Source organism: Rattus norvegicus, chromosome 5 (genome assembly GCF_036323735.1).
Source record: "Rattus norvegicus strain BN/NHsdMcwi chromosome 5, GRCr8, whole genome shotgun sequence".
Lineage (NCBI taxonomy): Eukaryota > Metazoa > Chordata > Mammalia > Rodentia > Muridae > Rattus > Rattus norvegicus.
The window spans coordinates 45,036,197-45,108,285 of NC_086023.1; the positions used below are offsets into that span (position 1 = coordinate 45,036,197).

Sequence of the window (72,089 nt, forward strand, 5' to 3'; positions counted from 1 at the left end):
GAAAATATCATCTTGAGTGAGGTAACTCAGACCCAAAAGGAGATGTATTACTTGTAAAACCTAAAGCAAATTACAAAGCAGCCTGTAAGATACCCCTCTAACGAAACTCCCCTACCCCCCTAACGGAACTCCCCTGCCGAGGAATTCCATCAGTTAATACTCAACTACCCCCATTGTGGTTTTATGGCCAAGGAATTCCATCAGTTAAACCTCACTCATCCCCATTGTGGTTTTATGACCTAGTTACACCTGTCCTTACAGCCCCATGACTAACAGGAGGTATTCTTATGGCCAGCGGGACCGCTGGAGGCTTTGCACCGCCCAGAGAGGTCACCAGAAATAATGTAACCACGATGTTGACCAAAGAAGTCAAGGGGCGGAAGAGCCCAACCAATCCTTGTATGCCTTGATGTGCCCTCGCTATTCCTGTGGCTCTTGTGGTTTTTGTGCTTAAAAGTAGCGTGAATCTGTAGGGCAAGGTTCTTCTCCCTTGGTTCCCGTCTGAAGGCTGAGGAACCCTTGCACGACGGAAATCGAAATTAATAAACCTCTTGCTGATTGCATCGAATCTGATTTCTGTTGTCTTTGGGGACAAGCAGATCTTTGGTGGTGGTCCTTCGGGTCCAACATACTCACTAATAAGTGGATATTAGCCAGAAAAGTACAGAATGCCCAGGATACAATCCATAGAACTCAAAAAGGTTAACAGGCTGAAGGGCCCAAGTAAGAACACCTCAATCCCTCTTGCGGGGTGCAGGGGGAGGAAGCAATCACGGAGGGGGGTGCAGAGGGAGGGAGGAACCTGGGTGGGGGAGCAGAGGGAAACATGGTCAGGTATTGGGTGGGGGTAAATAGAACTGAAGCCCTGAGGGCCAACAGAAACAACTGAAACAGGCAACTTTCCAGAGGTAGGAGGTGGGGGAACCCTATAGAATGTACTAGAGACCTGGCAGATGAGAGACTCCCAGGACCCAAAGAAAGGGACCTTAGATGAAATACCCCACAGTGGGGAAAGGCAAGTTGTAGATTCCAACTCCAGTAGAAAGATAGGGTATCAAGTGGAGGGATTGTGTGTAGAAAGATAGGGTATCAAGTGGAGGGATTGTGTGTAGAAAGATAGGGTATCAAGTGGAGGGATTGTGTTGCCATCCCACAGTCAAGAGCTCTGACCCAGAGTTGTTCCTGCCTGAAAGAACTGCAGGAATGGAGATGGGATGAAGACTGAGAGAAAGGAGGTTCAGTGACTGGCCCAAATTAGGATCTAGTTCAAGAGGAGGTCTGGGGCCCTGACACTTACTGGTGCTGTGGTGTGCTTAGACAGATGCCTAGCATGGCTGCCCTCTAAGAGGTCCAATAAGCAGCTGGTAGGGTCAGAAGCAGATACTTACACCCAATCAATGGACAGGAGCCAGGGATCCTTGTGGTTGAATTAGGGAAAAGCTGGAAGAAGCTGAGAAGGAGGGCAACCCCTGAAGACAACATTCAGTCTCAAGTATCCTAGACCCCTGAGATCTCTCAGACACTGAACCACCAACCAAGCAGCATATAAGGCCCTGACACATATACATCAGAGGACTGCCTGGTCTTGCCTCAGTGAGAGAAGATGCACCTAACCCTTGAAAGACTTGAGGCTCCAGGAAGTGGGGAGGTCTGGTGAGGCAGGAGTGAGGAGGCATGGACAGCCTCTTGGAGACAGGAGAGAAGTTATGGGTTGAGTAACAGCCAGAGGGTGACCGAGGAGGGGGATAATGACTGGACTGTAAAAAAAAAAACAAAAACAAAAACAAAAAACAAAAAACAAAACAAAAAACAACAAAAAAAAACAGATTTAAAAAAATAATAAAAAAGGCATCTAGCTAAGCACTGGTTTGTAAGTGAATCAGCAAAGCATTCCTCCATAGTTTCTGCTTTAAAGTTCCTGTTTGAGTTCCTACCTCAGCCTTCAATGATGACCTGGAATCTGGATTTTTAAACCAAATAAATGTAACAGGCCAGAGTCTATTGTCACAGCAATAGAGATATAACTTTAACAACGCTTGGTTACAGAACTGGAATGCTGTTGTAAGTGCCTCACCCATGTGTATTTTTATGCATTTCCTTTCCTTTCTTTTCTTTCTTTTTGTTGAGGGTGGGTTGATGATTGTGGAGTGTTTTGGAACTTTGACCTTGAAAAAATCATAAAGTGTTCAAAGGTAAATGGCAATTCTGTGGGAGCTTAAAAGATAAGAATTCTGGGGGAAGTGGACACAATAAAAGCTTGAAGACTTTACTGACACAGGATTGTGGCCATTTTTTTTGTTATTTTGTATTAATAATCTGTGCTTACAGCTAAGGCTGAAGCATAAAGCATGATTAATAAGAGTGCTGGACACTGCTTCCAAATTTGCACTTACTCTGAGGAATCACAAAAGGCACATGACATTCCAATTAAAGTACAGGCTTATGAATTCCAGGTGATTGATGATGTTTTTTCTAAAGTCTGACTTCCAGTGGGGCCAGTATATCTCTGAACTCATCTTATGTTTATTTCTCCAGTCCTTGAATGTACAGTTGGAATAAATATGCTTAGCAGTTTGCAAATTCCCACACTGGTTCACTGGCAAGTCTAACAAGGGCTATTATTCTTGGAACAGCCAAATAGAAGCCTCTAGAGTTGTCTTTGCCATGGAGAGTAGCAAACTAACACCACTAAAGCATATATAAAGGGCTCGGTCTTACTTGATTCTTCCACAAGGTGTCCACCATATTAACATTATGATGATTGGATCAAAAGAGCAGGAGGTTGTAGCTACTTTGAACTTTGTCCATGAAAGCCTCATTGAATGAAATCTTCTATGCTTGCCTGAGGCAGTAGTATTTCCTCAAAATCAGTAAATAGAGTTAATTCATGAGGGAGAGGACAGGTTGCATTTAAATTGTGCCCAAATTTTGTAATCAGCACATAAAAGTTGGTCATGTAGTACTGGTATTGATGACACATAAAGGACCATAGACAGCCTCTGGGGCCTGATGCCCTATCTTAGTCTCTGTGAAGAGGTTTGAAAAGGACATCAGTGAAGGTGTGGCTTAGATTCAGTGGAGATGCCATGATATTAGAAATGTTAAGACTGTGGACATCAGCAGGTGTTGAGTAGTAAAACTTTATTTTCATTATTATATCGTGTGATAAAACTGGATTTAAAATTATATAGAGGTGGGCCAAAAAGGCTTTTGGTTAGGAAGACAAAGAGAACAAAATATAATGGGATCTATATAAAAAAATCACATTAAATACATTATGTTGTATACTAGATTTTGTGTGTGAGTACTTGTATATGTTGTATGTGTTGAGGGTTGTCTGTTTAGGGGCACTTGCATATGTGTGACATGTGTGCAGAAAACAGACAGCAACATTGTATGTCATCCCTCGAGAGGCTTTGCAGAAGTGTCTCTCATTGGGTTGGAACTTGATGAACAGATTAAGCTAACCAGCCAGTGAGCCTGTGGGAGAACCTTGTCTCTCTTTTCACAGTGCTGACATTACCAGTATGTATCACTTTGTCTGACTTTTTTCATGTTCTGAGAATCAAACTCCAGTCCTCATGCTTGCCCAGCAAACACTATACCACCTAAGCTCCTTCACTATCCTCCATGTGCTAACTTAAATATTAACTGAAAATGTAGTAATTAATAATCTTCTTTAACTATAATAAATATATAATTAATACATTACTTTACATCTGTGTGATTTATATTTAATTATTTTCAAAGAATTTTAGATGTATTACTTTTTAAATCCCCCAAACACCACTTAAATACCAACTAAGCAGAAAAATATAACATTACTGTAGATTTAAACAGAGAAATATTTAGGTTCAATAGCTCAAAATTATGCACAAACTAAACATAATTTGTGTTCTGGATAACATGCAAATGCTTCATATTTCTGTAGCATGATAAGTTTAGAAAGAGAGGTCAGAGATATATGGAGTCAGCCATAATAGGTACATTTATCTTTATCTTATTATGAAGTTCTATAAACTTTAGGAAATATTGACTATATAAGCATGAAAGGGGAATACACTCAAATAAGAGAGCTCTTTAATTGTATGTATGGTTATGATTTACCCTAAACAACAATTGGTGTAGTATGTAGGTGAGGATTGAATGTAAGTGCAAGAATTGGTTTCACATATGCCTCATCACCCTATTATGTTATTTTTGTAATAAAATATTGTTGCTTTCATGGAATAAGATAATAGGTTTCCCTTTCCTCTCTTCAAACCCCATCAGTTGAACAGGTAACAAAGCTGACACTTTCAAGGTCTTGAACTTACATTCCAGGGGAATGATCATCCTGAGCGTTTTGGGGGATCTGGTTGGGAACAGCACAGCTGCTTGAGAACTCTTGGCTGAAGACCAGTTCTCTTTTGAGACAATTTCTCCTTTTCATCAAAATTGCTATGATTCCTTTTTATATCTTGATAAAAAATTGAAAAGAAAAGGTAACATTAATTGGTAATAAAAGAATAAGAAAAATGACTGCAATAAAGAGGACAAAACAGAAGCTTTGCAGTTTTATGAGGTCCTATTTGTTGATTCTTGATCTTAGAGAATAAGCCATTGGCACTCTCTTCAGGAAATTTTCCCTTCTGCCCATGTGTTGGAGGTTCCTCCCCACTTTCTCTTCTATTAGTTTCAGTGTATCTGGTTGTATGTGGAGGTCCTTGATCCACTTGAACTTGAGCTTCGTACAAGTAAATAAGAATGGATCAATTGCTTTCTTCTATATGCTGACCGCCAGTTGAACCAGCACTATTAGTTAAGTGTATTTTAGACCAAAAGCTTGGCATACCCCAGATCAAATTCACACACCATATGAAGCTCAAGAAGAAGGAAGACCAAAGTGTGGATGTATCAGTCTTTCTAAGAAGGAGGAACAAAATATTCACAGGAGGAAACTCAGAGACAAAATAAAGAGCAGAGGCTGAAAGAAAGGCCATCCAGAGACTGCCATACCTGGGTCCATCCCATATACAGTAACCAAACCCAGATAATATTGCAGAGGCCAAGAGGAGCATTCTGACAGGAGCCTGATATAGCTGTCACCTGAGAGGCTTTCCTAGAGCCTGACAAATACAGAAGTGGATGCTTTCAGCCACTCATTGGACTGATAACTAAGTCTCTAATGGAGAAGTTAGAGAAAGGAATGAAGGAACTGAACAGGTTTGCAAACCAATAGGAACAACAACAATATCAACCAACCAGACACCCTAGAGCTCCCAGCGACTAAACTACCAATTAAAGAGTACGCATGAAGGGACCATGGCTATGGCTGCACATGTAGCAGAGGATTGCATAATCTGGCATCAAGAGGAGGAGAAGCCCTTGGACCTGTGGAGGCTTGAAGCCCCAATGTAGGGGAATACCAGAGAGGGGAAGCAGGAAGGAGTGGGTGCATGGGGAAGCACCCTCTTAGAAGAAGTAGGTGGGGGGGGTGCAATAGGGTGTTGCCAGAGGGAAATCAGGAAAGGTGGATAACATTTGAAATGTAAATAAAAATATCCAGTAAAAGAAAAAAATCATAAAACACAGAGCAAACAAGAGGCCTGGTTTGGAAAGAGGAAAATCAGTCTCAACATGTGGTTAGCTTCTTAAAATGTGAAGGCAAAGTGGCTAAAGGTGTGATTTCATACAGTAAAGATGCTTGCCACCAAGGCAGACAACCTGAGCTTGATCCTTAGGGACCAAATTGTAGAAAGAGAGACTCAAACTCCCAAATGTTGTATGTTGTCCTCCGAACTTCACACCAGCATGTCACACACACACATACACAGACACGTGCACGTACACACACATGCACATGCGAACACATATACAAACTATTCCAAACGTTATAAAAAGGAAAAATGGTGCAAATTTTTTGAAGAAGCATTATTTTTCTGTAGCTGTTGTAAATAAAATAGTCTGATTTGGGAGTGGAAATGGTAATATAAGCCTTTAATCCCAGCACTTGAATGGCAGAGGCAGGTGGATCGCTGTGATTTCCATTCCAGACTTCATAGTGAGTTTTAGGACATCCAGTATTACATAGATTCTATGTCTCAACCACCAGACAAACAAACAAATAGTCTGGTTTGGGCGGTCTGACCAGTCAAGTAGATTAATGTCATAGAATAGGGAACATAGATATTGATTTCTAAGCTCTCATGGACACATGAAAAAATGTGTTATTTCAGTTCACTGGGGAAAACATAGATTGAAAAGTAAATCATTTTAGTTAAATTGCATAATGAGCTTAAAAAAAGAAAGTGCAGCTAACATCTGGTTTTAAGTTTCAAATCTCCTTAAAGACATAAAAGCTAAACACAAGTGGCTAATAGGTATCAAAAATACTAAATGTATAATCAGCTTCATGAGTATATGTCCAACGGAATCATTCAGGATTCTGACTGAGTGAAGACCCCATGTTCTGATGTCTCAGGTTCAAACTCACGATGATTTTTGAACCAAGCAAGCCTCAGTTTTCATACTACTTTTTTTAATTTTTTTAGTATCATTATACATTTAATATATTCACATATACAAACACATAAATTTATAATTATATTTTATATCTCTATACCTGTATGGAGGCACAAAAGTCTGTGTATGTATGTCCATGTAAATGTACAGCTATGGAGGTACATTTTTACCTTTTTTTTAAAATTTATTTACTACTTAATAGTAATTCTTTGGTTTCCGGGCAAACATCCCCCTCCCCCCTCCCCTTCCTTATGGGTGTTCCCCTCCCAACCCTCCTCCCATTGCCGCCCTCCCCCCAACAGTCTAGTTCACTGGGGGTTCAGTCTTAGCAGGACCCAGGGCTTCCCCTTCCACTGGTGCTCTTACTAGGATATGCATTGCTACCTATGAGGTCAGAGTCCAGGGTCAGTCCATGTATAGTCTTTAGGTAGTGGCTTAGCCCCTGGAAGCTCTGGTTGCTTGGCATTGTTGTACATATGGGGTCTCGAGCCCCTTCAAGCTCTTCCAGTTCTTTCTCAGTTTTCATACTACTTAAATATGCAAATGATGTATCAGTGCCCGCCTTGCACATAGACTTTAAATTACAAATTAAAACTTCCCTTAAAAAATCAAAATGCTGATGTTATAGCATGAGTCAACTGGTTTTAAACTCTTTGGCATCAGTTATCAAAATTTAAGACTAGTTACTTCCATATAGAACTTTTTTGAAGAATAGGTCTGTCGGTATTTAATAAACAAATATGTAAAACAAAGGACATGTATAATAACTTTGCTCATAATGGCAAAAGTACAATCATAGATCATAAAAATTGATTATGGATTGATGAGTACATTTATATATCTGTATTGTTATCCTTAAACATGAAATGTTACATAAGTTATTTCTACCTTGAAATGCATTCACATAAGATGCAATGAAACTGATATGAAAAGATATCTACAATTGATTGTCTAGTGAGAAGTTGGCTAGCATTAAGTAGATGATATGTTTAAGGCCTTGTAGAAAACTTTTTACACATATGTATAAAATGTCTGGCAAGCAGAAAGGTGGGGTCTTGGAATTGCCTCATAAACTACACAAACACTGATCTCAGTAAGAAAGTTACAGTTTATTGAGCACACATGGTCGTCCAGGGCCATGATCCAGATTGGGGAAATGAACCATGACCCAGAATTAGGATCCTGCAGGGCTTTTATTCCATAATTGACAAATGTCTGTAAAAAGTTATTTCACCAATCAGAATTTAAGAACAAGGAATTTCTTGAGGAACATGTCTTTGTTATACCTTTATCCTGTTCCCATTGGTGCAGGGAGTCAACTGTGCCCTGTCTAATACTCATGTCCTAACTTGCCTCTTATATTAGGGTCTATCCCAGGGGCAGCTTATACAGGAAAAGCTTATACAAGGTGTAGAGAGTGCTGTTGGGTGGCTTGTTCAGGTCCAACCTTGGGTAAATATACAAAAGAGTTCTGTTGACTTTTACAGCGATTTGTTTCCAAGGGCACAGAACATAACAGAATATGTAAACAATCTTTGTATTAGAAAGCTTCCTAGGAGCAACAGAAACATGAGAAAGTTTCCCTATAATGAAAGAGTAGCCAAGTAACTGTTACCTAGGCCTTAACATCTTACTAGGCCTGAAGAAACAAAGTTTCACAGATATGAGAAACAAAGTTGTAAAAATAACTGTTTTGAGAAATACATCTGAGGTCAGGTTGCCTGATGATATGACAAAGTTTTAGTGGTCAGAATGACCAGACTTTTCTGACCATAAGTTAGGACAAAACAAAGATAACTGTTCTGGGAAAGACCCCCTACCCCTCCATGTGGTAAATCCCGAGAACAACCACAAGACTCATCCTGACCCTGCCCGACCACCCAGCAATCTTTATAAGTCTAAAGGAGAAAGTGGGAAAAAAGACATACTGACCCCCAAAATAAACCGAAAATAGTTTTAGCTATTTAGAAGGGTAGGACAGAGGGAACATAAGTTTAAAGCCAGCCTTGATAACTTACGAAGTTCTGCTTGTTTGTCTGTTTGTTTATTGTGTGGTATATGTGTAAATGTGGTGTGTTAGAGTGTGCTACATGTGTATAGGTGTCCATGGAAGTAATTATAAGCTTCCTGACTTAGGTAATAGGAACCAAACTTGGGTCCTCTGGAAGAGAAGCATGTGATTTTAATAGCAGATTCACCCTTTTTTTTTTTTTGGTTCTTTTTTTGGGAGCTGGGGACCGAACCCAGGGCCTTGCGCTTCCTAGGTAAGCGCTCTACCACTGAGCTAAATCCCCAGCCCCCAGATTCACCCTTTTGACCTGAGACTGTATTCCAAAAATGTGAAAAAGAAAGACTCTCAAAATAGCTCAGCTGTTAAGACCACTTGGATCTCTTCCAGAGGACCTAAGTTTGACTTCCAGCACCTTCCATGGCGGCTCATGGCCATCAGAACTTCCGTCTCAAGAAAACACTCTTTCAGTTTCCATAAGAATTCATTCATGTACTGTACAAGCATACATACAGGCAAACACTTTAATATATATACTGAAAATAAATACATCTTTTAACAAACAATTAAAACTCTTGCAAAGAAGTGTTTAGCTTGCTATAAATGTCTCTGTAGGATTCACAGGGCACTGACCCCAGTGCTGCACAAAATAAAACCAAATCTACCACATACACTTAGAAAAGTGGATTGAATTTTGTTTTTGAAAACTATAAAGGGAGTAGAATGTACAAAGATTTTGAGAAACATAAAAAATTATGTCAGGTTTTATGTCACTATAGGATAGAAATGTTAGTCTGGAGCCAGAGCGAAGGAAAACACTGTGAAAGATAAGTTATTTGAGTTCAAACTTAATTAAAAAGAGAGGAAATTATACCATAGTTAATGAACTGTAAAAGATTTTAGTCTTTCACCTAAAATAAGAACACACAGACTATAGTGGAATCCAGATGATGGATTACAATCATTGAGGCAATTCTCCACGTTGATTAAGATAAATACATAATCTCCAATAAATTGCTTCCTGATATCCCTTTAAGTTGTTTTACTTGAAAGAGATTCTAAATAGAGAAAAATAAGCATCATCTGAAGTAGGTGCAGAACCACCTGCAGCTAGACTCTCTAAGGCTGATGATTAGAGACACTTTAGTCAAGTGTCTGATGTAATGCATCACATTGCTGTCATCATCTCTGATTGGAAATGGCTTCTTGGAGGTAATCCAGGAAGATGTTACACTTGTATGGAGAGGTACCCCAGTGCAAACTTTATCTGTGTGTTTGACACTAAATGAACATATTAATACACCACTGCTTAAGATATATTGCTAGATCTGCTAGTAGACCACATGGTTCTCTTCCAAAGGACCTGTTTGACTTCCAGTACTCACATGTTGGCTCACACCCTCAAAATTCATCATAAAAGCTTATTCTTGTAGTAAATGGTAGTTAGTACAGAGACCCACAGCAGGACAAAGGAAAGAATGTGAGAAACTTCGCAGTGTTCATCTCTAGTTGAGGTGTCTCTATTACACCCCTCCCTGAAAGTCTCAGAAATGTATGCAGAAGAGGAGTGAGAAGATTGTAAGAGGCAATGATGGTACATGACATAGAAAAATATTCAAGAGCACAACCGGGTCCATATGAATTCACAAACACTGTAACAGCATGCATAAGACCTCTACAAGCTCATGAAAGGCAAAATGCCCAGAATGAATGGAGGGAACCTACACACAAATCTCACTTTTAGCCAAGAAACTGTTTGCAAATAATAGTTGCAACAACAGGGAAAATCAGTGTTCTTCAGTGAAGTGACACTGCATAAATCAACCAGAATCCAGTTCATGCTTCATGCTCAAGAGTAGTTGGCCAACACAAATCAGAATCTATGTTGTGTGTGTGTGTGTGTGTGTGTGTGTGTGTGTGTGTGTGTGTGTGTGTGTGTAATAGAGAGAAAAAAACCTTAAGTTGAGAAGAGACATGATCTGGGTGGGAAAATATATACAATTTTCACAGAATGAATAAAAATCACTAAGAGTAACGGTAACTGATTTAATTGTGTTATACATAATTCATTCTATTTTTACATATGATAATTTAATCTATTTACAAATTCTCAGACTATTTTATTTAAAGATTTATTTTTATTTTACATACATTAGTGTTTGCCACCATGTAGGTAAGTATGTGTATCATGTTCAGCTTCGAGTTTCTGGAGGCCAGAAGAGGACACTGGATCTTATGGATCTGCAGTTACAGATAGTTGTAAACCTCCATGTGTGTAGTAGAAATGGAACTCATGTCTTCTGCAAGAGTATCAAGTAGTCTTAACCACTGAGTCATTTCTTGAGTACCATCAATTTTTAGTAAAAATATCTTCAAACACTTCTGTGTACCTTCACAACTGAGACATTGTTCAGCGAGTCTCCTAACAGAAGCTAAAACTGTTGTTTACTGAACTTTAATTCACCTCAGCCAGTTGTCGGTATCTAAGAAAAATATTAGTAATTTCTGTTTTTTTTATTATTGTTTAATTTATATTTCGAATTTCTTTCAAATTTCTTTCTCAGTTTCCTGTCCATAAGCCTCTATCTCATTCACCTCCCCTTCTTCTATGAGGGTGTTCCCCTTCCCCTAAACCCATTCCTGCCTCCCCAACCCAACAGTCCGCAAACTGGGGATCCAGCCTTGGCAGGACCAAGGGATTCTCCTCCCATTGGTGACCCCATGAGGCCATCTTCTGCTACATAATCAGCTGGAGCTATGGGTCTGTCCATGTATAGTCTTTGGGTATTGGTTTAGTCCCTGGGAACTCTGGTTGGTTGGTATTGTTCTTATGGGGTTGCAAGGCCCTTCTGCTCCTACAATCCTTTCTCTTATTCCTCCCAAGGTGACCACATTCTCATTTCAATGGATTGCTGCTAGTATTAACCTCTGTATTTGTCATGCTCTGGATGAGACTCTCAGGAGTCACTTCCTGGCTTCATCAATATTATCTAGTTTTGGTGGATATATATGTATATATATATTATATATGGTGGATATATATGTATATATGGATATATATGTGTATATATATATGGTGGATATATATATGCTGGAACACAGGTAGTACAGGCTCTGAATGGCCATTTCTTCAGTCCCTGCTTCATACTTTGTCTCCATATTCCCTCCTATGAATATTTTTGTTCCCCCTTTTATGAAGGACTGAAGCATCCGAATGTTGGTCATTCTTGAGCTTCATGTGGTCTGTGGATTTTATCTTGGGTAAGTCGAGCTTTAGGGCTAATATACACATATCAGTGAGTGCATACCATCTGTGCCTTTTTGTGATTGGGTTATCTCAATCAGGATATTTTCTAGTTCCATCCATTTGCTTATGAATTTCATAGTGTCATTGTTTCTGATAGCTGAACAGTACTCCAATGTGTAGATGTGCCATATTTTCTGTATCCATTCCTCGCTTGAAGGGCATCTGTGCTCTTTCCAACTTCTGGCTATTATAAACAAGGCTGCTATGAACATAGTAGAGCAGGTGTCCTTGTTATATATTGGACCATCTTTTGGGTATATGTCCAGGAGTGGTATAGCTGGGTCCTCAGGTAGTACAGTATCCAGCTTTCTAAGGAACCTCCAGACTGATTGCCAGAGTGGTTGTACTAGCTTGCAAATTCACCAACAATGGAGAAGTGTTGCTCTTTCTCCACATCCTTGACAGCATCTGCTGTCACCTGAGACTTTTATCTTAGCCATTCTGACTGGTGTGACATGTAATCTCAAGGTTGTTTTGATTTGCATTTCCCTGATGACTAAGGATGTTGAACATTTCATTAGGTACTTCTCAGCCATTCGATATTCCTGACCTTAAAATTCTTTGTTTAGCTCTGTAGTCCATTTTTAAATAGGGTTATTTGTCTCTCCGGAGTCTAACTTCTTGAGTTCTTTGTATATATTGAATATTAGCCCTCTCTCAGATGTAGGATTTCTAAAGATCTTTTCCCAATCTGTTGGTTGACATTTTGTCCTAATGACAGTGTCCTTTGCCTTACAGAAGCTTTGCAGTTGTATGAGGTTCCATTTGTCAATTCTCGATCTTAGAGCATAAGCCATTGGTGTTCTGTTCAGGGAATTTTCCACAGTGCCCATGTGTTCGAGATTCTTTCCCACTTTTTCTTCTATTAGTGTGATTGTATCTGGTTTGATGTGGAGGTCCTTGATCCACTTGCACTTAAGCTTTGTACAGGGTAAAAAGAATGTGATGATTTACATTTTTCTACATGTTGACCTCCAGTTGAACCAGTAACATTTGTTGAAAATGCTATCTCTTTTCCACTGGATGATTTTAGCTCCTTTGTCAAAGAGCACATGACCCCAGGTGTGTGGATTCATTTCTGGGTCTTCAATTTTATTCCATTGATCTACCTGCTTGTCTCTGTACCAATACTGTACAGTTTTATCACTATTGCTCTGTAATAGTACTTGAGGTCAAGGATGGTGATTCCCCCAGGAATTCTTTTATTGTTGAGGATAGTTTTTGCTTTCCTGGGTTTTTTTGTTATTCAAAATGAATTTGGAAATTGCTCTTTCTAACTCTAAGAAGAATTGGATTGGAATTTTGATGGGGATTGTGTTGAATCTGTAGATTACTTTTGACAAAATGGCAATTATTATTTTATTAATTCTGCCCATCCATGAGCATATGAGGTCTTTCAGTCTTCTGATTTCTTCAATTGCATTCTTTGGGGACAATACAGATCCTTCACTTGTTTGGTTAGAGTCACATGGAGGTATTTTATGTTAATTGTGAATATTGTGAAGGGTGTCATTTCCCTAATTCCTTTCTCAGCCTGTATATCCTTGGAGTAGAGGAAGGCTACTGATTTCTTTGAGTTAATTTTATATCCAGCCACTTTGCTAAAGTTATCAGGCTTAGTAGTTCTCTGGTGGAACTTTTGGGGTGGCTTATGTATACTATCATATCATATTCAAATAGTGATATTTTGACTTCTTCTTGTCCAATTTTTCTCCCTTTGACCTCCTTTTCTTGTCTGATTGCTCTGGCTAGGACTTCGAGTACTATATTGAATAAGTAAGGAGCAAGTGGGCAGCCTTGATTAATCCCTGATTTTGTTGGAATTGCTTCAAGTTTCTCTTCATTTAGTTTGATGTTGGCTACTCATTCACTGTATATTGCTTTTACTATGTTTAGGTATGGACCTTGAATTCCTGACCTTTCCAAGACTTTTAACATGGTGGGGTGTTGAATTTGTGAAATGCTTTTTCAGCATCTAATGTGATTTTTTTTCAGCATCATGTGTTTTTTTTTTTTTTGAGTTTGTTTACATGGTGGATTGTATTGATGGATTTCTGTATATTGAACCATCCCTGCATCCTGTGTTAAGGCATACTTACTTGATCATGATGGATGGTAGTTTTGATGTGTTCTTGCATTCAGTTTGCAAGAACTTTATTGAGTAATTTTGTGTCGATATTCATAAGGGAAATTGGTCTGACGTTCACATTTTTTGTTGGGACCTTGTGCGGTTTAGGTACAAGCATAATTGTGGTTTCCTAGAAGGAATTCAGTAGTTCTCCTTCTGTTTCTATTTTGTGGAATAGTTTGGACAGTATTGCTATGCAGGCTTGATAGAATTCTGCACTAAACCCATCTTGCCCTGGGTTTTTTTTTTGTTTTGTTTTGTTTGTTTTGTTTTGTTTTGTTTTGTTGGCCTGGGAAACTTTTAATAACTGCTTCTATGTCTTTATGAGTCATGGGACTGTTTAGATGCTTTATCTGATCCTGATTTAACTTTGGTACCTGGTATCTGTCTCAAAAATTGTCCATTTTATCCCTGTTTTTCAATTTTGTTGAATATGGTCTTTTGTAGTAGAATCTTATACTTTTTTGAATTTCCTGTTTCTTTTGTTATGCCTCTAATTTTTTTTCTGATTTTGTTAATTTGGATACTTTCTCTGTTCTCACTGGCTATTCTGGCTAAGGTCTGTCTTGTTGATTTTCCCAAGGAACCAGCTCCTGGTTTTGATGATTCTTTACATAGTTCTTTTTTTTCTACATGGTTTATTTCAACCGTGAGTTTGATTATTTCCTGCCTTCTACTCCTCTAGGGTATATTTACTTCTTTTTGTTCTAGAGCATTTAGGTGTGCTATCAAACTGCTGACATATGCTCTCTCCTGTTTCTTTTTACAGGCACCCAGAGCTATGTGTTTTCCTCTTAGCACAGCTTTCATTGTGTCCCATAAGTTTGGGTATGTTGTACCTTCATTTTCATTAAATTCTAAGAAGTCTTTAATTTCTTTCTTTATTTCTTCCTTGACCAAGTTATCATTGAATAGAGCATTGTTCAACTTCCATGTATGTGTGCTTTCTGTTTTTTTGTTTTTGTTGTCGTTGGTGGTGGTGGTTTTTCTTTTCTTTTCTTTTTTTTTTTTTGTTAATGAAGATCAGCCTTATTTTGTGGTGATCTGATATGATGCACAGAATTATTTCTATCTTCTTGTATCTGTTGAGGTTTTTTTGTGACTGACTGAAATCTCTTATTATTATTGTGTGAGGTACCATGTGTGCTTTGAGCTTAGTAAGGTTTCTTTTCTGAATGTAGGGGCCCTTGCTTTTGGAGCATAGATACTTGGGATTGAGAGTTTATCGTGGTGGATTTTTCTTTTGATGAATATGAAGTGTCCTTCCTTATCTATTTTAAATGACTTTTGGTTAAAATTTAATTTCATTCATTATTAGAATGTCTACTCTAGCTTGTTTCTTTGGACCATTTGCTTGGAAAATTATTTTCCAGCCTTTTATTCTGAGGTAGTGTCTGTCTTTGACACTGAAATGTGTTTCCTGTGCACAGCAAAATGTTGGGTCCTCTTTATGTGTCCAGTCTGTTAGTGTATGTCTTTATATTGGGGAATTGAGTCCATTGATGTTAAGAGATATTAAGGAATAGTGATTTTTGATTTCTGTTACTTCTGTTGTTAGAGGTAGAATTATGTTTGTATGTCTCTCTTCTTTTGGTCTTATTGCAAGGTGATTACTTTCTTAATTTTTCCTATGGTGTAATTTTCCTCTGTGTTGGAGTTTTCCATCTATTATCCTTTGTAGGGCTGGATTTGTAAAAAGATATTGTGTAAATTTTGTTTTGTCATGGAATATCTTGGTTTCTCCATCTATGTTAATTGAAATTTTTGCTGATATAGTAGTCTCAGCTGGTATTTGTGTTCTCTTAGGGTCTGTTTGACATCTGCCCAGTATCTTTTGGCTCTCATAGTCTCTGGTGATAAGTCTGGTGTAATTCTGATAGGTCTGTCTTTATATGTTACTTGACCTTTTGCTTTTACTGTTTTTTAATATTCTTTCTTTCTTGTCTGTGTTTGTTATTTTGTCTATTATGTGACAGAAGGAACTTCTTTTCTCATTCAATCTATTTGTAGCTCTGTAGGCTTCTTATATGTTTATGGGCATCGCTTTCTTTAGGTTAGGAAAGTTTTCATCTATAATTTTGTTGAAGATATTTACTGGTCTTTTAATTTGGGAGTCTTCACTCTCTTCTATACCTATTATCCTTAGGTTTGGTCTTCTCATTGTGTCCTGGATTTCCTGGATGTTTTGGGTTAGGAGTTTTTTGTGTTTTACATGTTATTTGACTGTTGGGTCAATGTTTTTTCATGGTATCTTCTGTCCCTGAGATTCTCTCTTCTATATCTTGTATTCTGTTGGTGATGCTTGGATCTATGACCCCTGATCTCTTTCCCAGGTTTTGTATCTCCAGTGTTGTCTCCCTTTGTGCTTTCTTTATTGTTTCTATTTTTATTTTTAGATCCTGGATGGTTTTCTTCAATTGCGTCACCTGTTTGGTTGTGTTTTCCTATAATTCTTGTGTTTCTCCTTTGAGGGTTTCTACTTTTTTACCTGTATTGTCGTGCATTTCTTTAAGGGAGTTATTTATGTCCTTTTTCAAGGATATAAGATGTGATTTTCAGTCCAAATCTTGCATTTCCAGTTGTTGGAATATCCAGTATTTATTTTGGTGGGAGGACAGGTCTCTGATGATGCCAACTAGTCTTGGTTTCTGTTCCTTAGGTTCCATCAGGTTGTCTCTGGTCTTAGCTTGTCTTGCTGTCTTTGACAGTTGCTTGATTCTCCTGTAGCCCTGTGTGTCAACTCATGTAGACTTGTTTCCATTCAGGCAGATCTGAGAACAAACTGCTGCTCATGGCTTTGTGTGTCCTGAAGCCTCCAGGTGGGTCACTTGTAGCAGAAGAGTTGGTCTTGCCTCTGCTTCAGGTGTGTCAGCACTCCAGGTGACTGGCTTTTGACTTTCATTGTAGGTAGAAACCGCTAGGGTCCTGCCCCTGTCTGCTCCTAGGGTTCCTGTATTCCGAGGGCATTAGGCAGATTACTCTTGGGCCAGGGATGTGAGCAGAAATGGATGTCTCCACTGAGCTCTCAGGATTGTCTGTACTTCTGAGAGTCCAGCTCTTTCCCACATAGTATTTGGGTACAGAGAGCTGTGGATGTGGTTTAGCTCCAGGTGCAAACAGAAATCAGAAGTTTCTTGTCCCAGATAATTTCTGCCTTTGTGTGTCCTGAGGCCATCAGGTGGGTGGGAGCAAAGAAGTTGGTCTCCCCTCTGCTCTCAGTTGTGTAGGCACTCCTAAGGAGAGTGAAGGAAGGGATGGTAGAAAGGAAGAAGACATATAAAAGAGTGACTAGATCCTCTTAGCTGTCCCATGAAAAAGCAAGAGTCAACAAATGGGAGAAATAAAACATAAATTTATACTATATAAAAGATAATGATTTGCTTCAGGATTTTCTTGGGAAATTCACCAGAATAAATCTGCTTTAAAATGTATGTTTAGTGTAAACCCACTTCAACTGTTAAGAGATTGATTGATGGAATAGCCAGAATGAGAAATAACAAACCCCTTGGTATCATGGTCCAGGAATTGCCTCCTAAATACCAACCTTATCCAACAGGACAGTTCATTGAGCATAATCCCAGGACTGGTTAAAGAGAGCCATGATCCAAATTCAGGAACTGGACTGTAACCCTGAGCTAAGGACCTACAGGACTTTTAAAGCCTAAGATCTATAAATATCTGTGGCAAGTTATTCCACTAATCAGGATTTAGGGATAGGGATTTTCCTGGAAACATGTCTTTGTTGTACATTTATCATGCTCCCATTGGTTGGGGTATTCAACTGTGGCAGGGGACTTGCCTTGTCTAATATTCTTATCTTAACTTCTCTACAAGGCTGGGACTTGTCTAACATTCATGTCTTAACTTGCCAACCAGGATGTCAGTTACCGGTTACCTGTCTCTTTCTGCCAAGTAGGTTATCAGTTTCCAGGGAGGTCTTGGGAATATAAAATTTACTGGAAGACTATTCAAACTGGAAGTCTTGTTTCAAAGAGTTTCTTATATTGTTGCTGGTGTCTATCTTATTTTAAGGTCCATCCTAGGGGCAGTTTATACATAAAAATTTATACACACATGCAGGAAGTGCTACTGGGTGGTTGGTTTGGGACCAAACTTTTTGTGGATAACTATACAAAGCAGTACTACTGACTTTTATTGTGATTGGTTTCCAAGGGCACAAAACATAACACAATATGTAATCAACTTGTCCTTAGAAAGTTTCTTAGTAACAACAGAAAGTTTCTTACCAGGCTAGCCAGGTACAAGTTACTTAAGCCTTAACATTTACCTATGCCTTAACATTTTAACTAGGCCTTAACAGGTACATTTCATAGGTAAAATAACCTAGTTATTTTTGGTAGTGTTGTGTCAACGTGACATAAACTAGGGTCATTAGAAGGGAGACTCCATTGAAAAAATTGTCTCTATAATATTAGGCTGTAAGCAAGCATGTGAGACATGTTCTTTTTAAATTAGTGATTGATGTAGGAAGACTTTGCCCATTGTGGTTGGTGCTATATTGTGCTAGAGGTCCTAGATTCTGTAAGAAAGCAGCTGAACAAGTCATGAGGACCAGGCCAGGAAACAGCATTGTTCTGTATATTCCTCTTTATCAGCTCCAGCCTGTAGGATCTTGTCCTGCTTCATTTTATGTTCTGATTCCTTTTGATGATGAATTGAGATAGAAAATCATAAGCTGAATAAAGGTCTCCTCCTCAACTTGCATTTTTGTCATGGTATTTCATCACAGCAATAGAAACCCTGATTAAGACAAATCTTATTTGGCATTTTCTCATTTTCACATATTAGATAAGATACAGAAAATTGGAATTTAACTAACAGTGATTGAAGTTTGACAATGATCTAGGTTTAACTGTAATGTTGGAATAGAAATTGCTCCTAAGAGTTAGAAGAGTTGCATTTGGGAACATAGAATATACAACTGTAAGATAATAACTGTAAGACTTTCAGGGGATGCCTACTGAGAGGGACACATTTGTCTTCTCTGCAACATGAGGAAGATAAACAGGACATTCTGAATATGCTTCTAAAAAATAGTCTTTGACTTTCAGGGTAGAATTGCCATACAGTCTTTGTTACAGGAGGTAGCTTACCCCAGAGAATCTATGATGCTAGGCAGATAACCAAGGGAGGGATTTCAATCCACAGAGCAACACATAGTGACTTGGTCTTCAAAAATCACAAGGGAAAAGAAAACTAAGACACTTTTTATTTCAAATTCATAACAAGAATAGGAGAGTAGGCAAAATGCTTAGTGACAGAGTTCTGGCTAAAAGAGGTTAAGCTGCCTGTTTGTGATATATAAGAAATGCCACTCATAGGAGAAAAGGGGAAGTTGAAGAATTCATGATATGTAAAGTCTTTGAAAGATGATACTACATAATGGTATAATTTAACTACAAAACTCCAAAAGATTCAAAAAGGTGTACATATATAAGTTGCAGAAAACAGTCTCCCAAGTCTCCTGTATTACCAGTGCATGGCCAAGTCTTTTCTAAGTTTTACCTATGATACTTCAGTTAATGTTCAAAAGTAAATGTATATAACTCCGAGTCATGTAACTACAAATCAACATGATCAAAGGTAGCTGTGCTAAACAGATGTTTCTTTGGACTAACACACAACCATAAGAAGTGAGTGCTACTGACTATGTTTTGTTTGCTGAAGGATTAAGTAAAGGATCATTAAACCATTAAACCTGAAGGTCCTTAATCCTTTCTTTTTTCTTTTTTTTGCCACAGTCATCTGGTTATCTCCATGAACTTTGGCTTCTCTATTCTAGAAGGTGGGACCTACTCCTTCTACAGCCAGTATTTTCTCATCTCCCAATTTCCTCCATTTGCAATGTTATACTCACCTAGGATATAAGATTGCTATTGGGTGAGCTCTTAAAGATGGAGAGGTCACACTAAGAGACAACTTTGATTATAAGGGACACAGGTCAATGTTCAAGGTGCTTTTATTTTTCCTTCATTCTGTCTATGAGAGAAGAGCAAATGATTATTCCTAATAATAAAGGTAACAAGTAATTTTACTAAAAGGCTGAATAGACAAAATGTTGAATGCCGTCTGTACATAAGAGAGGTTGATTGAGCCACCGCACAACCATTACACTTGAAGCTCAAAATTCATCTGTGGTGAAGTTCAAACAGGTTCAGATAGTTCATGCATACCTTTTCTTTATTAGGGTAGGTAAGTGGTGAATATATATATATATATATATATATATATATATATATATATCATAGAGGTTAAATAAAACAGCATTTAAGCTGCAAAGACATATTTTTGGATAAAGTTTACTATTAGAAATGTGAAACAAGTCCTTGACAGCATCCGTTTTGAATTTAAGAAAATAAGCACTCTATTGCAAAAGAAAAAAATTATGAGGTAGAACGTCATTGAATTGTCAAATCAAAGATGCTTGCTAAATAGAAGTTAGAAATTAAAAACTGCAGCAACAATGTTGCAAAATAATGTTACTCAAAAGATTTAGTAAGTTAAGCTAAGTGAGGAATTAAGCTACAGCCTAATGAACGTATATTGATAGCTATTAGAAGTTGTGCAATAGAAATGGAGTTAAATATCACAGATAGGCTTTGAAACTAAATCCAAAATTAGTTAATAAGATAGAACACAATGTATGGAATGCATAATTATAGGGCTGATGTGAAGACACAGCCAAAAAGCTCAGCAAAAGGAGCCTGAAGACCTGAGTTTGTCACAGATCTTACATTGTAGATGATGACAACTGTCTCCCTCAAGCAATCCTCTAATCTCCACTTGTGCACAGATGTGTGTACAAGAATAAACACACAGTATTTAAATTAGGAATAAAGCAAAAGAGAGAAATAACATTCTGGGTCTCTGATTCAAATTTATGACTTCTTAATGTTCAACAGAGAAGTGATCAAAGATGAAAGGTATTAAATTATATAACAAGATGTTGTCACAATGTTGTTTAAACTTGTGACACTGATCATTGTAATTCACTTTTAATTTGTATGGTTCTTTAAGGCTTTTCAAGTTTTTATTAATTTATTTATGTATTTATGTATTTATTTATTTAATGTGTATAGGTCTTTTGCCTCTATATATGCCTGTGTACAACATGAATGTCTGGTGCCCTTGGAGACTAGATAAGGTTGTCAGATCATACAGGACTAGAGGTACAGATAGTTGCAAGCTGCCATGTAGTTCCTGGGAATTGAGTCTGCATCCTCTTGAAGATCCTCTACTGCTCTTAATCACCAACTCATCTTTCACCAATTCTTAACATGTGAAAATAAGATTCACAAGCAAAAGTTGCTGATAAAACTATAGTTCATTAAAAGAACCAGCCATGAAAAAGAAAGAATACCAAGAAGATTCAAGAACAATTCGAAACAAGAAGAACAAATTAATAAACTATTAGAGTAAATTAGACTTATTTCTTAATCTCTCTCAGTGAACAGAAACTGCCTAATATGTTGCTTTTTTTAAAGAGAAATACCTAAGAGCATATGACCTTGAAAACCATTTGGGGAAAAAAGGAAATAAAAGAAATAAGGAAGTCTGGCAGAAATATAACATGTAAATTTGTCCTAAAGATTTGTACATTGAAATCAGTTATTTGGGAACTTACTTAGAAAATATAGCAAATTCTATCAGAAAATCAGAAAAATTCATACTGATATTTTATGCTGAAAAATATGTCCACATAAAGATGCTAGAGACATAAACCTTTATATAAAAAGAACACAAAATATCTAAGTAAAAATTATGTTCTAAAATTTCATTGTGAAAACTAAACAAGAAGGGGGACAGTAGAACATCGATGATAGCTCAGAGGTCAGAGGTTAGGAGCACTTGTTTGCTCCTCTGAAGGACCCAGGCTTACTTCCTCCTACCCAAGTTAGGTGGTTCACAACAGCCCCTAAAGTCTAGTTTCTAGGAATCTGATACATCTGGTCTTCTCGAACACTGCATTCACGTGGCATGTACACACACTCAAAAATTTTAAAACCTTTTTAAAAACTGGAACACTAAAATTATATATTTCCCAGATTTTATAAAATTGCATGTGAACAAGTAAAAATAAAGGCTATATACTACCTTAATTTATAATATGCTTCATTAAGAAGATTAGTGTATTCTAAACAGATATCATAGTGATTTCCTTTTATAAAAATGAATCATTTTAAAATTGTAGCCATCCAAATGCTGCAAAAGTCAAATAAATTAATAGAAGTTGAACCTGAAAATGATATGTTGTTATAACACAAGTAGAAAATTAGTCATTTGGAAGTAAACAATGTGTGGCTCATTAACATGGATCATGAGATTACTGAATATTTACAAAGGAATATAAATGACAATGCTTTAGTAAGTATTTGATAGAATCTTTGTGTTCCTAAACCTTCTGACCTCATATCAGGACTCAGGATGCATTTTTAATCAGTGGAGAGTAACAAACACTAAGGCAATTCACCTGAAACGCTTATGTGAAAAAAAACTATCAAGAATAGACTTCATCATAAAGAATAAATGGACATAAAGAACATCCAAATGTGTATTTAAAGAGTAAGACTATGTAACACTCCATAGCCCAAGTGTGAGCAGAGAAGTCACTTCCTTAACCGCTTGTCAGCTGCAGGTATAATAATTTTGAAGATATTTTGAAGACAGAAGAAAAATCACTTCTGAAAAGACAGATCTTTCTTTAAAGAATTTCATTTGGGGCTGGAGAGATGGCTCAGCGGTTAAGAGCACCGACTGCTCTTCCAGAGGTCCTGAGTTCAATTCCCAGCAACCACATGGTGGCTCACAACCACCTGTAAAGAGATCGATGCCCTCTTCTGGCGTGTCTGAAGACAGCTACAGTGTACTGATATATAATAAATGAATAAATCTTTAAAAAAATAAAATAAAGAATTTCATTTAAAGCATGCAGGTCATTCACGCAGAGGCACATAAGAAAAGAGCTTGGGTGAGTCAGAAGGCAGACAGAGCAGCTTAGGAAAAACAAGCCTTTATTGTGCTTTGTTTAGTTAGGGTAAGCAGGTTTAGGGTTTGCCACTTTTAATAACTTCAGCAAGTAGGCAACTCTGGGGTACCAGAACCATCCCCAGATGTCTTGACTCCAGACTATGACCCTTGTTGATGATGGGGCACTATGAGAGCTCTGGAATGTTTTTGTACATATGAAAAGCATCCTCCTGGATAGTTATTTTCTATGTTTGGCAAATGGCAGGCCTTAGAAGGAATTGTCCCTCCAGTCAGCAAAGGCCCTAGAGTGTAAAGCATTTTATCTACAGAAGAGGAAGACTAGTGGTTAATGCAGAGGCAATCCTAGTAGGTGGCTATAATTAGGGTTCCTCCAGTGTCAGGAACACTTGCTGGTCTTCACAAGTCCCTTCAGAAAGCATGGCAGATGCTCTCACACACTGTTGTATTCCTAGGTAAGAAAAAGAACATGCTAACCTAGCTGCTGCAAGTGCTGTCAGATGACATAGTTGAAGAGGATCCTCTTCTGAGTTCTTTTCCCTTCATATGGGAGCCTCCAGTTAATGCTTGATCTCCACACAGCAATGCACTGTAGCCTTTGTGTTACCAACCCTTTGGACAGGAAAATTTGTTGCTGCAAGATACTTCACAGCATTCTTTGCCTCAGCTCCAACATGCTGTTAAAACTCAGTCCTGGCAACACACCACCCCCCAAAACGAAACCGCTTAAAACCACCTTCGGTCCTGGCAATATGCCTGCATTCCCCCCCAGACATTTCAGGATGTTAACAACATCCGTGGGTCCCTGGGTAAATGTAGAAATGTTTAGCTGAGGAGCACTGTCACACATGCACTTGTATAAATTTATTTTCATGGATGCAAGCATACTTCAAATAAATGAATCTAGTCCTAGTTTCTTGCCTAAGGATCATGGATATAACCTTTTATCAAAAAACCTCATTTGTTTGTACTTTAGACTATGGACTATTAAAACAGTTGATTTGAAAAAAACAAGATTTATCAACGAACTTTGCAACATTGACCTACATACTGCCTACACAGATTAATTTTCATCAATTTGATACAAACTAGAATCATTTGGGAAAAGAGAATATTAGTTGAGGACCTGCCTTCATTAATCTGTATTTTGAACATGTCTGTAGGACCCTTGTTTGTTAATGATTAGTGACTGATGTAAGAGGGCACACAGCCTACTGTGTGCACTGATATGTGACTGATTCAGTCCTGGAATCTGTAAAATTCTGGGTACCTACTGCAATTGAGGCTATATTTTCACCAGTGGCTATCTGCACTCTTTTTAGGAAACTCCAGAATAGTATAGGAAAGCAGGCAGAATAAGTCATACAAAAACAAAACAAAAAACAGTAGAACACCATTGTGACCTCTCTGCACCTGTGTCTGCCTGGAGTTTCTTGCCTTAGGTTCTTGTCTTGACTTCCAATTATGTTAGACTGTAATCTGTAAGCCAAAATAAACCCTTTCTTTTCCAAGTTTCATTTCATCATGATGTTTATCACTATAACTGTAACATAACTAGAGAAAAGTTGAAAATTGACTGTGAAATTTCTGTGATGAATTCTACCATACTGTTTTTGAGTTTTGTGGAAGAATTTTGGAGCTTTCAGCTATAAAAGGACAGTGAATGTTCAGTCTATATTGAGCTGCTATGAGAGCTTCAGACATAAGAATATTGAGAGAACTGCAGACAATGGAGGCCTGGCTTCTGACATTTCAGAAGGAAGAAAAGACTCTATCAGGATTATTCATGTGCTATTTTAGAATAAGTACCTGGAGATGGTTATCAGGTGCTGAAGAAACTAAGTGTGATTAATAAGAGCACACTGTTGTGATGAGATTTTCTGGGAAGTATTTTCAGCCGATCAGCATAAGGATGCTGTGGTTCAGAAGGAGCCACAATTACATCTTGAGCTGGCTGCTGGACCTGGTAATCTATAATGTGTAAGTGAGTCTCCCATGTGATTTAACAGCTTGAAAGTTAAGGGACTGAAGAGCTATTAGTGAGAAGCTGAGGCTTGTCACAATGTGGCATGATTGGATTGTGGAAGTCATTGGTAATGTGTAACCTCAGTTTTCCATGAAGAACCCTGAACACTGGAAATGTTAGGACTGTTTTGTTAGCAGCAAACCCAGCTGAGTGTGGTACCTAACCTGAGCCTACAAACAAGCTGTGATATTCTTTAAATGGACAAGCTAGAGGAGTGGAGCTGCTCCAACCTTTTAGAAACCAGGATTCTGTCAGTGAGTCTTAGTTATCAGATGTTGAATTACAAGATTTGAAACTACATTGCTGGAATTTGAATTAAGTATGGCTTTTTTTTATTAAAAGAAAATATTTTTCATACCTTCCCAACCCCTCCCTAAACCTTCCACATTATTTATATACCTTGGTTATTCCTTGCTAGAATAAAAAAGGTATATAACCTGATTTGAACATCACAGGATTTCATAGCTAAGAGACTTGGATTATTTGGAAAAAACATTAAATTTTAAACAATTGGAAAACTTAAAGATTGTAGCCTTTAAAATGTTGTACTATGATATATATTATGATAATAACATGATCTATTGGAAATAAGCCAAAAGGGATAGGTTATGCTTTAATACTGATGTGTGTATGTGTATGTCCAATTGACAAAGGATCCATTATGCTGACTATATTTTGCCAACTTGATAAAAAACTGTAGTGTCCTGGGAAAAGAAAACCTCAACTGAAGAACTGCCTATATTAGGGTCTCCTCTGGGGATGTATGTGTAGAGATTTTCTCAGTTAATGCTTGATATGTAGGACAGCAAACCCACTGGAGGTAGTGCCATCCTTGAGCAGGTGTTTCTGGCCAGGATGATGGACACTTCTAGAACTTCTTTTGATCATGGTGTTTCCCACAACAACAGAGAGGAAACAAGAAGACACGTGTACAATCATGTGGACATGTATGTGTGCACACGCACACATGCACACACATACACAGAGACTGACCATTGGTCACAAACTGAGGCAAAACATCTATGAAAAAAATGAGTCATTGACCAAACTCATCTCTCATATGGAACAAAATAATGCTTATGGAGGACATAGAAAATATCCCACAAAGCAGAAGAGCAAATATGCTTAGAATAAAAGAAAAAAAATAGTGTAAACAAAAATTTCTATAACAGATACAGGAAAGGGGCCCACGTATCATAGATCATTAATTATTTATCACTGGGATGGAAAAGATGATAGCACAATTTCACCAACAACAGAGCAATTAGTCTGATCAGCGTGAAATTAAAAAAGGGAGTGCCCACCACACTCACTGTCAAGATCGGCATCAGAAAACAAACTTGCCTCAGCTTCTCATGTTTGGATGATGTATACTTTTTGTGAAAATATAGAATTTAACAGTGAAAATTTACATTGCTGTGTTTGGGTTTTTCAAAATTCTAACAACTATCTCTTGAAGTTATACTCCCCAGCATATACGCTTAGCTTAGAATATATTCCTTACTAGAGCCAAGGATCTTTTTTCTTTTTAAACTATACTTTATTATTTTCCCAATGTCAATCCTTTACTGATTAAATGTGGTTGTAAAATGAGATAGTTTATAAATTCAATTCTTCTGTATTGAAATCTCATTTCATACTCTTCTAAGTCATAAAATAGCTCAATGCTTTTTTTTTCTGATTTGGAAAACATCAAAACCACCGTCAAAGTATCTCTTGATCTTTGTAAAGAAATATAAGAATCCATTCTGAGAGAATGATTGCTTTTGCTACTCAAGAACAATGCCATTAAATTCTCCTATGCCCCTGTTTATTTCTTACTAAATAAATGTTTCCTAAATAAATATATCTTAAGAAGAGTCATATTACTACATACATGATTTTTTAGTATATTGTTTTTTTATTTACATTTAGGCTCCACCTTTTGTTCCAAAATCCATGAATGCCATAGCTTGGAGGATGGTGCTGGTTCTACTGCATTTCTAAGAAGGAAAAAATTCTTCACTTAATTTTTATTTAATTTCTCCAAATCTCTCATTTTGCTTTCTATTACCATGAAGTTTTATTTTTGATAACTTTTAGCTATCTTTGCATTGATTACTCTTTTATTCAAAGGTTTAAATCTTGGACCTGTAACTATGTTATTAAGATGAACTATTTAACAAATGTGTTTAATATTAATGTGAACCGAGTATCTCAGAGCCCTTTCTTTCTAGCAACATTATGTAACTAAAACTCTACCTAATTTTCATTCTAAAATAATCTTCACATTAAAATAACTCTGTTTTTCATTATATAATGTGTGTGTGTGTGTGTGTGTGTGTGTGTGTGTGTGTGTGCTTGCTTATAGGTTTATACAATATGGAGGTCAAAAAAAGTGTGTTGAATCTGCTGGAATTGAGTTACAGGTGGTTGTGTTACTTGTGGGTGCTGTAGAGCCAACTCAGATCCTCTAGAATAACATCTAGTACTCCTACACGTAAGAAATCTCTACACCCCTGAGTTGTTACAATCTTAAATAACCAGTTCTATTATTCAAGATAAATATTGCAGAAATTTCTGTGTTCTTAAGAGTCTCTAAGCAGAATAAACCTTTCACTTCTAGTCACTATTTTCAGTTACATTTTTTTTTTATTTCTACACTTACATGGGTTCTCAATTCTCTACTATTGCTCATTTGACTTCAGTATATCATTTGTCACATACGTCTTTGACTGAGAAATCTTGGAACAAACTCAAGAATTCTTAAGCAATGAGAAAAAAAATTCTTCAAGTAGTTTGCAGATAAATTGGATACTAGAAGCATGTCAGAATACTAGATATTCATGAACTGCAGTTAATTTGTAAAGGAGAAAGTTTGAAATAAAAATTTGAATAGTGTTGTTTTTAGGTCAACAATAACATTTTGTTGTTTTTATGGTGCTTGTTGTCTTACTCAAACTAGGTATATTCCAGCCTACAAGTGTGGTGCCTATGAAAGGGTTTTGAATGATTCCATTAAGTAGCACGACCCTACTAAAAGAATTAGAAAACAGAAAAGGCTGGAATCATGTATGTCAGTAGAGATCAATTATTAACAAATTCCTAGGGAGCCATATATTTCAATGTTCTTAGCTTGATAATGTTTCACCAAAACAAATTCTGTAATAAATTATTAAGGTCACTTCTGAGTGCTAGAGAGCAACATTCCTTCTGTCTGTGGCCTGGTTTATAAAGATTTTAATACTGTTCTTCTTCAAATTGGTGTGATACATAACAGTGACATTTTTCTTCATAACGAAATCTGAATGAATACAATAAAATCACATGCATGTAGAAACATATGAAAAGATGATCATTGGTGATTTGTAAATGCACAGATACTAGAACTAGAACAGAGCGGTTCTGAACAATTACTGATTGTAGAGGCAATGGAAATGATTAATGCACTGAACTTCAGGTGTGTGTGTGTGCATAGGTTTAGTTCTATAACCTATTTTTATTCTCAAGACATGAGGGATTTTATTAGTCATTTATTTGCTGTGTGTTCTACAAAATAGCTACTCTATCTAAAGTCACAAAAGTGAGCTTAACCAAATTCACTTATGCTATGATAGCAGGTCTATCCACTTTGGGTGGAATCGAACACAATGACCAACACTCACATGTCAAATGGTCTGATGGCTCTCTGCTTAGGTTTATTAATTTCTCGTAAATATCTTCTTATGCTTCAATAAACCAAACTAGCTTTCTTGTGTGAACTTTTAAGAAGAATGTTCTAAAAGTACAAACTCTGAAATTACAAGGCTCTTAAAGCTTAGGCTCATCTATTGATGTATTCCCCACTACTCTCAGTTACTTCAAGTTCCCAAGGACAGCAAGGATTCTGTGAGTGGGGAATATTCAACACCACTATTAAAACACGATGAAAAGTACTGTGGTCGCTGACGTTTACCAATAAGGTTGTGCAACAGCAAAATGTTTCCAAAAATAGCTTTTCTAACAAGAGAGACATGTGACATGTTTAAATTATTGAGAACATTAACCAAAAATAAGGAGCATTTGTTGTTTTATACACATTTCATTACAGACATTATGTCTTATTTACCTTTTTTCTCAGGCAGACTAGTCTATCACTTATAGTAAATGATATAGTTTTACTATTAAAATATTGAATTATCAGTAAAGTTTTAAGCATAAACATATTTTTAAATATTTCACATGCTTCTAAACACAATAAAAGTGTTATTATGTGAAAATTCTAGGACTCCTAGTGCACTTGAGTTAGGAAATTTGGAAAAAAGCCATGGGGATGTTTTAATCTAATGATCAAAGAGCCTTATGTGCATTAAATGTACTACTCATATTACAAGCAGAGAACTCCAACTTGATATAGATGTCTATAGTACATTTCCCTTCACATTAGTACAGAATATATGAAGCTGTTTATGAACTACTTCCAGTGTGAAATTCCTTATTTTGAGTGTATATATGTTTAAGCATGGTGTTAAAACCTTTTAAGTGAGATACAAGTTCTATAGCTATATCTCATACGGTCTTTTCAATTTGGGATTCAAACTTTATTTATTATTTAAGATTTTTTTGTATGCATATGGAGGGCTATGTTAGTATATGCTGAATGTGTGTAGCTACAGACAGAGAGCAGAAAAACCAACCTTATCAGAGACTGTGTGCTGCTTCACAGGGGTGCTGGGAACTAAACTCAGGCCCTTTGCAATTATGCTGTGAGCTCTTAATTGCTGAGTCATCTCTCAAGACCTTGGGTTTGAATTTTAAATTCAGAAATTTCAAACATAGGCATACATTATAAAGGGGGAAATTATAAGTTTCCTTTTAACACATTTAAAGAAGAATTAAGAATGACAAAAGATAACATCGAAAGAATCAAAAATGGACATTTTCTATCTTTTGAGAAAATAGCAGTTGTATAATTTCATGGTCTTTTAAAATGCAGTTGTCAGAAAAACTGCAGGCTGCAAGCATTAGTGAGGATTTACTTGATCAGTAGCTTAAGGAGTTTGTCATGTTGTCTATAAATGATACTGAATTACTAGGAAATTATATAGATAAAGATGTTCATCTTTGATTTCAAAAGAAAGAGAAAACAATTAGGCATAATTAACTGAAAAGCCAAATTGTATAATTTAAACCATCTATACAATACTTCTTTTTATGTACTACAAGGATATAAAATGTAATCTCCTTGAAATTAAGAAGTCATCTCCAAAACCACGGATTGTCTGGTAGGTCGGTTAGGACCGTGTCTCTTCTACTCAGACACCAGCAGTTAGCACAGATGTTTGTTACTTTCTGAGGCATCCACAGAGCAGGTTGGAGGTTTCCAAAAGAGATATACTGGACATTTCTCCCAAACAACTGCTCCTAGGAAGTGAGCTATGAGTGAGATCTGATTGGTTAGTAAGCTTCTGAAGCTTCACTTTACATCCTTGAAGTTCCACGAATCTCTTAAGAACTGACTTCACTTGATGCTGCTGATGTGTTTCCTTGCTTTCCTCCTAACTGCAAGATCAAGTTTTCTTGCCTTGGTATTTATACAGCATCTTTTCCTCTTGCCTTTAGCAGATGGTCTGACGGATTCTGTCACAGGGTACTTCTTTTGCAAGCATTTGCTATTCAAGCTACATCTCTTTGTGCTTATCCCATTTGCATGACAGAACAAGGTGTCCTATAGTATGAAAAAAAGAAATCCTCAGCTTACCTATTGTTTTTAATTCTTTTCTGCCCAAATGCAAAAACCAAGTATTTCACACCAGGGTACACTTATATTTTATGATTCTTTTGCAACATTTGTTGTGAGTTTAGACATTCTTTAGCTAATGAAGCATATAAATTTAATATAAATACTAGTGTAGATGTCAATATTAAAGATAAATCTCAGGAAATCAATGCCATTGCTAAATGGGACTATCCATTAATATAAATTTATTTTAAATTAAATGTCTGTCATTATACAAAGAGGAATCATAATCTGTTATTACTGCTATTCACGTGAAAACGTTTGATTTAAAAAATAAGGAGTAGAAATAATAATTATTTCTCAGTTTAATCCAATCCAGGAATAAATTCTACAACCATATAGTATAAATTATTACTCCATTTCTTAAAAATCATCAACTTTCTTTTCCTGTCTCTGCTCCTATTCTCTCTATATATTACTACCTTTTTATTTTGATAGGTGTATTTCCCATGATAATTTTTAATAGCAAAAAAAGTCAGTAAATAAAGCTGGAAAATAATACCAACTGCCCCAAATAAATACTACATTTTAGTAAAGACAAAAGTAGTGATAGGTATTTTCTCTCACACAGATATAGGCCAGATTAGACCAGATAAAATAGATGACAGTGGGTTTATTAGGTGGCAACTTTTGGGTGAGTTCAATGCTCTCACAGGTGGAGGTCAGTGAAGTCAATCAGGCAAACTAAGGGAATTGTATAAAGCTTTGTGAAGGAATGATGACGCACCAGCTAGGACTTAGTAAATAACTTAGTAACTTAGTAAATAACTGAGCCTCTGAGCAGGTACTCTTGGGTGGGCTGCCAGAAACACGGAGATAAGGAGTGATGACATGCTAGCCCAGAGTTTTTTCTCTGCAGGTGGGGATGGGTGCAGGCAGGGGGCAGGGGACAATGGGGTTTCCCAGTTTGTGTCCTGGATGAGCAGGGGTTTTTGCCTAACAAGAAAAGCAAAAACATGTTAAAGAAATTGACACATTGCCAAGATGTACGTCACTGTCAACCTACCTTTTATTCCATTCAGTTTTAAGGCAGTTACAAGTACTCTCCATCCTCAACAGAAATAACAATCTATGTTCTTCTGGCACTGAGAACATATTTTAGACTAAATGCAGTCACTAGGCAGGCAGCTAGTGACTTAGAGCAGGCAGGAAAAGTAAAAGGAGCTGCTAGGCTGCATGTCTGCCTTGGTGCTGGCTTGTCCTGAGTGCCCGTGAGAAAATGCAGAAAGCAGTCAATAATGGGGTTCCTTAGTCCATGTTTCACAGGTGGGAAACAGCGGACTCTGGGACGAATGCTGTGGCTCCCAGTCTCCTGTGTACATGAGATCTCAGATCCATGCTTCCCCTAAGAGCATCCAAGCACCAAGGGCATACAAGGAGGAAGGGGAAGTCAGAGCCCAGCACAGGCACGAAACCCTGCTTGGTTCCAAGTAAGTGCTGAAGTACAGAGGTCCTGGGAGAGAGAAGGCCTTCTCAGGGAGATTTAGGCACAGTCCTTTGTGATGAAGGCCTCCTGCCTTGACAATCTTTAATGAAGACATGGTCCTTGCTCGTCCGAACTGCTTTATTTGATGGAGGATGAAATGGAGGAAGAGAATGCACACACCTTACTCAGGTTGAACCAAGGATTAAATACCTTTTGAGAGGAAGAGTGCCAGGAAGGGAAGCTTATTGGCTAAACACTCAGGGCCTACCTAGATACCTCATTAACATAGAGGACTCCGGATTTTCTGCTACATGACTGATTGCTGTGACTCTCTCAGTAGGGTGTCCTGGTTGCATGGTCCACAGTTGGTAGAGATAGACAGGGGGTGGCCCCACTCCTACCTACCATTCTCAATCTGAGATTTATGGGGTTTTATCTCACTTAACAGTTCTGCCTGGTAGCATAGTCTATTGGCCCTACAAGGAGTCTGAATCCTGCTAGACACAGGAGCCTCCATCCTTTCAGTATATTCCCTACGTTTTGCCCTCTCCTAGGGTTTATACTTCTGCAAAGTGGTCATGCTCTCTTTAGAACCAGGTTTTCCCCAGAGTTCAGTATGTTCTGTACAAATGTAAAAGGCACAAGAACGTATAAAGATCTGAGAACCCATTGAATTGGAATGTTTTCTAGATGAACGTAACAGTGCTTCAGGCATGATTCTCCCCCAGTGAGATCCCTAAGAGTTGGAGCCGGCTCTAGGTACAACAAACCACCACATATACTGTTTTCTGCTCCCTGTATTTCAGGGATCTTGGTTCACACCCTTTGTAACGTCATTGGTTGGGTGCCCCCAAAGCTAATTACCTACTTGCCTTATGAATCTTCTTCTATATTTTAGTTCCATTTCCTGCTCAAACTTAATCCCCATTTCATGTGACAAAGGAAGAGGTGCTGTTTATTTCTCAACCCAGAGAATTACTCTGATGAATAAATGTACAAACCTAGTCCTAAGTAGCTGCAGCACTGGAGGGCTGAGGCTGGAGGATTGGGAGCGTTGGAGGGCAGCCTGGGCTGCACAGAGTCAGGCCTCTCCAGGATTGAGATTAAATCCTACGAAATGTAAATGAAAGAAAACTTGAGAATGGCAGTCTGTGAAGAGTCTGAAGAAAATCTCTGTTCCTCCAAAGTTGTGATGTTATGATCAAGCATTTTACTTAATCCTACCAGGTCCATGCACGTGGAGGTCTGCAAAGATCTCTGGAAACATCCTCCCGGTCTTCTCTCTCAAATGGCTCTGAATTCCCTCAGCCTTCACCCGACCACTTTGAGGGAAAGTGGAGGACCCAGAAGACTTCCGAAGTGAGAACTTCACTTCCTCTGGCCAACTGCTGCACAGTTGACTACCTTGCTCACCTTTTAAATCATTTTAAGTTATGGATTATTTTCTGTCAAGTTGAAAGTGGATATTGTAAGACATGCCAAAGAAACTCTGCAAAAATTTGAGGTGTTTTTCCTTTCAAAATCTTGATGGATAAAGATCAATGAAACCTATTCTTCAAAGAACCATTCAGCTTTTCCCCACCAGCCATATCCATCTAGCTTCAGGAAGTCCCTGAAACTGACCAGATTCAGTAGACCTTTACCTCCTTAAGAGCATGTAAACAGTAAAGGCTACTGAAAAATCTCAGATAAGCCAAACTGTAAAGAGGACTCTCAGATAATTCTAGCCATGTTGAGGTTTCAGATATGATGGATTTATATGTCATTCATAATCAATGGGTAGCATTTTCTTTTTTCTATGCTTTTATCTGCCCATTCTATCTTTCTTCTCACTATACTCCCTAACCTCAACATTGTTAACACATTGTGAAATGAATAATTAATTCCAATCTTTTTACATTGCCAACGTTTTTAAAACTCCAACTAAATTTCTACGTTCCATCTCAAAGCTAAAACAAACAACAGCAACAGAATGAGCAACATCAAACTCCTTAATTTTACACACCATTTCTTTGTTTCTAATGCAGTTCTGCTTTGGCCCCAAGGGGCTCTACACATTTCTGTTTTAGGTCCTCTGCATTAGTGTGGAAAGCACATCAGTAAAGAAACGGAATACAACACATCTCAGGCATCATTCTTACCTCTTTCCCCCTATTAAAATGGAAATATTTCAATGAATTCAAACAGACCTATGGCTTTGCTGTCAGACAAGCCTTCTTTACTACAGTCCAAAACAAGAAAAATTGACTTCATGCCTGGATGTTTTCCCCATTAAAATAGCTATTTACGTTTGCTTGTTTTTACAAAAACTGCTTGTGCAAGTACTTTAGGCAATTCCCAAATGTTTCTTTAATTAAATTAGATTTTAAAAGCACCCAGAATAGCAACACTCCAGGAGATAATCTGAATTTAGGACACATTTTGAAAAAACTCCTGCCCTAAACCTTCCTTTTAAAAATACAAAATGGCCTTAACAAGTGGGTTATAATAATTTTAATCCCACTGTTCAGCTTCTACTGCTTAGCTTCTTGCCATGGGTTGTCATTTTTTTTCCCGGAATTGAGGACTGAACCCAAGGCCTGCACTTGCCAGAAAAATGCTCTACCACTGAGCTAAATCCCCAATCCTGTAGGTTGTCATTCTTATCCTCAACCTTCCATGGCTTCCAAAGAGCTCAAGGTTTACCTGGGATAACTTTATAGCAAAGATTTTGTATTATATGAGATATACAAGTAATATAAATAAGTAGGCCATATAGGGTGACCTAGGACAAAACAGACAGCATACGTCTGGCCCCTAAGGTATGTGTTATAAATACAAGAACTACAATCTTTGGGCAGAAAGTTCAACTGTGTGTTTTAAAAGATATATTTACCTTATATTTATTTATGTTTAATTGTAGGTGTCTGTGTGAGTACCTGCAGAGGTCAGAAGAGGACCAGCTGGAATTACAGGTGATCTTGAGCCACCTAATGTATGTGGGGGAATTTAAGCTTGAGTCCTTTGGAAGAGCAGTAAACACTCTTATCTGATGTGCCATTTTTCTACTTTAGATGTGTGTATTTATTTTTTATGAGAAGCAGAAATTCCAGGTTTCTAGGTAAATCTCTGTGTTTTCCCAACATTTGCTGTCTTTTCTAAATGTGAATATTACAATTATATTGACATATAATGTTATCACTATCAAAATCCAAACAAGACAGGAGACTTTTGGTTTAGTGATATAACATTTGCCTATCCTGCTTTGAGTTTGACCCACAATACTTTTAATACACGGTTAGGTAAATAAGGGAGTAATACTTGCATCTAACTTTATTTTGGGAAATAGACGATAGAAAGTCAAAGGGAAAAAAGGAAGAAATGTTTTTTTTAAAAATATAAAATTTGGTTTTATTTTTCATTGACATATACTTATTTATTTTGAAGATAATGTTTTAATTACAGCATTTCTCCCTTTACTATTCTTTTTTCCAAACTTCCTCCACCCCCCACCGATCTCCATTTATACCTTTCTTTTTCATCAGTTGTTATTATTAGCTTCTATCAAGTAGACAAAACTAGCCAGTACTGTCATAATTTTATATTACTACTTTTTCTTTTATTGGTTATTTTCTTTATTTAGATTTCAAATGTTATCCCTTTTCCCAGTTCCCAGCTGGCAAACCCCTGTCCCATTCCTTCTTCCTCCTTCTGTTTCTATGAGGGTGCTCTGCCACCCATCTACCCAATCCTTCCCTCCTCCCTGCCCTGGCATTTCCCTATACTGTAGCATCTAATCTTCAAACGATCAAGAGCCTCTCCTCTCACTGATGCCCAACAAGGCCATCCTCTACTACATATGAGGTTGGAGCCATGAGTCACTCCATATGTATACTTTAGTTGGTGGTCTAGTCCCTCGGAGCTCTGGGAGGTCTGATTGGTTGATATTGTTGTTCTTCCTATTGGAATGCAAATCCTGTCAGGTCCTTCAGTCCATTCTCTAACTCCTCCATTGAGGACCCTGTTCTCAGTTCACCGATTGGCTGCTAGCATCTGCCTCTGTATTTGTCACACTCTGGCAGAACCTCTCAAGTGACAGCTGTGACTGACAGGTTCCTCTCAGTATGAACTTCTTGTTTTGCTGACTATATATGGGATGGATCCCCAAGTATGACAGTCTCTGGATTGACCTTCCTCCAGCCCTGCTCCACATTTTTGTCTCCATATTTCCTCCTATGAGTATTTTCTTCCCCCCTCTTAGAAGGACTGAATCATCCATACTTTGGTCTTCCTTCTTCTTGAATTTTATGTGGTCTGTGAATTGTATCTTGGGTATTCCCAGCTTTTGAGCTAATATCCACTTATCAGTAAACACATTCCATGTAAGTTCTTTTGTGATTGTGTTAACTCACTCAGGACATTTTCTGGTTCCATCCAGAAATTTTAATGTGTGTGTGTGAGAGAGAGAGAGAGAGAGAGAGAGAGAGAGAGAGAGAGAGAGAGAGAGGAAGCTTGAGAAATGAATAGTTAGATGAGACAGAGTTTTGTGTAGCATCCTGTTGTGAAGATTATTAAGACAGGAAATAAAATAACTCAAAATTGTTTTGGAAAGTTCCTGAAACTGACCAGATTCACTAGACCCTTACCTCCTTAAGAGTATGTAAATAATAAACAGTAGGGAAAGTCATTCTCAGGTAAGCAGAAAAGCCAAAGTACAAAGAAGGCTTTCAGATAATTCCAGCTACCTAGAGGAAGCATATGTCAGCCAAAGTGCCCCAAGGAAACAAAACTAGCTGAACTGCCTGGAAAAGGCTTAGACCAACTGACCAACTTGATAAGGACAGGCCCCAATCTGGTGAGCTGCTTGTATGCTTTGCAGTGTGCTTCATGTTCTAAGCTTTGTGAGTTGTCACCAATGTCTGATGGGCTTAGGTAATGCAGATGTCCTTGAGACTTTTTTGCCCCTGCAATATTCCTGTAAGTAAGTCCACTAAAATTCATTGATTCACCAAACAAGACTTTGGTGGTATCTATGTTTTGTCTGTCCTGGACTCACTATCTGGGAAAAGAAGGTCTGTGTGACCTCTTCTTGATCAGTGGGCAAATTTTAACTGTTACTAAAGTGTTGTTAAAATGTCAAAAACCACTGTCAGGGTTATATTATGTTCTGAAAGTTTATATTGCAAGCAATTCCCATATTTATTTTCATGAAAATAAGCAAAGATTTTGGTGTTGGGCTATTTTATCTGTTTAATTAGAATTTCTTATATCCTCTCTTGGTGCTCAAACTTCCTTGAGCATTAGAACTACCACCTGAATAGTGATCAGACTATTCCTCAGGTATACCCAGCCACTCTGAGCACTCTACTGAGAAAATGAAACAAGAAGGGGAAGATTGGAGTTGACTGACATTTCTTCTAAAGTCGCAGTCTCATTTAGAGCTGATTATAACCATTTTGTGATAGACCTTTTTCAATCACATGCATTCATGAACCATTTCTACCTACACAAGAGAAGCACTTTTCTGATGGAGGAATCACTACAACTGATGGAGCCTTAGCTTTGATGGTCCAAAATTCAAGGCTTAAGGATTAAGAGTGGTACAAAATATTTGACCAAGCAAGTACCAGGGAAGTTTCAAATACCTCTTTTTGGATTACTAAAGTAGGCTATAGTGCCAGGGAAATGTTAGTGTTCCCCCATAATACGGACAGGAGCCAATCTGAGGCAACTCACAAAAGGGTCTTTATTTGAGCTAGCTTGGGCCTCCCCAGTGCACTATCATCATGCAGGACAGTTTTGGTGAAGCACAAAATGTCTATCAGAGTAAGGCTTTATAGTAAGCAGCAAGCAGGGAATATGTGTATAAGCATCTAAGTGGAAAAGTACTGGGGCTTTTACCATAATAGGCTGCTGCTGGGAGTCATATCACAAACTTAATTTCTGTTCCCCTCTGTATTAGTGGTTGTAAGGCAAGGGGTGGGTTTGTCACCTGGGGGTACAGGATTGCTGGAGGAATAACCTGGAGACACTGATCTTGTTGTTAATTAGCATAGAGACTGGAGTTGGCTCAGATTTTTTTGGAGGGCCACTTGGAAATTAATGCAAGGTATCAGCCTGTTAGTTTACCTGAGTTTAAACATAGCCCAGGTTCTCTAAAATGGAGTCTAAACTTGGAAGATTTGTCATCTGAGGGTGCTCAGCTACTGCAAATGAACAGGTTAGGAGACATTCCTTTCTATTACCTTCCCTGGTCTTGTAATGTCTACACCGATAGAGATATCTCAGGAATGATCTTTTTCTTATCTGCCTTCAGTACTGTTTACTGAGTTAGAAACATGAGGCAGCACAAGGCGCAACAGATCAGAGGCTGCAGAGCTTATCAAGTGCCAATCTCAGCAGATGCTTGATCTAGCAGGAAGTAGGGTGGTCCCCCAGAGGTTTGAAGATACATTGGTTCCTATGCGGATCTGATCTTCAGAATACTGTGAACATTGCCTAACAGCTTTACAACATAAGAACCACACGTTCAAAGTAAATTGTTTATCCTTTGGGGAAAGCTTTATACTTCATAATTCTTCTGAACTCCCAGCACTGGATATTACTGGTCTGAGAATTTATGTGTTTTCTCCTTGAAATCTGAAGAGTTCCCTGTGGTCTTTGAAATCTCAGGGTAATTGTCAATGGGCACCTTGACAGCTTTACTTATTACCTGGAGTTTTAGGATCGGCATGGTTTGTCACGCCACTTTCCAGTGCAAATCTCTGGCAAGCACTGCTTGACAACTGAAGACACAACTGTTATGAATGTATCAGGTGTGACCATTAGCATGGATCTACTGATGTTCCTTTTCCCAGCCTCTCTGTCATATCACTACCATGTAATATTTCAGATCCTATCAAGTTGTCCTCTGTGAAACCAGTCATGAGCAGAGATCATTTCTTAAATGGCCCTTTGTTATGTTCATGTTCTGTCCTAATAAAAGGAGTCATCCTGGCAGCATCCACTGACAACTGAAAGAGCAGTGTGAGAGTCAGTTGGATAGAAAGAATAGTGAGATAATGAGAAAGATTAGGTCATCAGCAATTTCAGAAAGTTGTCAAGACTTCAGATTCACATTCAAGTTCTGGACACTAGCCTGAATGACATTACACCTGCTATTTCCAGCTATTCAAAGTCTACACAGGGAAGGCAATACATGAGGCTGGCTGTTGTAGGGGTGTAGCAATAGTGTGTGGTATTTGTTCTTCTACCCAAGTGCCACTCACTTTTTTGCTGCTCACTGCTGCCAAAACTGGGAGAAACAAAAGCTACTGAGGCCAGCATTTTTAGTGATTGTTACCTATGAGTGCTCCCTAGATTGAGCAAACACTCTGTGTTACATATATGTGCTGGCCTTATCATGATAGAATTTCACACAGTAACTCTTTTGACTGCATCTGAAGGTTGAAAGTAATTAAATCTCACAAGTTCATTGGCTTAGTGTATCTTTAATGCTGAGAGGAATGAAATTCAAAAATTTAATTCCTTCCACTTAAATATATAAGACACCGTTCACATTTAAGTCCATGTTGAGAATCATATGTCCAGAAAGTGTGTGAATAGTTTGATTTTCAAATTGCTTATGAACCCAAGTGCTTTATGTATCAGTAACACTTAGATGCTTTAGTCTTGTTTTATATCATTATTTTAGTTACCAACCTACTTTGTTTCAATTTGGAGAAGAGTAACTGGATTAGAGAGGAAAGATTAAATTCTAGGGACTCCTCTTTTTTCCACCCCTTGTTAGTAAATGCATAGGAATTCTAGAATTATTAAACGATAAGCAAGGGAGATGCTCTTCCTTCTGCCTGTGCTCTGTATCTGTTCTGCTACAAAAAGGTGTTGCCAGCAACCAAGGTGAGACTTCCTATGTCACCATCAATCAAGGCAATAAGGACAGATCTTCAGAAGAGTTCCCTACTCAGTTGATTCTAATTTCTATGACGTTGGCATTAAAACTTACCATAATAATCCACCTCTTTTCCATTTGACACACCAAAATATCACTTTAAATACTATACCCTTATACAGTTGCAATACCCATTAAGTATTGTCTGTTATTAAGTACCCTGTGCTTTTATTAAGAAAAGCATATCTTGTAGGTGGGCCACATGAAACTCAGTAAAACTTTAAAGTCCTGGTGTACTTAAGAAATACTTCTGGTAGTCTTTGCTATATAATCCTCTCATCTGCTCAAGTGACACTGATAGCCTTTGGCCTTATTGCTTAAATTGTTAAAAGTATAACCTGGGACTGGGAACCTAAGGAGCTTTAAAGATGATAAAAATGTGAAAAACGTTTGAGCTTAATGTGTATATGTTAGTAAAAACTTCTATTTGAGTTCCACTTTTCTTTGGGCATTAGCCACAGTTGACCATGCATTTTTGTTTTTGTTTTTGTCTTGTTTCTCTCTTTGTTTTGTTTTTCCAGAAAAGAGTTTTTTCTTTATTAATTGATTAGTAAGCCAAGCAATTTCTCACTGGGATAGTATATTATTTATATAGCACCATCATTCTTACTCCTTTGATGCCAGTTGACTCAAGAGTATTAGGACTACAAAATATCAAGGAAGAGGTTCTGACTTCCAGTTCAACAGAATGTTTGTTGTGCCTCCAGGCAAAATCATTATTTCTTCTGGCATCAAAACTTCAAGGTTTAAAGAACACAGAAAGTTTTAGGAAAAGGAAGGAATTTTTTTCTAGTCAAAAAATTATTAAGAATCATAACCAATAGTGAGTTGTACTTCCCGTTTTGACTCCTTGATTTCTAGACTAGGGAATCCTGCCTATTGGAGAAACCATAATATATTTTGAACACTGACTCATCATATACAACTTTATAAAAAAAACATGTCTAAGCCAAACACTTACTTTAGCCATTACTTTAAAAAGGACATTCCACCATTCTATCAACAGTATGAACCTAAAGCACATGATACAATCAGCGGATCCCATAAGCATGAGCCACTCCTAATCTTCTCATCTGCTTTTTCTGGTCAGAATTAGTGCTGTGTGGAATACCACATTGGTGGTTAAGACATTCTGTAATGGTGGTTTTTGTCAGAAAAAATATATTAAGGAAATTCAACTATAAAATCAAAATAAGTATCTATTCCAATACGGATCCTGACCCCTCCGCAATTGAATGAATTTAATTAAACCAACTAGTCACCAGGTCATGGTTGGTTACTATGAGGAAGACAGCAATACAAGCAGTTCAGTATCAGTCCCTGCTGATGGAATATTGGCTTATAGATGCACACAATTAAGCCTTAGACAAATGGGCATCACCTCCATCTATAGGGGCCACTAGGCAGTGACAGGAATGGCTGGAGAGAGAAGATAATTGATCAGATAATGGGTCATCTTACCAACTTCATTATTAAACTCTTCCTCTTGTAAAGTTGCTTTCTAACGTGAAATTACATTAAATGGAATTATCTTCAAGAAGAGTGCCCCCGATCCCGGCCTGCAGCAGCTCTCTGCTCCCAGACCCCGTGAGAGAGAGACCCAACCGCCTGGTCAGGTGGGCACTCTTGAGGCTACAAAGCAAAAGAGACCACCAACACTGCCCACCCCTGCCCACATCCCTGGCCCAAGAGGAAACTGTATAAGGCCTCTGGGCTCCCGTGGGGGAGGGCCCAGGAGCGGCAGGACCCCTGCCTGAGACACCGCTGGGACCTGAAGGAAACAGACCGGATAAACAATTCTCTGCACCCAAATCCCGTGGGAGGGAGAGCTAAACCTTCAGAGAGGCAGACAAGCCTGGGAAACCAGAAGAGACTGCTCTCTGCACATACATCTCAGATGCCAGAGGAAAACACCAAAGGCCATCTGGAACCCTGATGCACTGAAGGTCCAGGAAAGGGCGGCCTATATCTTCCTGGTTGCTGCCACCACAGAGAGCCCGAGGGCAGCACCCCGCGAGCGAACTTGAGCCTCAGGACCACAGGTAAGACCAACTTTTCTGCTGCAAGTGACCTGCCTGGTGAACTCAAGACACAGGCCCACAGGAACAGCTGAAGACCTGTAGAGAGGAAAAACTACACGCCCGAAAGCAGAACACTCTGTCCCCATAACTGACTGAAAGAGAGGAAAACAGGTCTACAGCACTCCTGACACACAGGCTTATAGGACAGTCTAGCCACTGTCAGAAATAGCAGAACAAAGTAACACTAGAGATAATCTGATGGCGAGAGGCAAGCACAGGAACCCAAGCAACAGAAACCAAGACTACATGGCACCATCGGAGCCCAATTCTCCCATCAAAACCAACAAGGAATATCCAAACACACCAGAAAAGCAAGATCTAGTTTCAAAATCATTTTTGATCATGATGCTGGAGGACTTCAAGAAAGACGTGAAGAACTCCCTTAGAGAACAAGTAGAAGCCTACAGAGAGGAATCGCAAAAATGCCTGAAAGAATTCCAGGAAAACATAAATAAACAAGTAGAAGCCCATAGAGAGGAGACACAAAAATCCCTGAAAGAATTCCAGGAAAACATAAATAAACAAGTAGAAGCCCATAAGAGGAGACACAAAAATCCCTGAAAGAATTCCAGGAAAACACAATCAAACAGTTGAAGGAATTAAAAATGGAAATAGAAGCAATCAAGAAAGAACACATGGAAACAACCCTGGATATAGAAAACCAAAAGAAGAGACAAGGAGCTGTAGATACAAGCTTCACCAACAGAATACAAGATATGGAAGGGAGAATCTCAGGAGCAGAAGATTCCATAGAAATCATTGACTCAACTGTCAAAGATAATGTAAAGTGGAAAAAGCTACTGGTCCAAAACATACAGGAAATCCAGGACTCAATGAGAAGATCAAACCTAAGGATAATAGGTATAGAAGAGAGTGAAGACTCCCAGCTCAAAGGACCAGTAAATATCTTCAACAAAACCATAGAAGAAAACTTCCCTAACCTAAAAAAAGAGATACCCATAGGCATACAAGAAGCCTACAGAACTCCAAATAGATTGGACCAGAAAAGAAACACCTCCCGTCACATAATTGTCAAAACAGCAAATGCACAAAATAAAGAAAGAATATTAAAAGCAGTAAGGGAAAAAGGTCAAGTAACATATAAAGGCAAACCTATCAGAATCACACCAGACTTTTCGCCAGAAACTATGAAAGCCAGAAGATCCTGGACAGATGTCATACAGACCCTAAGAGAACACAAATGCCAGCCCAGGTTACTGTATCCTGTAAAACTCTCAATTAACATAGATGGAGAAACCAAGATATTCCATGACAAACCAAATTTACACAATATCTTTCTACAAATAGAGCACTACAAAGGATAATAAATGGTAAAGCCCAACATAAGGAGGCAAGCTATACCCTAGAAGAAGCAAGAAACTAATCGTCTTGGCAACAAAACAAAGAGAATGAAACCACACAAACATAACCTCACATCCAAATATGAATATAACGGGAAGCAATAATCACTATTCCTTAATATCTCTCAATATCAATGGCCTCAACTCCCCAATAAAAATACATAGATTAACAAACTGGATACGCAATGAGGACCCTGCATTCTGATGCCTACTGTAAACACACCTCAGAGACAAAGACAGACACTACCTCAGAGTGAAAGGCTGGAAAACCACTTTCCAAGCAAATGGTCAGAAGAAGCAAGCTGGAGTAGCCATTCTAATATCAAATAAAATCAATTTCCAACTAAAAGTCATCAAAAAAGATAAGGAAGGACACTTCATATTCATCAAAGGAAAAAATCCATCGAGATGAACTCTCAATCCTAAATATCTATGCCCCAAATACAAGGGCACCTACATATGTAAAAGGAACCTTACTAAAGCTCAAAACACACATTGCACCTCACACAATAATAGTGGAAGATTTCAACACCCCACTCTCATCAATGGACAGATCATGGAAACAGAAATTAAACGGAGATGTAGACAGACTAAGAGAAGTCATGAGCCAAATGGACTTAACGGATATTTATAGAACATTCTATCCTAAAGCAAAAGGATATACCTTCTTCTCAGCTCCTCATGGTACTTTCTCCAAAATTGACCATATAATTGGTCAAAAAAACGGGCCTCAACAGGTACAGAAAGATAGAAATAATCCCATGCGTGCTATCGGACCACCACGGCCTAAAACTGGTCTTCAATAACAATAAGGGAAGAATGCCCACATATACGTGGAAATTGAACAATGCTCTACTCAATGATAAACTGGTCAAGGAAGAAATAAAGAAAGAAATTAAAAACTTTTTAGAATTTAATGAAAATGAAGGTACAACATACCCAAACTTATGGGACACAATGAAAGCTGTGCCAAGAGGAAAACTCATAGCGCTGAGTGCCTGCAGAAAGAAACAGGAAAGAGCATATCTCAGCAGCTTGACAGCACACCTAAAAGCTCTAGAACAAAAAGAAGCAAATACGCCCAGGAGGAGTAGAAGGCAGGAAATAATCAAACTCAGAGCTGAAATCAACCAAGTAGAAACAAAAAGGACCATAGAAAGAATCAACAGAACCAAAAGTTGGTTCTTTGAGAAAATCAACAAGATAGATAAACCCTTAGCCAGACTAACGAGAGGACACAGAGAGTGCGTCCAAATTAACAAAATCAGAAATGAAAAGGGAGACATAACTACAGATTCAGAGGAAATTCAAAAAATCATCAGATCTTACTATAAAAACCTATATTCAACAAAACTTGAAAATCTTCACGAAATGGACAATTTCCTAGACAGATACCAGGTACCGAAGTTAAATCAGGAACAGATAAACCAGTTAAACAACCCCATAACTCCTAAGGAAATAGAAGCAGTCATTAAAGGTCTCCCAACCAAAAAGAGCCCAGGTCCAGACGGGTTTAGTGTAGAATTCTATCAAACCTTCATAGAAGACCTCATACCAATATTATCAAACTATTCCACAAAATTGAAACAGATGGATCACTACCGAATACCTTCTACGAAACCACAATTACTCTTACATCTAAACCACACAAAGACACAACAAAGAAAGAGAACTTCAGACCAATTTCCCTTATGAATATCGACGCAAAAATACTCAATAAAATTCTGGCAAACCGAATTCAAAAGCACATCAAAACAATCATCCACCATGATCAAGTAGGCTTCATCCCAGGCATGCAGGGATGGTTTAATATACGGAAAACCATCAACGTGATCCATTATATAAACAAACTGAAGATTCAGAGGAAATTCAAAAAATCATCAGATCTTACTATAAAAACCTATATTCAACAAAATTTGAAAATCTTCAGGAAATGGACAATTTCCTAGTCAGATACCAGGTATCGAAGTTAAATCAGGAACAGATAAACCAGTTAAACAACCCCATAACTCCTAAGGAAATAGAAGCAGTCATTAAAGGTCTTCCAACCAAAAAGAGCCCAGGTCCAGACGGGTTTAGTGCAGAATCCTATCAAACCTTCATAGAAGACCTCATACCAATATTATCCAAACTATTCCACAAAATTGAAACAGATGGAGCACTACCGAATTCCTTCTACGAAGCCACAATTACTCTTATACCTAAACCACACAAAGACACAACAAAGAAAGAGAACTTCAGACCAATTTCCCTTATGAATATCGACGCAAAAATACTCAATAAAATTCTGGCAAACCGAATTCAAGAGCACATCAAAACAGTCATCCACCATGATCAAGTAGGCTTCATCCCAGGCATGCAGGGATGGTTTAATATACGGAAAACCATCAACGTGATCCATCATATAAACAAACTGAAAGAACAAAACCACATGATCATTTCATTAGATGCTGAGAAAGCATTTGACAAAATTCAACACCCCTTCATGATAAAAGTCCTGGAAAGAATAGGAATTCAAGGCCCATACCTAAACATAGTAAAAGCCATATACAGCAAACCAGTTGCTAACATTAAACTAAATGGAGAGAAACTCGAAGCAATCCCACTAAAATCAGGGACTAGACAAGGCTGCCCACTCTCTCCCTACTTATTCAATATAGTTCTTGAAGTTCTAGCCAGAGCAATCAGACAACAAAAGGAGATCAAGGGGATAAAGATCGGAAAAGAAGAAGTCAAAATATCACTATTTGCAGATGACATGATAGTATATTTAAGTGATCCCAAAAGTTCCACCAGAGAACTACTAAAGCTGATAAACAACTTCAGCAAAGTGGCTGGGTATAAAATTAACTCAAATAAATCAGTTGCCTTCCTCTATACAAAAGAGAAACAAGCCGAGAAAGAAATTAGGGAAAAGACACCCTTCATAATAGACCCAAATAATATAAAGTACCTTGGTGTGACTTTAACCAAGCAAGTAAAAGATCTGTACAATAAGAACTTCAAGACACTGAGGAAAGAAATTGAAGAAGACCTCAGAAGATGGAAAGATCTCCCATGCTCATGGATTGGCAGGATTAATATAGTAAAAATGGCCATTTTACCAAAAGCAATCTACAGATTCAATGCAATCCCCATCAAAATACCAATCCAATTCTTCAAAGAGTTAGACAGAACAATTTGCAAATTCATCTGGAATAACAAAAAACCCAGGATAGCTAAAGCTATCCTCAACAATAAAAGGACTTCAGGGGGAATCACTATCCCTGAACTCAAGCAGTATTACAGAGCAATAGTGATAAAAACTGCATGGTATTGGTACAGAGACAGACAGATAGACCAATGGAATAGAATTGAAGACCCAGAAATGAACCCACACACCTATGGTCACTTGATTTTTGACAAAGGAGCCAAAACCATCCAATGGAAAAAAGACAGCATTTTCAGCAAATGGTGCTGATTCAACTGGAGGGCAACATGTAGAAGAATGCAGATCGATCCATGCTTATCACCCTGTACAAAGCTTATGTCCAAGTGGATCAAGGACCTCCACATCAAACCAGACACACTCAAACTAATAGAAGAAAAACTAGGGAAGCATCTGGAACACATGGGCACTGGAAAAAATTTCCTGAACAAAACACCAATGGCTTATACTCTAAGATCAAGAATCGACAAATGGGATCTCATAAAACTGCAAAGCTTCTGTAAGGCAAAGGACACGGTGGTTAGGACAAAACGGCAACCAACAGATTGGGAAAAGATCTTTACCAATCCTACAACAGATAGAGGCCTTATATCCAAAATATACAAAGAACTCAAGAAGTTAGACCGCAGGGAAACAAATAACCCTATTAAAAAATGGGGTTCAGAGCTAAACAAAGAATTCACAGCTGAGGAATGCCGAATGGCTGAGAAACACCTAAAGAAATGTTCAACATCTTTAGTCATAAGGGAAATGCAAATCAAAACAACCCTGAGATTTCACCTCACACCAGTGAGAATGGCTAAGATCAAAAACTCAGGTGACAGCAGATGCTGGGGAGGATGTGGAGAAAGAGGAACACTCCTCCATTGTTGGTGGGATTGCAGACTGGTAAAACCATTCTGGAAATCAGTCTGGAGGTTCCTCAGAAAATTGGACATTGAACTGCCTGAGGATCCAGCTATACCTCTCTTGGGCATATACCCAAAAGATGCCTCAACATATAAAAGAGACACGTGCTCCACTATGTTCATCGCAGCCTTATTTATAATAGCCAGAAAATGGAAAGAACCGAGATGCCCTTCAACAGAGGAATGGATACAGAAAATGTGGTACATCTACACAATGGAATATTACTCAGCTATCAAAAACAACGAGTCTATGAAATTCGTAGGCAATTGTTGGAACTGGAAAATATCATCCTGAGTGAGCTAACCCAATCACAGAAAGACATACATGGCATGCACTCATTGATAAGTGGCTATTAGCCCAAATGCTTGAATTACCCTAGATCCCTAGAACAAACGAAACTCAAGACGGATGATCAAAATGTGAATGCTTCACTCCTTCTTTAAATGAGGAAAAAGAATACCCTTGGCTGGGAAGGGAGAGGCAAAGATTAAAACAGAGACTGAAGGAACACCCATTCAGAGCCTGGCCCACAGGTGGCCCATACATATACAGCCACCCAATTGGACAAGATGGATGAAGCAAAGAAGTGCAGACCGACAGGAGCCGGATGTAGATCGCTCCTGAGAGACACAGCCAGAATACAGCAAATACAGAGGCTAATGCCAGCAGCAAACCACTGAGCTGAGAATAGGTCCCCCGTTGAAGGAATCAGAGAAAGAACTGGAAGAGCTTGAAGGGGCTCGAGACCCCAAAAGTACAACAATTTCAAGCAACCAGAGCTTCCAGGGACTAAGCCACTACCTAAAGACTATATATGGACTGACCCTGGACTCTGACCCCATAGGTAGCAATGAATATCCTAGTAAGAGCACCAGTAGAAGGGGAAGCCCTGGGTCCTGCTAACACTGAACCCCCAGTGAACTAGACTATGGGGGGAGGGCGGCAATGGGGGGAGGGTTGGGAGGGGAACACCCATAAGGAAGGGGATGGGGGAGGGGGATTGTGCCCGGAAACCGGGAAAGGGAATAACACTTGAAATGTATATAAGAAATACTCAAGTTAATAAAAAAAAATAAAATAAAAATAAAAAAAAAAGAAAAAAAAAGAAAAAAAAAACAAACTGAAAGAACAGAACCACATGATCATTTCATTAGATGCTGAGAAAGCATTTGACAAAATTCAACACACCTTCATGATAAAAGTCCTGGAAAGAATAGAAATTCAAGGCCCATACCTAAACATAGTAAAAGCCATATACAGCAAACCAGTTGCTAACATTAAACTAAATGGAGAGAAACTTGAAGCAATCCCACTAAAATCAGGGACTAGACAAGGCTGCCCACTCTCTCCCTACTTATTCAATATAGTTCTTGAAGTTCTAGCCTGAGCAATCAGACAACAAAAGGAGATCAAGGGGATACAGATCGGAAAAGAAGAGGTCAAAATATCACTATTTGCAGATGATATGATAGTATATTTAAGTGATCCCAAAAGTTCCACCAGAGAACTACTAAAGCTGATCAACAACTTCAGCAAAGTGGCTGGGTATAAAATTAACTCAAATAAATGAGTTGCCTTCCTCTATACAAAAGAGAAACAAGCCGAGAAAGAAATTAGGGAAAGACACCCTTCATAATAGACCCAAATAATATAAAGTACCTCGGTGTGACTTTAACCAAGCAAGTAAAAGATCTGTACAATAAGAACTTCAAGACACTGAAGAAGGAAATTGAAGAAGACCTCAGAAGATGGAAAGATCTCCCATGCTCATGGATTGGCAGGATTAATATAGTAAAAATGGCCATTTTGCCAAAAGCAATCTACAGATTCAATGCAATCCCCATCAAAATACCAATTCAATTCTTCAAAGAGTTAGAACAATTTGCAAATTCATCTGGAATAACAAAAACCCAGGATAGCTATAGCTATCCTCAACAATAAAAGGACTTCAGGGGGAATCACTATCCCTGAACTCAAGCAGTATTACAGAGCAATAGTGATAAAAACTGCATGGTATTGGTACAGAGACAGACAGATAGACAAATGGAATAGAATTGAAGACCCAGAAATGAACCCACACACCTATGGTCACTTGATTTTTGACAAAGGAGCCAAAACCATCCAATGGAAAAAAGATAGCATTTTCACCAAATGGTGCTGGTTCAACTGGAGGTCAACATGTAGAAGAATGCAGATCAATCCATGCTTATCACCCTGTACAAAGCTTAAGTGCAAGTGGATCAAGGACCTCCACATCAAACCAGACACACTCAAACTAATAGAAGAAAAACTAGGGAAGCATCTGGAAAACATGGGCACTGGAAAAAATTTCTTGAACAAAACACCAATGGCTTACGCTCTAAGATCAAGAATCGACAAATGGGATCTCATAAAACTGCAAAGCTTCTGTAAGGTAAAGGACACTGTGGTTAGGACAAAAAGGCAACCAATGGATTGGGAAAAGATCTTTACCAATCCTACAACAGATAGAGGCCTTATATCCAAAATATACAAAGAACTCAAGAAGTTAGACCGCAGGGAAACAAATAACCCTATTAAAAATGGGGTTCAGAGCTAAGCAAAGAATTCACAGCTGTGGAATGCCGAATGGCTGAGAAACACCTAAAGGAATGTTCAACATCTTTAGTCATAAGGGAAATGCAAATTAAAACAACCCTGAGATTTCACCTCACACCAGTGAGAATGGCTAAGATCAAAAACTCAGGTGACAGCAGATGCTGGGGAGGATGTGGAGAAAGAGGAACACTCCTCCATTGTTGGTGGGATTGCAGACTCGTAAAACCATTCTGGAAATCAGTCTGGAGGTTCCTCAGAAAATTGGACATTGAACTGCCTGAGGATCCAGCTATACCTCTCTTGGGCATATACCCAAAAGATGCCTCAACATATAAAAGAGACACGTGCTCCACTATGTTCATCGCAGCCTTATTTATAATAACCAGAAACTGGAAAGAACCCAGATGCCCTTCAACAGAGGAATGGATACAGAAAATGTGGTACATCTACACAATGGAATATTACTCAGCTATCAAAAACAACGAGTTTATGAAATTCGTAGGCAAATGGTTGGAACTGGAAAATATCACCCTGAGTGAGCTAACCCAATCACAGAAAGACATACATGGTATGCACTCACTGATAAGTGGCTATTAGCCCAAATGCTTGAATTACCCTAGATCCCTAGAACAAAGGAAACTCAAAACGGATGATCAAAATGTGAATGCTTCACTCCTTCCTTAAATGAGGAAAAAGAATACCCTTGGCTGGGAAGGGAGAGGCAAAGATTAAAACAGAGACTGAAGGAACACCCATTCAGAGCCTGGCCCACAGGTGGCCCATACATATACAGCCACCCAATTGGACAAGATGGATGAAGCAAAGAAGTGCAGACCGACAGGAGCCGGATGTAGATCGCTCCTGAGAGACACAGCCAGAATACAGCAAATACAGAGGCTAATGCCAGCAGCAAACCACTGAGCTGAGAATAGGTCCCCCGTTGAAGGAATCAGAGAAAGAACTGGAAGAGCTTGAAGGGGCTCGAGACTCCATATGTACAACAATGCCAAGCAACCAGAGCTTCCAGGGACTAAGCCACTACCTAAAGACTATAAATGGACTGACCGTGGACTCTGACCTCATAGGTAGCAATGAGTATCCTAGTAAGAGCACCAGTGGAAGGGGAAGCCCTGGGTCCTGCTAAGACTGAACCCCCAGTGAACTAGTCTATGGGGGGAGGGCGGCAATGGGGGGAGGGTTGGGAGGGGAACACCCATAAGGAAAGGGGGGGGAAGGGGGATGTTTGCCTGGAAACCGGGAAAGGGAATAACACTCGAAATGTATATAAGAAATACTCAAGTTAATAAAAAAAAAAAAGAAAAGAAAAAAAAAGAAATACTCAAGTTAATAAAAAAAAAAAGAAGAGTGCCCCCACCAAAAAAAAAAGAAGAGACGAGTACCCATTAAGAGAGAACTACACACATACTCCTTCCCCAGATGTATTTCTTACCAATTTTTTAATTATACTACTTCTGAATCCCTGATCATGCATCCAAACGACCGGCTATAGATTATGAGCTGGTAAACAATGGTAAATGTGGCCATTTTTCCACCTAAGCAAAATGCACATCTATAAGCACTGCTTAAAATCCTCCCTGTTGTGACTTTCTTTCCCCAGTATCCTTCACAGTTGTGTCAGGAATGAATTAAAATACTGCAGCTGTCCACTTCTCAGTGGTGTCTGCACAGCAGCATGAAAAAGCTGCTATAAACCTAACCTTTGTTTTCACTGCCTCCCTCAGTCTATCAGAGGATGCATGCCATAAGGCAATAGATGCAGATACTTGAGATCAGATGAGATTTGAATGTTTGTGGGGATGAAAGGAATCTGGGCAACTTCTTACTGTAACTTGATTGCGTCCTCAGGACCTGCTCAGGCATATTGCATATATACCACTTTCACTTGATAATGGACTGTTTGTTGTTCTGTACATCTAATTTTATGGCTGGGTGGAAGAGAAAATAAAGACTTTGATTATAATGAGCCACTCTGGTCAAATGGAAGATTGGTGGTACATTCTCAAATATTCAGTTTGCAACAAAGACCTCTAAATGGCTAAGATCTATCTCTCAAAAGGAGATTAGTTCTCTGAAGAAGATAGTAAGACCTTGCCCCGTAACACCAAGAGTTTTCACTGAAGTTCATTTATGGCGCATATAAAATGCATCAAACTGGGTTGGGGATTTGGCTCAGTGGTAGAGCACTTGCCTAGCAAGTGCAAGGCCCTGGGTTCGGTCCCCAGCTCTGAAAAAAAGAAAAAAGAAAAAAAAAAGAAGTCCTGAGTTCAATTCCCAGCAACCACATGGTGGCTCACAACCATCTGTAATGGGATCCGATGCCCTCTTCTGGTGTGTCTGAAAAGAGTGACGGTGTACTTACATACATTAAAAAAAATGCATCAAACAGCACACTTGTCTACCACTAACACCTCAAGTACCATAGGGCATATTGGACTGCGCAGATTAAGTGATAGAGTAGCCTGTACAGCAAGCAGAATGGACCTATTCAAGAGTCCTGTCCTGCTCAAGACCCACTCAAAACTAACAGCTTTTGACTCATAGGTTTATAGGTCTAGATAACATACCCAAGTAACCAATGTGATACTCCCAAAACCTAAACAGGGTCACTGAGCATTGTGCTTACTTCATGGTAGTAGAATTAGTCAGGTGCAACAAGTTATCTTTCACTATAGAGCAAATATCTCTGCATGGCCCATACTTTGAGACTCATATAAATTTCCCTGAATAAGGTCCTTGATTTTGGTTAGATTTGTTTCCCATCCTCCAGTGAGAATATGTTTTAACAACAAACAAAATACTGGTTGCTATCTCCTACTCACTTGGCCAAACAACATATTATTATCAATATGGTGGAGTATATGCAGTGTAAACTTTGTGGAAGAAGAAAGTAATAAAGATCCCTTTTGATTTCTGTTATGACACAGGGCTGTATAGTAATATATCCCTGAGGTGAAACTGTAAAGTGAGTTTCTGTTGATCTTTCCAATTAAAAGAAAATTTTTTTGTTCTTCCTTATGGAAAAGTATGAAGAAAGGAGCATTTATTAGATAAATAGTTGTATATTATCCATGTTGCAAATGATATGTTAATCAGAAAAATTAAGGAAACCACATCTGGTACATCCATCAACTAAAACCAGGGTCACTACTTCATTAAGTTTCCAATAGTCAAATGCTATTTTGCCAAGATCCTTGTGTCTTCTATGTAGGCCAAATAGGAGAGTTAAGGACACTGATAGTAAGGACCATCATCTTGAATTATTGAAGTCCTTATGGTGGCACTGCTTTCTGTAATTTCTCCAGGAATTTGACTTTGTTCAAAGATAGTAAAAATAACCAATCAACATTTTTATTTTTCTACAAATGTTCAAAGGTTTTATAAAGACTCATCAAATTCTGTATACCTCACAAAAGGTGACCTAGAGGCAGCAAACGATTCCAAGTGAAATCCTTGATAAGTTCTTTAAATATTCACTGCGTGGACTTTTTGTACTCCCATGCTACCGACAGAGTCTTTAGGGGAAGACAGTATGTAGGCTCTATCCAGTTGGAGAATTAGCTCCAGATATCACCAAGCTTAGTAGAAAAACATCATTCTTATAATTCTGTTTCTCCAGAGCCACTCGTTATCCCTGGTGAATGGAGAATACTGTAGCAGCCCTGCCATTGGGTGTGAGTTAGTCTTGCCAAACTCTTTGGGGAAGAGTTTAACTTTATTTTAAGATAGATGGGAAATTATCAAAAAGTAATGAAGAGGAAAATGAAATGATGGAAAACCTTTCTACGGCATTGTAGTAGGTGCAGAGGACATTTAATGGGAGGGGAGTGTATACTCCCATAACAGCCTTTGGACCATGTCTAATGGGAGCATTTCCTCTATCTTGAAGATCAGTTTCTGAATTTACTTGAATCAATGCATTAATAGATCACAAGAGACTGGCAATTTGTAGAAGGTTTGAAAGAGGAATAAAGGAAAGAAAGCATTCTTAAATAAGAAAGGATTTCTACATTTACAAAAATTATCTGAATTTTGAAATTATCAAACTTGTCATTTCATAGTTCACAGTAATGAATACTATTTGTTTAATTTCTTAAAACAGTTTGAAGATATTGCAATTAAATTTTTTATGGGAAGTCATAGTTTAGGCTTTTAGTACTCATATTTAAAAAATTAATTTTTTTGGCAGTCCGGTGGAGCTTGCTGGAGCAGGAACCCAGAGGGGTGGGTTTGCAGGTGGCCTTCCATAGCGGCGGCTCCGCCCACTCCCCCCACCCCCCAGGTCCCTCTTCTTGGCCCTCTCCGCTGGCTGTGGCAGCTTGCTGGGTCCACTTCCTGCCTCTGCTCAGGAGGACCTACAGAAGAGGGACCAGAGGGACACGCTGGTGCATGTTTGCCGGGAGATGTGGTGGTACAGTGGGAGCTATTCTGACATGTCCACTGGAAGTTGTCAAAAAAAGGCTGCAGTCATCTTCTGTGACACTATATATTTCTGAAGTTCAGTTGAACACCATGGCTGGAGGCAGTGTCAACAGAGTAGTGTTCCCTGGACCTCTTCATTGTATAATGGTTATCCTGAAAAAAGAGGGCCCTCACTCATTATTTAGAGGATTAGGTCCCAATTTGGTGGGAGTGGCTCCCTCCAGAGCAATATACTTTGCTGCTTATTCAAACTGCAAGGAAAAGTTGAATGGTGTTTTTGGTCCTGAGTCTACCCAAGTACACAAGATTTCAGCTGCAATGGCAGGCATTTACTGTACATTTCTCCCAAGAAAAGAATGAGATCGTGTTATCTCATGCTCCCTAACTGCAGGTCACTTCCTGTAGGAATATGGACTAACTTAAACCTCGTTTTACTGTGATCACTGCAACAAACCCCATTTGGCTTATAAAGACTCGGTTACAGCTTGATGCAAGGAATTGTGGGGAAAAGTGGGTGCTTTTGAATGTGTTCGTAAAGTATATCGGACAGACTGGGAGGATTTTATAGGGACATGTCTGCCTCATATGCTGGCATATCAGAGACAGTTATCCATTCTATTATTTATGAAAGTATAAAGCAAAAGCTAATGGAATGTAAGATTGCTTCTATGATGGAAACTGATGAGGAGTCTGTGAAAGAAGAATCAGATTTTTGTGAGAATGATACTAGCTGCTGCCACATCAAAAACCCATACAGATCTTCTTTTCAGACACTGTCTTTGATTGTTCAAGAAGAAGGCTATGGGTCTTTTTACCGTGGCCTTACAACTCATCTGGTGAGACAGATTCCAAACACAGCTATTATGATGGCCACCTAGGAACTGGTGGTCTACCTACTCAACGGATAGCAGCAGGGGCTGCCCTGCTGCAGAGCAGGAAGACCAAAAGATCACAGTGGACCATGGAATCTTGAAGCCAGCATGGTGGTCAGAAGACTATGGTAGTGGGGAAACATGTAACTACTGTGGCTGACTGGAAGTTTGGTTTTAGGAAGTAAGATACCACACCACATTAATCTTTCAGTGAGGAAACCCTTGACTGCCTCTTAGAGAATTCTTTGAAAAGCATTCTTTTCTCAAAATTGCCATTTTCTCTACTATTCAGCTCAAGTTTTGTTTTACTGGTTTATGACAGTCAGAATATAGTGTGAATTCCATGAGCATTTTTGGTCATTTAGACAAAGTAGACAAAGTCATTACTAAGTATATACTGTACTGTAATCTTCTAAAAATGACAGTGACAATTACAGATAACTAACCGGACTTCTCCTGCAGTACTGTAAAAGAACAAGTAGATCTCGACACCCCAGTTCCTGAGAAGGGCCTGCCTGTTACAGTGTTTTAAGTTATTTGACACCAGTAATCCCTGTGTTTTGATAACCAGTGAAATAGTGTCTTAATACTTCACATTTTCAACAATAAAATGTTTTGGTCACAGTTAAAATATATTCATCATAATGTGGACTTTAACACATCAGATGCATGGAGTTAATGGTTTTGGACTATAAAATAAGCTATTGGACACGGACTGACTCAGTGATGTAAAGCACATCCTCACACCTTCTCCAATTATGTGATGTAGGAATGGATGTACTAATCAATGGAATGTGTTCAGCAAACTGAGTTACTCTTGAGTTGCATTTCTTTTTATGTGTTTTCTATACAGTTATAAGAAGGAACATGATGTCAGGATAGAAGTTCATGGGCTTCACTGTTCTATTCTCATTCATATGTCAGTGTACTTTGATGTCTCCCTCTCCTGGTCTGCACTCTGCTATTCTCTGTCTCCCTCTGGCTGTTATTTTCCTCCTTACGATTTTTATGTCATAGATAATATATTAGTCTCACTTTTATCCCTTCCATAAGATCTGTTCCTCATTTGTTTGAATTAACTCTATATCCAGCTACTTTGCTGAAGTTAACAGCACTAGAGGTTCTCTGATAGACTTTTGAGGTCCTTTATGTATACCATCATATCACCTGCATATCTTTGACTTCCTTTCCAGTTTGTATCCATTTGATCTCCTTTGGTTGTCTTTGTTCTAGCTAGAACTTCAAGTACTATATTGAATAGAGAGGGAAAGAGTGGGCAGATTTGTCTTGTCCCTGATTTTAGTGGGATTGCTTGAATTTTCTCGCCATTTGATAGTGGCTGTTGGTTTGCTATATATTGCTTTTATTATGTTTAAGTATGAACCTTGAATTCCTGATCGCTCCAAGACTTTTAACGTGAAGGAATGTTGGATTGTCACAGGCCTTTTCCTAATCTAATGAGAGTATTATGAGTTTTTCCTTTGAGTTTGTTTGTATAATGGATTATATTGATGGATTTCCATATATTGAAGCATCACTGCATCCTTGTATGAAGCCTACATGATTGTAGTGAATGATGGTTTCGATTTGTTCTTGGATATGTTTTGTTAGAATTTTAATGAGTATTCTTTCATTGATATTCATGAGTAAAATTAGTCTGAAGTTCTCTTTCTTTTTTGGGTCTTGTGTGGTTTAGATATCAGAGTAACTGTGACTTCATAGAATGAGTTAGGGAGTGTTCCTTCTGTTTCTATTTCGTGGAGTAGTTTGAGGAGTATTGTTCCTAGCTCTTCCTTGAAGGTATGGTAAAATTTTGCACTAAAACTATCTGGTTCTGAGCTTTCCTTGGTGGGGAGATTTATAATCATTTCTATTTCCTTGGCAGTTATGCTACTGTTTACATAATTTACCTGATCTTTAACTTTGGTTCAAGATCTATTTCATCTAGATTTTTCACTTTGGTATAGGCTTTTGTAATAGATTTCATGGTCTTTTTAAGTTTACTCAGTTTCTTTTGTTCTGTCTCCATTTTCATTTCTGATTTTGTTAATTTGAATACCATCTCTGTGTCCTTTTTAGTTCATTTTGCTAAGGGTTCATCTATATTTTTAATTCTCTCAGCGAACCAGCTCTTGGTTTTGTTGAATCTTTATGTCACACTGTTTGTTCGGGTGTATTTGCTTCTTTGTGTTCTAGATCTTTTAGTATGCTGTTAAGTTTCTTGTGTAAGATCTCTCCAGTTTCTTTATGAGGACAGTTAGTGCTATGAATTTTCCTCTTAGCACTGATTTCACTGTGTTTCATAAGTTCGGATATGATGTGTTTTCATTTTTATTAAATTCCTCAAATCATGTACTTTACTATGTTCTTAGAATCCCTATCTGTGACAGCCAGATGCTGGAAACAATCCAGATGCCTCTCAATCTAAGAATGAATACAGAAAATGTTGTTCATTTTCAGTTACTAAGAACAAGGACCCCATGAATTTTATAGATACATGGATGGAACTAGAAAATATCTTTTTGAGTGATAGTGACTTAGACCCAAAAATACATGCATGGTATGTAATCAACTGATAAGTGTGTATTAGTCAAAAATTTCAGAATAATCATGAAAGGACTCACAGACTGTAGGAAGCTTAAGAAGGAAGGTCCAAGTGTGGATACCTGAAACCCATTTAGAAGCAGGACAAAATGATTATAGAAGATAGAGGGAGGGAGGAAACTGGGTGGGAGAGGAAAAGGAGGGGCAGTATCAGGTACGGGGTGAAACAGGAGAAATGCCCAGAAGACCTGAAGAATGATCCACAATATGTAGCAGTGGTGGATTAGGGGGCAGGGGAAAGTTCTCAAAATTCTCAGAGTCTTGGGATGTGAGGCTACAAGGAATCAATGGGGATGAGCTTAGCCAAAATGTTCAATAGTGGGGAAATGGAACCTAAAGAGACCACCTCCAGTAGATAGACATAGCCCCTATATGATCCAGAGGCCCATCCACCCAACTTCAAATTACTTAACAGAGAATTTTTCCTGTCTAAAGAAATTCAGCGACCAAATTGGAGCAGAGACTGAGAGAAAGGCCACCCAGTGACTGGTCCAACGTCGGATTCATCCCATGCACGTACACCAAATTCTGACACATTACTGAGGCCATACTGTGCATACAGACAAGACAGGAGCATGGCATGAATGTCCTCTGAGAGGCTCTACAAGCAACTTCAAGAAATGAAGATTCTTACAGCCAACCATGTAATTGAGGTCAGAGACTCATATGGAAAAGTTGGGGGAAGGATTGAAGGAGCTGAAGGGGATTGCAACCCCATAGGAAGAACAACAGTGTCAACTAACCTGGACCTTTCAGAGCTCCTAGAGACTAAGCCCAAAACCAAGGAGCATTCGTGGGCTTGTTTATGGCCCTGGGCACTTGTGTAGCAGAGGTCTGCCTTGCATGATCTCAGTGGCAGAAAATGTGTTTAACCCTGTGGAAACTTGATACGCTAGGGACGAGGGCTGTTGGTGGGTATGAGGTAGGAGTAGGTGAGCAGGTGGGGGAACACCTTCTCAGAAGCTTGTTGGGGAGATGGTAAAAAGCTCAGGGAGGGGAACCAGGAAAGGGGGCAACTTTTGAAGTGTAAGTAAATAAAATAATTTAACATAAAGGAGTGGAAACTTGAAAAAAAAAACTGTTCTTTACCTCTCAAGATACCATTTCTAGTTTCCTGTACACACACACACACACACACACACACACACACACACACACACATTCAGGATTCATTTAGATTCTAATATGGTGAAAATGACACTTGACTGACTGCCTGCTAATTGTTGCCTGTGGAATATGGGTCATAATGTCCACAGGGATTGAGGCAAAGGGTAGTCTTAATGATCACATTTTAAAAGGATGGCTCCCAGATCCTTAAGCTTATTCTTAGGATATGATAACAACATTTATATAGATTTTAAGAGGAAAAGAAAATATTAACTATTGTAAGTTTATTATAGGCAATGCTGTATGTAAAAAGGGGGTGTAGTTAATTAAAAACCTACTTAAAGTTAGTCAAGGATAACATCAAGAGTGTTTCAGGGATACAAAGATTGTTAAGAGGCAGAATACTTGGAAATTTGATATTAAACAAACTCTTCTAGAAATGTCTGTACAAAAGTCTGGGTTAATAGTGATGTTAACAGATATGGTTATGCGAAAAGGAGAAAAGGTCATGTCATCCCACACCTGGAGAAAGAACTACAAGGAACTAAAATCTACTGGGTTAAGAAAAGTCGGCCTTGCCCAGGGATGAGACTTCTCATTGTTTAATCCATGCAAGGTTGTCAGCCATAGAGCTATAAACACACAAATATAAAAAAGTAAATCAGAAAATTGGTATTTATGTCTGTGTAAACAAAATCATGTATATGTTTAGTATGTGGCAGTAATAAAAAATGAATATCACTTTGAGAGAGGCACAATGAAGAAAGTAATTTAATCTTTCTTTAATTTAATATATATTGAATATATATATACAAATATATATATATATATAATTTAAAGGAATGCTTAAGGTCTAGGAATACGGATAGAGAGCTGCCCTGGTATCCACATGTCCTGAAGTCTCTCCATTGTGCAGAAAATAGCATATGAAATGATTCTTTGAAACAGGCTGTTTTGTACTGTGGGATTTTCTCAGAACTGCCAGCAGTTTCAATTATGACATGGAGACTTCTAGTATAGTGTAAGTCGTGTGGCTTTTGCTGTGGCAGTCTCCCAGCTAACAATTAAATTTAGCTGGACTTTCTTAGACTGTGACCTGCCTTGTGTCTAGCTCTTTATCTCTCTATTATGCTATGACCCATGTCGTTCCCTTCAGTGTCAGCTTTTGAGTCTCTTATTCAGCTTGCCTACTTTGCCTCACTCTCCTTTTTTTCCTGGAAGTTCTGTCCTTGAACTACCTGCCCTAGTTGCTGGCTGTCAGATCTTTATTCCAAACAACCAGCAGTGACACAGCATCTGATACATCTCTTAAATTGCCTTTAGGAAGTTGAAGAAAGACAAATATTTACAAAATACACAATCCTGTAATGGGCAATAGAAATAAAAATGTACAAATCCTGCACTTAGGTCTCTGCAGAGTTAACAATTTACAATATAGACACATGCCTTAATACAGTGTGAGAAAGGTCACCTCAACAATTCTGGGTTTTCATCAACTTCAATGTCACCCAATCAATCAATTTGGTTAACTATGTAGAGCTAGAGTTTGACATGGTAATAAAAACATAATACATCAAGTATTTCTATATGTTCTCTTTTTTATAAATAGTATAAAAGTATAGAAGTAGGTATTTATGCATAGTAATATACAGAAAGAAGAATTTTCTATAGAGGAAGAATGAGCTTCAGAACTGTCTGGTGGAGACCTAGTTGTGACAGTTAACAGATCCGTGGCTTTCAGTAAATGACTTTTCTTGTAAGTGAAGAAAATAACACCTTCTGTCTAGGATTTGTTAGACAGAACAAGATATTGCTATTGCTGTAAAACTAACAGAGAGGCCAGCACATAGAGATTGATGTTAAATACCCGCTCCCTCCTTATATCACAAAGCTCAGTATTAAGGGATAGATTAGAAAATAAATAACTTTGCTGATAGAAAAAGCTTACTATTACCAACTGTAAAAAATTTGTTCCATAAGACAGAAAGTTTAGAGCAACAATTTTTAGTTTTCAGTTGGGAAATTTCATTCCTTTTCATACCAGTGATCTGAATTGACTGTCTCAGACAGAGAGCTACACATTTCTCAAATAGATATTATAATGAAAAACATCTACCTTCCCAAGAGTGATTTTAGCATAACTGAAAAAAATCTATTTAAAGCACAGGCAATGAAAGTATGCTGTTATTGACTATCTGAGGAGTTGTTGGTAAATCTCATTCTGCGATATGGTGAGAGTCAGTAGATGAGGAGACCAAAGATTCTCTTGAGAGATTTGGCCAGGGAAACTCTATAAAGGCAATTGAATTACATCCTATATTAAAAACAACAGAAAAAGAGACATCGAGAAAAGTCAATGCTTTTATGAAAGTGGAGGACACTGTTATATCTCATCAGGAGGCCTATAACAGGAAAACTTTAATGTATTCTTAATATTAAATGCTAGAAAATACTTCGTTGGGATATACACAAGACATATGGAAAACAGAAGATGGCCTAATATAGGATTTGAAATCAGGATCTTTATCCACATTTAGAAATTACAGGAGGAAGTACGGAGACAAAGTGTGGAGCAGAGACTGAAGGAAAGGCCATCCAGAGACTTTCCCACCTGGGGATCCAGCCCATACACAGTCACTAAACCCAGATACTATTATAGATGCCAAGAAGCTGGCAGTAGCCTAATATAGCTGTCTCCTAAGAGGATCTGCTAGAGTATGACAAATACAGAGGTGGATGCTTGCAGACAGCCATTAGACTCAGAATGGGGTCCCCAGTGGAAGAGTTAGAGAAAGAACTAAAGGAGCTGAAGGGGTTTGCAACCCCATAAGAACGACAACATTAACTATCCAGAACCCCCACCCCCTGTCCCCTGCTTCGCGAGCTCCAGTGGACTAAACCACCAACCAAAGAGTACACATGGAAGGACCCATGGCTCCAGCCACAAATGTAGGACAGGAGGGCCTTGTTGGGCGTCAATGAGAAGAGAGTCCCTTGGTGCTTGAAGGCTCAATGTTCCAGTGTAGGGGATGCCAGCATGAGGAGGCGGGAAGGTTCAGATGTGTGGGTGGGGGAGCACCCTCATAGAAGCAGAGTGAGGGGGTCTGGTATAGGGTGTTTCTGTGGGGGAAACTAGGAAAGGGGATAACATTTAAAATGTAGATAAAGAAAATATCCAAGGAAAGAAAAGAAATGGGAAGAAAAGAAAAGAAAACTTATTCTTGGGACACAATGCTGTTGGAATGACTACCTAGCATGCCTGAAGCCCCTAGGTTCTATCCCTAAAGCACACAAGTGCAAGACTCCCTTTCTCAAGATCTCTCTCTCAACATCTCCCTCAAGATCTCTCTCTCTCTCTCTCTCTCTCTCTCTCTCTCTCTCTCTCTCACACACACACACACACACACACAAACACACACACAGAACACATAGTAATTTGTGTCACATATACACTTTACTTTTAAATTTTGAAATTAATAAGTTATTTTAAATTTTGAAATTAGTAAGTTTTGAAAATTCTGTAAGTGTTCATGAACTATTGAACAAAGTCTAAGGTTTACAAAATTTTCATTAAAAATTTTAAATTTTAAGACATAGAAAACAGGAATCTGTTATCTAAAAAATTGATTAGAAACTCATGTTGGAATCTCTCTATTATACTATAAATATGAAAATCTATAAGCTATAGATAAAGATATGAAAAATTTTAATTTTTCATTGGAAATTGGGACCTGGAATCAAATTTCTTAGCCATTCCCTTTAATTCCTTCTGGCTGGTTTTTTTTGTTGGGACTGCTCAGTTAAGTTTATTTATGTATGTAGCATATTTTTTCAGACCTGATTTTTTTCCCTTGCCAGAGACTCCCCCAGCTTTTGGAAAAGTGATAACATCAAGTGGTATAACATACTTTGGAGAAACTCTGGGCAACTGTAAGCATTAAAATGCACACCTGACTATAACTTAGAAGAAACACAGGGTAGTGAGTACATTACTCAAGAAGGTGGTATTTGGAGAAAATTTGATAATCAGGTGGATACTATGATGAAAGAAACTGGGAAATACCATTAAAGTAGAGGAATCAGACTTTATAAAACAATGGATAAAATTCTCCAGTTTGTCAGGTATTTTTGTGTAGAGAAGGAAAGGATACAATTAAACTAAAACTTTTATAAAATCCAAAGCATATTTAACCAACAAAGTTTAAAACTTGTATGGGGGATTTAAAAAGAAGCAAATATATTTTAAATTAGGTAGACATAGATGATGTTAGAGAAGTAAGGACCTACTTACTTGGTCCTTAACACAGTTTCGTAGTAGTGAAGTCATGTAATACACAAATCCTGACAATTCAATGCTGACTAGTACTCTAGGGATAGCCTTCTGGGTATTTTATTTTATGTTTGAGATAGTGTTTCACTAAGTAGACTGGCCTGAAATTCATAATGTTCTGCCTGCCTCTGACATCAGAATTCAGCGATTAATGATGTATATCAACAAGACCATCTCTTCAGCTCTAAAATATTTACTTTTAGAAAACTATTTTTACCATAGCATTAAGAATGCATGGAACTAGAAAATATCACACTGAGTGAGGTAACCTAGTCACTAAAGAACACACTTACAAGTGGATATTAGTCAAAAAAAGCCAGAATACCCACAATACAACTCACAGACCATATGAAACACAAGAAGGAATATCACAGCAAAGTGTGGATGTTAAGAGACCTATTGAAAATAAAATAATCTTGGGAAGTACAGGGAGAGAGAAACCTGGGAAGGAGGAAGGGGAAGGAAAAATGGAGGTCTGTTCAGATATAGGAGGAGATGAGGGATAAGTACAGAGGGTCAGTAATTTGAAAGGAGGTTGTAGCAGGGGGGCAGAGGGACCCAAGAGGTTCCCAGGACCCAACATGGAGGACACTAGTCAAAATACCCAACAAAGGGGAGATAGAACTGTAGAGACCATATCCAGTGTATAACATGATCTCCGGTCAAGGGATGGGGCCACCCACCCACCTCAAATATATTAATCCAGAATTCTTCCTGTCAAAAAGAAATGCAGGGACAAAGAGTGGAGCGGAGACTGAAGGAAAGGTCATCAAGAGACTGCTCCACCCAGGGATCCATCCTATATGCAGCCACCAAACCTAGTCACTATTGTTGATGCCAAGAAATCAACAGGAGCCTGGAATATCTGTCTCCTGAGAGGCTTTGCCAGAGCCTGACCAATACAGAGGAGGATGCTCACAGCCACCTGGACTGGGCACTGGAACCTCAGTGGAGGGATTAGAGAAAGGACTGAATCAGGTGAAAGGATTTGCAACCCCATAGGAAGAATAACAATATCAACCAACCAGACCCTCCCCCACTCCCGCCCCCACCCCCACCCCATAGAACTCCCAGGGGCTAAACCACCAACCAAAGAGTACATAAGGAGGGACCCATCTCTCAGGCTTCACATGTGGCAGAGGATTGCCAAATCTGGTATCAATGTGAGGGGAGTCCCTTAGTCACATGGAGGATGGATGACCCACCACAGAGAAATGCTAGGGTGCTGAGGCAGGAGTGGGTGGGTTGGGGAGCATTCTCATACAGGTAGAGGGACAGGGAAGGGGATGGGTTTGTGGAGGAGAAACTGGGAATGGGGATACCATTTAAAATGTAAATAAATAAAATAACCAATAAAAAGGGGGGAAGAAAAGAAAACTTTTAAGGTAAAAAATAAATGACTAAAGGAAGTGCTTCTTAATGTGTCGAAAATACTTTTTGGTTTGAGTATGATTCCACGTGGATGCTGGTAAGGTGACTCATGAGACAAGAGTACGTTTTAATAAGTTACAATGTCTATTTAGCACTAAGATATGCACAGGTAGTACATACATGAACATCTTCAGCTCTGGTTGCTCAACAACTGTAAAGTCCACAGGCTTTTTATGTGGCTTTCCTCATGCACATTTGCTCTGCATCAGTGAGATTTTCAGGTGTGTGCATCACCTTGACACAGTACAGGTTACACATTTTTGTAAATGTAACACTTCTTATGTCCTTGGGATAAGATCTCATTGCCGATATATAGCTTTCCTAACTCAGTGCTGACTAAACATTACAGAAACACCTCATTTTATTTAGCTTTTTTCTGCCAAAGGAAGAGTATTTTTGATAACTGGGTATTTTTCTAAGAAGCCCATGTCAGATAAAGTTAATGTCAAAATATTTCTTGTAATTTCAACCCCATGATCTAAAGTAAGTATTTTCAAAGGAATACGTCTAAAATATTCAATAATTTCCCCCAACCCCAGGTGCATATAAATTATACAAACAGGGAAGGTAACTCTATTATTTTTATTGCACAGAAATGCCCTAGTCAATGAAACATGGGTAGTTAGTTCCTCCAGCAATTTAATTTTACACACAAGGCTTCACAATGCTTTTGTGTTTTCTTATCAGCAGCGCATTTTTTTTTTGCCAAGAGGAATTATCACTTATGTGTTTTAAAAGTTACTAGAGCTATGTCGATCTGTTTGATTTATATAAGCCTTCCCATCTCCTTGAAGTTAAAATCAATTTGGTATTAAAAAGAACCTTTTCACTTTGAGCATCCTCACTATTAGCATTGTTGCATCTTTTAGTACATGAGATATTAAGGGAATGCTTGTAAGATGAACTCCTTGTTAGTATTATGAGTACATAATATATTAAGGTAAAGGGAGGTTCTGTGCAAAAATATTGATTTTATTCTAATACAATTTCTTAATTCTTCTTAACTAGATCATTCTTTATCCATATGCTATACATTTTTTAATGACAAGAGTACTAAAGCTCCCAGTAAATTGTGGATTCTTGCCCATCTCTGGGGTTACTTGTACCATAGCTATAATAGAATTAGTTTTAATTGACACTGGTTTGTATACATTAATGCAAACCAAAAGTCTTTACGTTTGGGCAGGGCACATGTCTTTTACTGCCCAGTAGCCACTAACTGCATCACAAGTCATGGTCACTCCCCTTAAATTACTGTTTATATATCACAAGGAATAAAGCTATCTGCTACATGCCTGAGAATCTGTTATAATTTAAATGGCTTTTGATACATTAATGGATGTATCTTTCTGACTTGATTTCTTAAACTTCTGAGACACATTTCTTGAAGCACACCAATAAAACATTGTAAAAAATATCAGATTGTCATTTAAGGCAGTGACAAATTTTTTTTTAAAGATGCGAGGAGTCTCTTTCTTAGGTGCTTGGGTGTGGACACAAACAATTTAGCTTCTGAGAGTCCAGGCATACTTAAAAGAGCAGAATAAGTTAGTGGTTCTTTTGCCATGTCTGATACAATAGAGGTATCAGAGGAAATGTCATACAATAGGCCAAAGAGGAATAAAAGCATAGAGAACTGGCGAAAATGAGCACACCTTCTGTGACTGCCTTAGTCAAAACATTTTCCACTGCCCCTCGGAAAAGAGCATATGCAGAGACTCATGTTTAGCACACTCTTCTTGCCAAAAGGTAGATGTCTCTAACACTCAGGTACAGTTCAGTAAAGACAGGCTCTTAAATACTTGTTTTCTATCCTTTCTACTCATGTGTTTAACAAACTGGAGGAACACTGTACTCTCTTCTCATTATATTACTACTTGGAGCTTGATTCAAATTTTGATCCCTGTCATCTCTTTCCACCTTATCTCTAATTCCAGCCTATTAATGTTGTTGACTTTGTCCACACATTATACTTCACTATCTACTCATCATAAAAACATCCTTTCAATAACACTAGTATAGTCTTTAAATGAACAACATGGCTATAGAGCTTTCTTTGAAGAAAAGGCAAAATATCTTAGTTTTCAATTCGATAGTCACTTGTATCTTCAACCTATGTAATGAATAAATCTGGAATACTGAAGCAGCAGTTGAAAAAATTCCTTAGCAATATCATGTTTTAAACCCATTCCGGTTGAGTAAAAAGAAGTGCATCTCCGGAAAAAGAGGAACACTCCTCCATTGTTGGTGGGATTGCAGACTGGTACAACCATTCTGGAAATCAGTCTGGAGGTTCCTCAGAAAATTGGACATTGAACTGCCTGAGGATCCAGCTATACCTCTCTTGGGCATATACCCAAAAGATGCCCCAACATATAAAAAAGACACGTGCTCCACTATGTTCATCACAGCCTTATTTATAATAGCCAGAAGCTGGAAAGAACCCAGATGCCCTTCAACAGAGGAATAGATACAGAAAATGTGGTACATCTACACAATGGAATATTACTCAGCTATCAAAAACAACGAGTTTATGATATTCGTAGGCAAATGGTTGGAACTGGAAAATATCATCCTGAGTGAGCTAACCCAATCATAGAAAGACATACATGGTATGCACTCACTGATTAGTGGCTATTAGCCCAAATGCTTGAATTACCCTAGATGCCTAGAACAAATGAAACTCAAGACGGATGATCAACCCATTCAGAGCCTGCCCCACATGTGGCCCATACATATACAGCCACCCAATTAGACAAGATGGATGAAGCAAAGAAGTGCAGACCAACAGGAGCCGGATGTAGATCGCTCCTGAGAGACACAGCCAGAATACAGCAAATACAGAGGCGAATGCCAGCAGCAAACCACTGAACTGAGAATAGGACCCCCGTTGAAGGAATCAGAGAAAGAACTGGAAGAGCTTGAAGGGGCTCGAGACCCCATATGTACAACAATGCCAAGCAACCAGAGCTTCCAGGGACTAAGCCACTACCTAAAGACTATACATGGACTGACCCTGGACTCTGACCCCATAGGTAGCAATGAATATCCTAGTAAGAGCACCAGTGGAAGGGGAAGCCCTGGGTCCTGCTAAGACTGAACCCCCAGTGAACTAGACTGTTGGGGGGCGGGCGGCAATGGGGGGAGGGTTGGGAGGGGAACACCCATAAGGAAGGGGGGGGGAGGGGGATGTTTGCCCGGAAACCGGGAAAGGGAATAACACTCCAAATGTATATAAGAAATACTCAAGTTAGTAAAAAAAAAAAAGTGCATCTCATGAGATTTATTAAGGGCAAAGCCAGAAGAGACAGAGTAATTGTCTGCTTCCCAACTGGTGAGAAGGAGCCAGTAAAACTTTTGAGAAAATACAGTAAATTCCTTCCCAGGATTTGCCTTAACACTCACCCAGCAACACTCTACCTATTTCACTCTTTAAAAAATATATTTTTAGTTGCTGCCTTCAGAGCTAATTCAAATTCTGCATTTTGTCAATTTCCCAGGGGCTTCATCCGTGTACCACGGTCACCCAGGCATCCATTTCTCATCAGAATCTTTCCCCAACCTTATCCTGCTCAATTTCCTCTAACACAGAACTTGACTCCAGGGTTTAAAAGCCAAGCCTACTATTGAAACCTTTATCTAGTATCATTGCTTTGATTAAGAGTATGATTGCACTAGAAATCAAATTCAGACAGGCTTTGGCATAAAATTCTTAAACCTCCAGAACTCTGGTTTCTACGATACACTGTGGTGAATAATAATTGGGATTAAACTACTGCCTCTGCACTGAACATTAACAGACTTTTTTGCCTTTTATCAATATCTCCTAACAATAAAGCATCTTGGTTATCAACATATAATTGAGCATTAGGTGTATAATTAATCTATAGATCTAAGGATTGTAAGAAAATGTGCCAGTTATATGCAAATACTACACCAACATGCATCTGTGGAATATTAGTGGAAGAGGAATTCTCTGGAGCACATTCCCATGGACAAATAGAGAACTGGATAATGCTTTTGGAGGATGGAAGGAAGAAATAAGAGAATTAATGTAGCAGGCAGAGCATTTTGATTTCACTGTCACTTTAGCTTAGCAGCTGCCCAATGATATAGCTATGTGTAAATGAGGAGGCTTTGTTTGGCATCCACACCTGTTTGTTTATTTATGATCACCCTGAACAGATGTGTAGGTTATATCAACACATGGAAACCACAGCGTCTGCTTTCCTTAAATATTTTATGGCAAAAATAATCCACCTGTAAACATTATCTCTTGTCCAAATCACAGCAACACTAAGGCAGATGTTGTGCTCCACGGAACAAAAGAAGGCAAAATATTCCTAATGTATACTAGATCATATTTCTTAAGAAAAGTCTTATGAGAATCTAAGGGCTTTGGGAAGTAGTCTGATATGTCAGCTTGATGATAGCACTTCACTCATGAATGTTTTAAATTTTTATTACCACTTAAACCTGAAATACCTCTCACAGATTCATGCACATTGGGCTTGTTTATTATCCGATAGATTTTAGAGAAAGAAATGGATCTTAAAGGCTCTGACCTAGTCAATGGATCAATCCTTTGTTGGATTTATGACCACAGCATTATTAGGAGCTTGGAAAAGATTGGAGGTAGCTTAGTTGGAAGTAGTAGGCCATGTCCTTGGGGCTATATAATTTGCTCTATGTAGGGCGCCCTCCAGTGGTGAACAACGGTACTGCGCATGCGCAGGTTTTGCACCTGGTGTCAGTTGGCTGTTAATATGCTAATGAGGGGCGGTACCATGCTAGTGAGGTGATTCATTCTCCGCCAATCCCTGGAGGACAAGTAGTGGGGTGATAGTGGGGTGACCCGTGCCCCACCAATCCCTGAGAGATTATTAGCATACTGTTGTGTATATAAGGCGAGCAACTTTGCCGCTCATGGTCCCCTGTCCCTGTTCAAGAGAGCTGTACAGTAAAGGCTTGTTCACAGAAGAATACTGTTGCCGCGAGTCGTTCTTACTGGCGAGACGTTGGGCGCACAACAGCTCTAGCCCTTCCCATATTCCTTTTCCTGCTCTTGACTACTGTAAGATGTGCAGCTCTACTTTACCCAGACCTCCTCACTATGACAAGCTAAAATTTTGGAATCTATTAGCCTAAAAAAAATGCTCTTTAAATATTCTCTCAGGGAAACATAAGTAACTCATACAATATGCAAGTACATCAATAAACTGAAAAATTTTAGCTATATCTCTAAGAACATATATGATTATATGTTGATATTATTATAATTTTATTTCTAAATTTGTACTTTGCTCTATCACATTAATTTTAGTTATCTAAAGTTTGCAATATAACACAGAATTGTTCATAAACCATGATGTGTAAAGTATAATGGAATTTTGTAATTAATGAGAAACTGATATTTTCCAGTGCCTTAAGGCATTTACATTGCCACTTATTGAACTAATACCTCTCAATATCTCCTGGCTTTAGAATGTTTCAATTACAAACATTTATGTAAGAAACACCTGAGGGCACAATTTCATAAAAGTCAAAACAAGCATTCAGTTCTAAAACCATAGATTACCCAAAGGACAGGTTACTTAAATATTCCACTCTCATTAATAGACAGGTCATTCTGAAATAAACTAAATAGAAAGATTCTGAAGCTAAATAACACATAAATCAAGTGGATCTAACAGGAATTTACTGATAATTCCACTCAAACAATAAAGATTGCACTTTCTTCTCTATAACATATGAAACTTTCTCCAAGATCAAGTACATATTAGGACACAAAGTAAATCTAGTCTCAACAAGCAGCTGATTGAGACAAACATAGATCCTTACACCCAACCAATGGACTGAAGCTGGGGACCACTGTGATTGAATTAGGGAAAAGCTCGAAGAAATTGAGGAGGAGGGAGACCCCATAGCAAGACCAGAGGGCTCAACTAACCTGGACTCCTGAGATTTCTCAGACATTGAGCCACCAATCAGACAGCATGTATTATTTGATATGAGGCCCTGATACATATACAGCAGAGGACTTCCTGGTCTGGCTCAGTTAGAGAAGATGCATCTAACCTTGAGAGAATTGAGGCCCCAGGGAATGGGGAGGTCTAGTGGGGTAGGACTGGGGACATTCTCTGGGAGATGGAAGGGGAGAAATGTGATGAGAAACTGTAGGAGGGTAGACCTGGAGGGGGAAAATGACCGGGCTGTAAAAAGATAATTAAAAAAATATTTTAGCAAAATTGAATTAAAATTCTGAATGCTACTTGATCATTCAGAAACATATATATATATATATATATATATATATATATATATAAACAATAAAAATATCAGAAAACACATGAGAACCCAGAATTTAAATAACAACTTACTGAATAAGAATTGAGTGCAGGTAAACATCAAAAATAAAAATCAATAATTCTTAAAATAGAATAAAATTGCAAAATCAATATACCACAATTTCTGGGACACATAAATGTAGTCCTGCACTCCCAAAAGAAAAGTCTAGAGGTAAAAGTGCTTGCATTATATGCTAGAGGAGACATGTATTAATAACTTGATGTTGCACCTGAAGTTTTGGGAAAACATCAGGAAAAAACATCCAGAAAAGTACATGAGAAGGGCCATTAAGAGTCACAGCTGAAAATAATCAAACAAAAATGAGAAAGCACAAAGAACAAATGAAATAAGAGTTGGTATTTTGAAAGATTAGCCAAAATTGACAAAGCAAGAGAGTTAAGACGAAAATTAATAAAATTAAACATGACAAGGAAAACATTGCAATGCATACAGAGTAAATTTAGTGATTCATAATCCATACTTTAAAAATTTATATTCCATTATTTATATTCCACAAGACACAGCTATACTTCTTCTAGGCATATAGCCAAAAGATACTCCACATACCATAAGGAGACTTGCTCAACTATGCTCAACTATGTTCAACTATTTTAACAGAAGCCAGAAACTGGAAATAGCCTTGGTGTCCCTCAGCTGAAGAATGGATAAAGAAAATCTGGTACATGAGTACAGTGGAATACTACTCAGCTATTAAAAGCAAAGGCATC

General features: G+C 38.3%; 1 pseudogene; it reads left to right on the forward strand.

Annotated features, from left to right (window-relative positions):
• The first annotated feature begins 22,894 nt into the window (after window positions 1-22,894).
• Slc25a36-ps1 (solute carrier family 25 member 36, pseudogene 1) lies at window positions 22,895-55,577 on the forward strand (annotated as a pseudogene).
• The last annotated feature ends 16,512 nt before the right edge of the window (window positions 55,578-72,089 follow it).